At 33.1% G+C, this 70,764-nt stretch overlaps 3 protein-coding genes, 2 non-coding genes and 1 pseudogene across 7 annotated transcripts in view; 1 reads left to right on the forward strand and 5 right to left on the reverse strand.

The window, feature by feature from the left end:
- The first annotated feature begins 23,207 nt into the window (after positions 1–23,207).
- On the forward strand, positions 23,208–28,057 carry LOC108319804 (F-box protein At2g32560). Its single transcript, XM_017551075.2, has 5 exons — positions 23,208–25,045; positions 25,205–25,284; positions 25,460–25,638; positions 26,059–26,133; positions 27,569–28,057. Exons 1-5 carry the CDS (start codon positions 24,371–24,373, stop codon positions 27,754–27,756), a joined length of 1,197 nt encoding a protein of 398 aa, XP_017406564.1. The 5' UTR covers positions 23,208–24,370; the 3' UTR covers positions 27,757–28,057.
- A 4,006-nt stretch (positions 28,058–32,063) lies between these two features.
- On the reverse strand, positions 32,064–32,259 carry LOC128197615 (U2 spliceosomal RNA). The gene has a single exon (XR_008250244.1). It is a non-coding gene; the product is annotated as a U2 spliceosomal RNA (small nuclear RNA).
- An 8,139-nt stretch (positions 32,260–40,398) lies between these two features.
- LOC108319768 (AT-hook motif nuclear-localized protein 24) lies at positions 40,399–44,527 on the reverse strand. 2 transcript variants are annotated; one of them, XR_008249934.1, is made up of 3 exons: positions 43,963–44,527; positions 41,888–42,021; positions 40,399–41,074 (listed from the first exon to the last, which is right to left on the reverse strand). XR_008249934.1 is itself a non-coding variant. In XM_017551009.2 (2 exons), exons 1-2 carry the CDS (start codon positions 43,972–43,974, stop codon positions 40,583–40,585), a joined length of 504 nt encoding a protein of 167 aa, XP_017406498.2. In that variant the 5' UTR covers positions 43,975–44,527; the 3' UTR covers positions 40,399–40,582. The 2 variants fall into 2 exon arrangements, 1 of the variants encoding a protein (XP_017406498.2); XM_017551009.2 differs by lacking the exon at positions 41,888–42,021.
- On the reverse strand, positions 41,790–41,918 carry LOC128197616 (U2 spliceosomal RNA; annotated as a pseudogene).
- On the reverse strand, positions 44,345–44,540 carry LOC128197611 (U2 spliceosomal RNA). The gene has a single exon (XR_008250240.1). It is a non-coding gene; the product is annotated as a U2 spliceosomal RNA (small nuclear RNA).
- A 22,481-nt stretch (positions 44,541–67,021) lies between these two features.
- LOC108319805 (hydroxymethylglutaryl-CoA lyase, mitochondrial) overlaps positions 67,022–70,764 on the reverse strand; it is a 5,050-nt gene continuing 1,307 nt past the window's right edge. Inside the window, exons 2-9 of one of the 2 annotated variants that reach the window (XM_017551078.2) lie at positions 70,662–70,764; positions 70,349–70,556; positions 70,003–70,182; positions 69,752–69,832; positions 69,519–69,682; positions 68,936–69,072; positions 67,732–67,847; positions 67,022–67,476 (exon numbers count right to left, since the gene is read on the reverse strand). The exon at positions 70,662–70,764 is cut by the window's right edge and continues 89 nt beyond it. In XM_017551078.2, the coding sequence (XP_017406567.1) occupies positions 67,228–67,476; positions 67,732–67,847; positions 68,936–69,072; positions 69,519–69,682; positions 69,752–69,832; positions 70,003–70,182; positions 70,349–70,556; positions 70,662–70,764 (1,238 nt within the window). In that variant the 3' untranslated portion in view covers positions 67,022–67,227. Of the gene's footprint in view, positions 67,477–67,731; positions 67,848–68,935; positions 69,073–69,518; positions 69,683–69,751; positions 69,833–70,002; positions 70,183–70,348; positions 70,573–70,661 lie in introns of both variants that reach the window. The other variant, XM_017551079.2, reaches the window with a different exon arrangement.

The following is a 70,764-nucleotide window of genomic DNA, read 5'->3' on the forward strand; positions in this document are numbered from 1 at the left end:
TTATTCGTGCACATTACACCAGTGGATGGCAAACGGTAATATTTAGGATTTAATTTTATTTTCTCTATAGTTTAGATTTCATATACACTAATTGAAATCATTGTGTTTTATGCATATATTCAATATGATTGCTCCAATTCTAGAGAAGTCACTTAAACTCGTGAGGAAAACACTAGCTAAATATGTAATTCAATTATATAATAGTATGTAGGATATATTATGATATAATAGTATGTAGTAGATATTAGGATATAGTAAGTTCTAAGTTTATGTTTCTAAGTTGTTTTATGCTTTTGTACATTAGTATTAGTTTAACTTTGTACATTGCATTGATTTATGCTTCAAAGTTGATTTATGATTACATTGGATTGATTTATGCTTCTAAGAAGTTGATTTATGATTACATTGAATGTATTTATGTTTTAATATAATTTTCATTCAAAATATACGCTTCTGGATTATTCTGGACTATTATGACTGTAAAATTATATGCAGGTCTGTTTCTGCAATTGGGAATGTAGTAGAAACAGACCTGGATTTAAAAAAAATAGGGAAATATGCCTCGATTGAGACCATAACCGAAGCATAAAACACCGCTATGGCATCGGTTAAGGTCACAACCGAGGTAGAAAGGCTGGCAGATGAAAAAAAAAACAAAAAAGGACTCTATTGCCTCAGTTAAGCTGCCAACCGAAGTAGTAGAGGGGGACATACTGCCTCGGTTCAGAGGGAACCGAGGCATAAAGTCCTGCGAAAATAAAAAATTAAAAAAATAAAAAATCTACTGCCTCGGTTAACTATGAACCGAGGCAAAATCCTACCCTTTTATGCCTCGGTTTAGAACCGAGGCAAAAAGTCTATTGCTTTTTGCCTCGCCTGTATATGCCTCGGTTCAGGAACCGCTGCCTATTGGCGAAAATAACCGCTGTCGTTTTCCCTTACTACACTAGTGTAAAGAGCACAAATTAGACCAAATAGACGTTAAGAAATACAAAACAAAAAGTTAAATTGTGCATTAGTACAAAATATGACTTTTAACTCGTCTATTAGACTTCAATTTTGATGAAAATGAAGCATAAAAAGGAGGAGTAACATTTTTGCAAATTTTGCAAACATATATGCCTTGGTTAGAAAAAACTCGATGTCATATTCTCCTTTTGGCTTCTGTTATTAAACAACCGAAGCCTAAAGGTGGGTCATATAAATAATTTAAACTTTTCAACTCAAAACACACTGATTAGGATCTATGACATTGATTCACCTCAGAACTGATGTCATAGGATCCTAACATACCTCTTGTAGAGAAATATGTCAAACTTTTTTACATTTCGAACAGGTTTATGACTTTGATTCTTTGCAGAACTATTGCCAAAGGGTTTTGACTTTGTACCTTGTAGAATGAACTTTAGACTATTCAAATTTTGAAGCGCTCATATGGCCTTAGTTGTTTAGAAAATCGGTGCCATAAACCCCTTTTGATTTGGTTTTACAAAGAACCGAGGCCAAAGGTGTGAGCCAAAAGTCAAAAGTAGCTCCAAAAATTTTATTTTTAAATATTTCGGTATGCTTTTGGCATCGGTTCTCAGTAGAACCAAGGCCATAGTGATCGCAACCCTCTGAGCAAAGGTGGTCCAAGCTAGAAGAGAAGTTGTGGGGTTAGGTCCCTTAGGTGAGTGTTTACAAAAATATGGTAGGGAAGGACCAAGAAATGCGAAAACTATGGTGATGTGGTATTTGAAGGCTCAAAGAGAGGTTAAAACAACTCTAAGAGGAAGGTGATTAAATGGGTCTCATGGGTTGCTCTACTCTTAATCTTAAGAAGAGTAATATGGCCATAAATGGACAAGAAAACATTACTCAACATCAAATATGAATACAAGGGAGGAGACACCTCTATTTATAAGCTAAGGGTGTCTCCTAAAAGCATAAACTTTGCATGCCTACCCTACCTTGCAATCCTTGGCCAAAAATGAGGCCCTCTAAGGAGTGGCCAAGTGTCCACAAATCCTCTCCAATGAGGAGAGAACATATGGCTATCTCATAAAACAAAATCATCTCTATTTCTAGAGTGTCATGTGGCCACTATTAAAGCAAAATCCTCTTCAATGGAAGCATGACACATCACACGTACTTTCCACATGGTTTGGATGTCCAACTAAGGAAAAACCCTACACTAACTAGGCCTTAAAAGAAGCCTTAAATAAACCTACCTACTTGGCCAAAATGCATGGCCTAAAGAAACTTACATTACTTGGACGAAATACATGACCTGAGAAACCTACACTACTCTTCAACCTCCATGATTTCCTATGAGAAAGAACTTTGCTTCACCTTGAATAGATGACTCTTGCTTCTTCTTGAAAGGGCTTGGTGATGAGTCAATATTTTGTTCACTACATTTAGTTTATTGTGCTAGAATTAGTTGGGGAATCGTGCTTAAATGTCCGGTATTTTCCTTTTTTTCATAATTGTGCTTGATTTGACCGGTAATTCTTATTTTAAGTAATTTGAATTACTTTAGGTTAATTATTTGTATTAGGAAAATATTGGATAAAATTTAGATTAATTTCTTTTGGATGGTGCAGCCCATGAGCACAAAATAATAGTCTGCTGGTTGGAATAAGGAGCACACGGTCTAAGTGGTGTTTTGATCCATGGAAATTAATTTTTGAAGATTCACAAGTGGTTGGGCTGAACACGTTTCTGGTTCCATTATGAATTATGAGTTGGAAATGAGTCATTAGAAAGCACACGGTTGCATCCACACACGTCCAGCAAGGTAAAAAGAGCACAGAAATAATGTTGAACAAAGCAACTGGTCCGGGTGCGTCCAACATAGTAGTAGCAACTCCACACGGTCCCATCCAGCAGTTCACCGACCAGTCCAAGAGCTTGGAGCGGAAATGGAAGCACGAAGGTGTAGCTCCAGCCCATTCACGTTTCCAGCAGCAACGTCCATCAAAATCCAGCAACCTTCACAGCTCCACCAAGGTGACAAACGAAGGGAGCAGTCCAGCAGAGGAGGGAGTCCTCGATCCAGTACTCCACACGGTCCAGCAACATTGGAAACTTCATGAACCAGCAGGGGAGGAAGGACTTCACGGACCAGCAGGTAGAGAATGGGCTGCACCTTCCAAAGCCAGCACGTTGAGAAGGAAGAAGGCTGCAGCTGAAATGAGTTCACGGCCTAGGACGAATGGAGAGCTCCTTGCTTACTTTTTGCATATCAAGTAGTGATTAATGGTGGACAAAACATGGAAAGTTGGCTGGAAAAGGAAGGGAAGAAGGTGCTGTCACAGTTGGAACAAAATGCAGCAGTTTAAGGAAATAGCATCCAACTTGGATTCACTGTCTAGCAATTTCCAACCAGTAAACATGGAGAACATCCAGCATGGAAGAAGAAGCAAGCCTTCACATGGGCAGCAGCTGCAACGTTCAACAGTAAGGTGCACATGATGTAGCAGCTTGGTTACAATAAGCTCCAAGTATCACTGCTAAGGGAGTCCACGGACAAGGTGAAAGGAAGTGTACTTTCATTCTATCAATTCAAAAATTGATGTGCATGCATTTGATGAAGGAAGTTCACGTGAAAGTAGAGAGCACTTGCACATATCAGACGGCCTAGTCAAGGAATATTTTGTTTAAGATGTGGGAGACATCATGTCCCATGCACACATGTTTTAGCAAAATTAGTAGATGGAGCACGGTTTTGGAGGTCATGTCACGCACATGAATAATAAAGGGAAGTTGAGTGTTGTGTGGAAGCACATGTGGAAGACAAAATGGTGATGTCCAGCCCATGAATTCACTAAGTGTTGCTAACCATATTTCTGAGCAACGGTAAAGGCATGGGAGAAATACATTCTTAAATTGTAAAGAAAAGAAAGTGGGTGCCAAAATATTGGAATATTACACGGCCAGAAATTGGGAGTCAGAGAATATGAAGCTCCATGATTTTCTAATTTTAGTGAGTGCTGACATGTAAAGCATTGGATGGAAAAGAGGGTCAACAGAGAGTTTGGTGGTGTGCAGCTGGAAAACAAAAAGGGGAGCTGATTCACAAAAGCAACACTTAAAAAAATGCACACGGTCAGGAAGGAAGAAAATAAAGTATTAAATTTGGGAAGTGGATGTGGAGTTCACGGTTGTATGGGCACATTTAACAAACTTAATTGAAAGACTGACATATTGAATAAGAGAATGTGCATGTTGGAAATAATGGGGGACAACATGCCCATTCATCCAGTCACTCCATCAACGAAAATGGAATTTGGAGCATCAGAACAAATGGAGCTTGGAAGAAAGCATCACGGCCCAGAAGGAGCAACTGCAGATTTACGTTTAGCTGGAAGAATGTCACTGCTGACTTCAATTAGCATATGATGGAGAAACATCCCGCAGCTCTATAGAAGACAACAGGTCTAGGGTATGCTAGGGGGGAGTGTCACAGCCTTGGACCAGAAAAAAAGGTTGGCAAACATCACGGCCCACATGAAAAGAGAAGTTTTGGAGTTTAAATTGGTAAATGGAGTGTTGATTCACGGACATGGCAGTAGAGGAAGTGGAAAGCTGGAAGGTCACGGGCTGCTGCCAAATGGAGACAAAACACAAAGCTGGCTGAAATGAAGGAGGAAAATAAAGGAGGTTGTCCAGAGAAGTGCTATAAAATGCAAGCAAGCAGCACGAGAGTAGAGATTCCAGGAGCGTAGGAGTAGTGTAGGACGTCTTCTTCTGGAGTTCATTTTTCCCCCTCCCCCTTGGGGAGGTTTTGGGTTTGTTTTTATTTTTCAGTTCATGTATTGAATCTTCATTTTCCAGTTTGCGTTTTTCAGTTAATGTTGTTGTTTGTTTCAGTTTTGAATGTAATTTACAATCTGTGATTTTCAGTGTTGAATTTTATTTTCATCTGCATTATTTGTCATCTTCAATCCAATTTCATGTTTACTGTCTGAAATCAATTTGCTGTCATTTTCCGGTTCACTGCAGTTCTGTTCAATTTCTGCTAAAATTGCTTCCAGTTTCCAAATGCGAACTTTGATTCTGTCAATTTTCACTTTCAATTTACATTTTCTACTGCATTTTAAGTTTCTCAATTCGTTTTTACTGTTGATTTTATTTTCTTAAACTTTTAAATTCTGTTTGCTGCTTTTAATTTTCGATTTTAATTTAAATTTAATTTTTCTGCAACAAAAAAACTAAAACAATCAAACCCCCCCACTTCGTGTTAAGATCTAAAACTGAACCACAATAAAATTGATCCTTGAGAGACGACCTAGGAGTCAAATCCTAGTTATACTGTACTGCATTAATATCTGCAATCAACTTTTGATGGGCCGCGACAGCCTTAATCACATGGGCCATGGCTAATGTTATGCCATTGTTTCGTCCCTCTTCAAAAGGATTTGTCCTTAAATGTTCAAATTATTATGCGAACATCCTTTTGGGAGATAATTGGATTTCTCTCCTTGGGTTAAATTGTCAGAGGCGGCTGCAGCGGAATGGTTAGCGTGGAATAACAAACCAAGAGGGTTTTTAATTCAAACGTGTGCCTTTTAATTTCTACTCAATTAAACTTACTTAGCAATTAATATTGACAAATAAAGAGAGTAAGGTTGAGAGAAATTTGCACAGATGATTTTATCCTGGTTCGGATCTTACCAATCCTACGTCCAGTCGCTTATCTCAAAACAAGATAAACAGTTTCACTAACACAAAACAATTACAAACTACAATCACAAAGATACAATTTGTAAGAGTTTAGAAACCACCTCTCTTGATACCACAAGAGATGAAACTACACCTCCTTTGAGTCTTCACAAAGGATGAACACCTCCTCCGAATACTTCACGAAGGATGAACACCTCCTCCGAATACTTCACGAAGGATGATTCTCTTCCGAACACCTCCTTAGACACACCAAGGATGAACCGGCTATTTCCTCTGTCACCGTAGCAGCACTTCACCAGCTCCACAGACAAGAGTTTCACAAGCCGAACAAGAACACACAAGTCTCAAGAATTTCTGAGTATTTTGAGCACAAGGGAAGAGTTTCTGTGTCTCTAGTTATTCTTCTTGAGAGGAAATGAGAGTCTATTTATAGACTCATCCAAAGGCTATTCCATTCACTAAAAGACAAACTTAACGGCTAGTTTCTCCAACGGCTATAAACGGCTAGTTTGTCCAACGGCCATAAACGGCTAGTTTGTCCAACGGTCATAAACGGCTAGTTTTTTCAACGACTAGTTTCTCCAACGTCCGTGTTAAGTGCGATACTCTTACCGTTAACCGTCACTATTCACGTGAATAGTGTTACTATTCATGTGAATAGTACTATAGTGTTTTGTTGCAATGATTTACTATAGTAATTTTACAAAACACTTTTCTTTTTCTAATCTAAGTCCTATACATATTTCTAAGAGTATTACGAAAGCTTTCCATCACAATATAAGTCTTTATAACATCTTGAATCTTGATTTCTCTTGACTTGATTTGGACATCATCAAAACTTCATCTTCATCATTTTGCTAACAATCTCCCCCTTTTTGATGATGATCAAAATCTCCTTGATTTAAAGCTTTTGGTAATAATCTGTATTTAAAACACAACTTATGGAAGAAAGAGTGCATTAGTGAATAAGCACAAATAGTACAAATAGGCAAATAAGCTTTAAACATTTTCTCCCCCTTTTTGATCATAATTAAAAAGTTGTGTTGATGTTCTCCCCCTAAGATAATACTCCCCCTTAATAAAAGCATGTATGCATATGAGCTAAAAATATTTCAAATTTAAAGATTCATTCAAACATGCACAATAGGATATTTAAAGCAAATAATTTTAGGATAAAGAGCTGATAAAACATTGTTTAGATCTTCATCTTGAGGATTGTCATTTTCTTTGCTTCATTTGTTGTCTTCTACAAATCTTCATCATAGCCTGTATGTAATTCAACTGACTCAAGAGGTTTTGCCTCAAGGTCTGCAATTTCATCAAAGACAACATGCACACATTCTTCTATTTCAAATGTTTTAAAGCAAAAACATTTTTGAAAAAAAATTCTTAAATATGAAACATTTGGTACCCAACTATTTTGTATGGGTCCTTTGGGTTAGATTTAGAAAAAAGAAATCATTTTATAACCCAAACATATCTACCACTTGGAACACCATAATGCTTAATTTTACATTTATTTGAAGTATGACCCTTTTTCATACAATAAAAGCATGATACAACATTTGTGTTCCTATAAGTTGTTCCTTTTTCTACCCATGTTCTACGGGTTCTATGATTATGTTTATTTTTAATTCTAGGAACATACTTATTTTTAACAACCTTATTTTCATTATTTTTACTACATTCTCTTGAGGTTGTTTGTTCCAGTAGTTTCTTAAAATTTTCACAAGAAGCACATTCATCACTACTTGTAAATTTACCCTTTTCAAAAAATAAAACTTTATTTTTCAAATCTTTATTTTCTTCAAAAATATTTTCAAAATTTAATTTTAAATTCTTATTTTCTTCAGAGGCGGCTGCAGCGGAATGGTTAGCGTGGAATAACAAACCAAGAGGGTTTTTAATTCAAACGTGTGCCTTTTAATTTCTACTCAATTAAACTTACTTAGCAATTAATATTGACAAATAAAGAGAGTAAGGTTGAGAGAAATTTGCACAGATGATTTTATCCTGGTTCGGATCTTACCAATCCTACGTCCAGTCGCTTATCTCAAAACAAGATAAACAGTTTCACTAACACAAAACAATTACAAACTACAATCACAAAGATACAATTTGTAAGAGTTTAGAAACCACCTCTCTTGATACCACAAGAGATGAAACTACACCTCCTTTGAGTCTTCACAAAGGATGAACACCTCCTCCGAATACTTCACGAAGGATGAACACCTCCTCCGAATACTTCACGAAGGATGATTCTCTTCCGAACACCTCCTTAGACACACCAAGGATGAACCGGCTATTTCCTCTGTCACCGTAGCAGCACTTCACCAGCTCCACAGACAAGAGTTTCACAAGCCGAACAAGAACACACAAGTCTCAAGAATTTCTGAGTATTTTGAGCACAAGGGAAGAGTTTCTGTGTCTCTAGTTATTCTTCTTGAGAGGAAATGAGAGTCTATTTATAGACTCATCCAAAGGCTCTTCCATTCACTAAAAGACAAACTTAACGGCTAGTTTCTCCAACGGCTATAAACGGCTAGTTTGTCCAACGGCCATAAACGGCTAGTTTGTCCAACGGTCATAAACGGCTAGTTTTTTCAACGACTAGTTTCTCCAACGTCCGTGTTAAGTGCGATACTCTTACCGTTAACCGTCACTATTCACGTGAATAGTGTTACTATTCATGTGAATAGTACTATAGTGTTTTGTTGCAATGATTTACTATAGTAATTTTACAAAACACTTTTCTTTTTCTAATCTAAGTCCTATACATATTTCTAAGAGTATTACAAAAGCTTTCCATCACAATATAAGTCTTCATAACATCTTGAATCTTGATTTCTCTTGACTTGATTTGGACATCATCAAAACTTCATCTTCATCATTTTGCTAATATAAATACCCTTCTATAAAAAACAAGAGACAAGGTAAGTGTTATTAGAACAATCATCCAAAGCATATAGCTCCCAAGTATCATACACCGTTGATTAAATGAATAATCAAGGTAATGGAATTTAGGAGCATTTCCTTTTAATCTCTTATTTACCTTGTGTTGATTGTATTTGTTTTTTAAATGACTTTCCATTTCAACACAAGGTTTTATTTGGTCATGTCTTTCCATGCTTCTTGAGGAAGATGGTAATAAGACCTCTTTTGTTTTTGTACACAAGCCTTTGGCGCTTAACATAATGAGTCTTTTGTTGGGACAATCTTTAGACTTGTGTTTTTCTTGGCACTTAAAACATTGATTGTTGGAAGTTTCTTTGTTTTTGTTTTTATCTTTCTCTTTTTCAAATTTTCTTCTCATTTCTTCTTGATCCTCTTCCACTTGAGAAGGTGTGAGAGGATGAAGTACAAACTTTCTTCTATTATGAGAGATGATTATTTCATTGGTATGACCATTATGTAAGGATTCTTTCTCAAATAACCAAGGTCTTCCCAACAAAATATGAAAAACATCCATAGGTTCTATTGTTAAGACAAAATCGTCTATGTTCTTAAATGCTCTCATATTTTGAAGTTTAACCAAATAACATTAGAATTTGATAATAATATGAAAATAACTTAGGATGAAAACACAAGACTTAGAACCTGAATCTCCAACTTAGAAAACCTACACAAAACTTAGAACCTGAATCCCTAACATAGAAAACCTTAGGAAAACACTTAGGTTCTTAGAAAATAAAAAAACACCCAAACGTTGTGCTAAATGGTTGTTATGCCTAAAACTTCTAGGAGAGTTAAAGCTAAGCGCTTAATGCTTATCATACCCAAATGTTTGATAATCAAATTCTAATTTCGAAAATTTAGGAGTTCTTCAACAATATGAGGTTGAGGTTAATATGTTCCTTGTGAGAAATGCATTCCTAGAAAATCCATTTCTCTCTAGGCTAGGTGAATCTTCTTTTTTGAGAGCATAATACCATGCTAATATGTTATCTCAAAGAACCTTTCTAACAATTTCTGGTGGGAAACTCATATCTTGGGAGAATAAGAGAATATAATCTATTTATATGATGCTTTTATCTAAAATAGGCTTAAAAATTTTTTTCATGGCCTTTTGAAATAGCGATGAAGCTACTTTCAGCCCAAAAGACATTACTTTCCACTAGTATTAGATACTAGGAAGGAAAAAGGTTGTTTTATATCTATCTATTGGACCAATCCTTAGTTGCCAAAATCCATATTTTAGGTTAAACTTGGAGAAAAGATTGGCTTCTTTAAGTAAGGTGGGTTAGGGATGATGATTTTTGAGTAGGAAACTTATCATATTTAAGAAAATGATTAAGAGGTTTATAATCAATAACTAACCTCTTCTACCCACAAAGTTTTTCTTATCTCTTCTCAACATATAAAGCCTAACAACCTTAATTGAACTGAGTAGGTTATATTAGTCCATGTTTCAAAAGCTCGTTGCATTCCTTCATGGCCAGTTGTAGATCTAAAGGGGACATTCCTAGATGAGTGGCCTTTGTAGGATTGACATCTTCATTGAGCTTAAAATGAAGTTGAACAAATAATTTTGAATTTTTCCATAAAGGTCTTAGATGAGAAAACTCTTCATGATTATCCACACACATAATGGCTAATTTATCTTTTATGCCCATTAGATCACATGGAACTTCTATGAGTGAGAATAGCCTTGCTATGTTAGTAATGATACGCTGTCGTTGAAGCTATCAAATTAATACTAATTTTCAAGCCAACTTCAGTATTGTCAAGTTAGTAGTAAAGAAAGTAGATAGGGTGAAAGTAATCTTGAGTCGTCTCCCAACGAATACATAATTGCTTTTCAATATTTGACTCTTATGAATGGTATGCAATGCTCAAGAATAAAAGTGAGAAACTATGCTAATGGAATTAATGTTTGAAGAATGTTTGAGTTTAAGTAAAGAACTAGTACTTAGAAATAGTTATAATGAAATAGGTTAATTTCACTACTTTTCCAAGATAGATTCATCATCAGTTATCCACAGATCATTGTTCAATTGATTATTGTTCGAGTTTCAAATTAATTAAAGTGCATTCTTAATTAACTTGAGGACGATCATACAATCAACCAAAGTAGATTCTCAATCAAATGCAAGACCTTTCTAAATTATTCACAATGAATTCAACCAAAGTACATTCTCAATCAAATCCTATTGTGTTTAACCATCTATTCTTAAATCTCCTAATCAAATTAAAAGCTAATTAATCAAAGTAAATTCTTAATTAATTATAGTTGAAATTCTTACCACCAATCAAAGTACATTCTCAATTAGTAGCAAAAACCTATTTAATCATATGAAAGTTCCTAAATTCAATCAAAGTAAATTCTCAATCAAACTTGGAAACCCTTGAACTCATATGATTAATATGCATGTAGATGCAAACACCTTATGATGCAAAAATAATTGCTTTTAATATGATTGAGAGATGAAAGACATAGAAGAAGAATAACTCAAATCAATAATGAAAAAAAAAACAAATTCATTAATTCAACTTAACCTCAAAATTCATAATGAAATTATAGTGGAATAACCCTAAAATTTTAGTCCTCCATGAATGTAGTGAAACACATGGTAAAATAAAATGAGAGGAGTGGTGGATGATTGCTTCCAATGGAGGAGTTTGAGAGAATGAATGAGTTATGATTTTTGTCTCCCCTTAGTCTCTTTATACAGGACTTGATTGGGCTTGGACTCTGAATATTCTATTGATAAGATCTTTTATCTTATATCTTTCAAATAATTAAAAGATTTAGATAATTGTAAAAATATTTAGAAGATCTTTCCTGTTGATATTTCTAGATTTAATTAATTATCTTTAAAATATCAACTGAATTGTCTCCTAAATTCCATTTACGCCCAACTTAATTTTCCAAAACTGCAGAGAAGCCCAAAAATTTCCTATATTTACACTTTAGCCCTTTCTCTCTTTTTCAAAATTGCAATTCAAACTTTAGTTTCAACTGCATCAACAAACATTAGACTATCCAAAATAATTTATGCATCTAAAAATCACATTTTAAGCCGCTTTAATTTCCAAACCCGATAAATTCAATCGTCACAAATTCACTTTAAACAATCATTTAAGCACAATAACCTCATCAAAATTTTGAATTTTAAAACATAAATATGCACTCAACATTAAAGTTTTGAACTCCCTTTTGAATTTTATGTTGGCATAATGAATTTTTTGAAGTTTGTGGGTAGTAGAATAGATATTCATTCCTACTAATATATGTTTGTTTGGTAGTTTGCTATCAATTACCTTTGACCAGACAATATAGTCAAGGAAGAACTTGATTTCAATGGGAGTTATTGTTGTAAGGTTAGTTTTGAAAATTTTCCATCAACAACAACAAAATAAAATACTTCTTTCTTTCAAAATTCTTTAGGCATGATATTTGGATTCACCATTGATTTTTGTGCTTCTGTATCTAAATAAACAATGACTTTAATGGCTTTATCATATTTGGAAGGACAAGGAGGGATGGGTCATCCATGTCATTGTCACTCTTCCTTTGGAGGGTTTTTCCTCCTAGTTATTGGCCACATGTCCCCCTCTCATTGGAGAGGATTTTTGCCACTTGTCCTTCTCTTAATGGAGAGGATTTTCTCCTTGCTCTCCAAGCTAACCAAGATGGACCTTTTAGGTTTAAGTTTCTATCCATTTTGAGACACCTTATCCTATAAATAGAGGTGTCTCTCCTTTATGTAATTACCTTTGAAATAGAGTAACGTTATGTTGTCAAACTTGAGCCATACTACTCTTATTAGGTCACCTTAGGCTAGAGCAACTCATCATCTAATCACCTTCCTCTAAGAGTTGGCCCAACCTCTCTTAGAGAACCCCTAAAAACATCATCCAACACCATATAATCACCCATGGTCAAGACCCTTAGCCATTGAAATCTACAATCACTTTTCCACCCCTTCATCCATGGTCATCTTTAATGATTTTCCTTCTAGATTTGGTTCATCCTAGCTAGAGGATTGTCATCGTTTGGTATCAAGAGCTTAGGTTCTTCAAGAGCTAAGTATCTTGGTCTCTATCTTTGTGTTTAAATTCCGTGTTGTTCATGTTTTCTCCTTATTGTTTGGTTGTGACTATCTTGAAATGGTCCAAATCAACCGCCTTTACTTTGTAGTTAGCATTTACGATTTTCAAAATTAAACTGCAATTAGCTCAACGGTCCAAAAAATACATATTTATAGTAAAAGTAAAGCCTTTTGAGTCTAGTTTCCAACAACAAAAAATCATTTCATTTGGAGTTCTATGGAGAAAGTTATGATCAAAATAGTCAACAAAGGTCCAAACTGGCATAATGTTGTCATCAACGTTTTCAAGATTTTTGGTAGTTTAGGCTATCGTTTGTGTGCTTTTAAGTTTTTTGTTGAGTCTTTTCTTCATATATGTTTGGTCAGTTTCAACATTTTGAGTCATTTTTATTTTTTAATCCACCCATTTTGTCAAGAGTCATGTATAGTTCTTTTATTGTCATTTACATCTAGTGTGTGCTTTGAAAATTCACAAAAAAATATATACAACTTGAATTTGAAAACTGCATCATGTACAATCTTTTGAGTTCCTTATCTTTACAGTTTTAGGTTCATACTTTCCATTAGATCATTGGTAAGTTCATAAAAAGAATTCTATTGTCATGTTGAAGTTTCGAACTTTATTTTGATTCTAGTAGGTTTTCTTCTATTTTGTGTTTCTTGTTCTTTGAGCTTTCAAAACAAATATTTCACCTTTTTTTTTTTTGCACTTAAAAGAGTGATAAAAGAAGTACTAAAAGCTTTTAAGCAAAGGCCTCAAAAGAAGTACCAAAGAGAGCCTAGAAAAGTGCTGAAAATTTGTGTGCATTTGACCACTACCACTATTTTGATTGGTGAATCTGTTTTGAACATTTTGATCTCTGTTTTGTGCATTTTATTGCACTTTCCAACAGCTGAAGTCCTCGCTAAGATGCTAAATAAAAGAGTGGCATTAATGCTCCATTTGCTTAAAGATTGCCATAAACAAGAAACACCACCTTTATATTCTAGTAGTTTTTGCTTTTGTGCATCTATTCTAGTACCTTTCTTTAGGTAATCCTTTTGAATGCTTAACCTTCTTTTCTTACCATTTATTTTCTTGTTTGTCTTCTTGATTTTTCTTGGTTTTTTCATACACAAATTTCTTTGATAATGTTTTATAGGTTTTCTAAATTGATGATTTTGACTAAACAACATTTCATCTCAAAAAATTCTTGTCTCAGATTTTTATTAATGATGGTGTCGTCAACAATGAATTCTTCATGGAGTGCTTCAAGTACTATTGATGTTTGTCTGAGCTCATGGAACTAATTTTTTCTAACAGTTCCCAAATTGTGGTACCATTCTTTTAGGCCTTGTTCACTTGAAGGAATTTGGAGGAGAGTAATTGAAGGGATTTGAGAGGATTTGAAGATAAATTTTTTTGTTGTTTATTTGAGTGAATTTGGAGGTAAATTAGACTGTATTTGGAAGTAAAATTTGTGAGAATTAGTGTAGGATTTTATTGACGTGACAGATTAAAAAAAATTACTTGAAGTGAACAAGGCCTTAGAGTCTTTGTCATCATGCAACAAAATTCCTCAATGACCTTATAAGTATCTGGTTCTTTTATCATCTTGGTATCTAACCAAGCACCAAAGTTAATGAGTCTTCCGCTCCATTTACTGGGAGGAATGTCATTTATGGTGAACCAAGGTCCTCCACTTACTTTGGAGTTTTTTTGTCCTAGATGGGTCTATATCAACTTCCTCATAGACGGGCTTTTTTACTCATGAAAAGTTAAAATTCCTTCCTTATTAACAATACTCCTTTTTTATGTTCAACTTTATTCTGTCATTTTTATTCGAGTATAACTCTCTTCAAAATAATGAAAATATTAAAATAACAAGAAATTTTATTTAACTTTAGAAAACTAAAAAAATACATGTGGAATGAGTCTTTTATTGTGTTATACGTGTTAGTTCATAAAAGAAGAATATAAAGGAACTTATAAAGAATATGGAATGATTTTTTACACAAGTGGCTCATCATCAATGATTCATCAAATTCAATTGGTAATGGAAGTGAATCAAATACCTCAGCATGCTTATAAGATCACAACAAAAAGAACTTAATCTCCTCTTTCCCTCTACACAAGAATATTCCTGCTGAAGCTTTGAATTGGTGAACATGTGATTAGAGTTAGGTTCAAGATAAGTGAGAGAATAATTACTACTTTAATTTGTTAAAACTTTAAAGTAAGACTTAAAGAAAGAAAGAACTACACTCTTAAGAGACAAAACTCTCACAAATTTACAATTTTTTAATCCAATTTAAAATGTTTTACAAAGACACAAGATAATTACTTATATCCAATATTTTTCGTCCAAACTCAAGAAAAATAGTAAACAAATTCAAAATTTAAATTCAAATTAAGGATCTAAGCTTGGCACAGTCTTTTACTGAAAGTAAAATCCACTTTCTATGCTTCGATGCTTTCCTTTCTACCTTGTTCTGCTTGATTGAGATTCTTTACATATTTAAACTTTAATTGAAACTTTATTTCAAGTCTTAAATTATACTTATCACTTAAAATAAAGTAAACAACCTCTAATTTCTACGTTTATGAAATAATAAATAAATAAATAAAAATGTATGAATATTTTTTACATATTACTTTTGATTCTTTTATACTTTTGATTCTTTTATTATTATTTTTTTCTTTTTTCAGTTTTGTTAAAAATAGTTTAAGTCTAATTTAATCTTAGAAAATAAGTTATAAAGGTTTGCATGTATTTGTATATTATAAATTAGTCTTGTTTCTAGTTGATATGAGATTTTTAAAACATATTTTTCATGTCAAGACATATAATCTTAAATGTAAAACTAAACATTAACATAGAGTTTGATAGCAGGTGAAACAATAAACTTAATAAATAACAAGTTTCGTTATAATATATTCTAATTCGTATAAGAATCCTAAGTTTGTTTCTAAATATTACATTGAATAAAACATGATAAAATTCACTACATAAAAAAAATATCCAAGGTTTAGAGTTTAAAATCTTTGATTAATTTTAGGACATAATTAATCATCCAAATTTATGAGATCTTTCTAGATAGATTATTATGGGAGAATGTTAATTAATTTAATGAGCAGACCTATTTTTTAAATATGAAAAATAGTTATTAGTTTGATTCTTCTGAAGAGTTTTTTTATGCTTGATGTCTCTGTATATAATATTTTAATGTGTTTGAATTAATTTTTAAATTATTTATATTTTCTAACCCCTTATAAATTTTATAATCCACAATTATGTTATGGTAATTATATATGTATATGCTTTTGATCTATTTCTATCACTATCAAAAAGATTTAGCATATAATTGAAGCTTCCACTGAATTTATATTAATTGCAGACGCCATGATCAGAAGAAGCTCCAATGATCTTGATCTTGAGAGATCAATTGAAAATATCTTTAGGTTTGTTTACGTTATTAACATTAATAACATGATTAATAGTATATTTAGACCAGTTTCTTTATGGTAATTTTAAGGAAAATAAACAAGAGATGAACTTTTATTTGTAAAATAAAAAGAACTATGCATAACAAAATAAAAATAAAAAATAATTTAAACTTATAGATAGGTTAATTTTACTTATTTTTTCTAGTTTCATGTTATAAGTGTTATAAAAAAGACTTGCTTAACTGTATTTTAAATACTCTTTTACACGTCACTAATAATATTTAATAAAACAAATTGAGTTTGATTTCTGTTGCATGTAAAAATATTTTAAATTAACAGTAACTGAATAGAATTCATTTTTAACCCAATGAATTGTAAAAAGCTATAAAATACATAACTAATATATAGTTTTGATACACCTAAAACCTTCACATGACTTAAAAATTAAGATTAATAGTTATTTATAATCATTTTTCATTTATCTCACATGTCTTTTAAAAAATTAAAATTAGGACAGATATATCAGACTTTAAAAGGAGATAAAATTATAATAAAGAATATATATGTTTCATAATCATATTATTTAAATAGATTCGAGGTTTAATTGAATTTTAAAAACAGATATGTAATAAAGAAAATTGTAAGGAAAAAAGGAAAATTAAAATGGTAAATTAAAATCGTGTATGATATTCTTGCTGGACCCAGAAACCATAAACCTATATGTGACAGGGCAAAATAATTATTCTTTGTTTAATAAGGTTGGTACTCTTCTATAATATTTAGAATGACATTGATTATGTTGTTCTAACTACTAAGTTGTTTTTCAATGTCTTGTCTTCTACGAGATTTAGTTAAGTTATATATCTAGATCATATATTAATTTAATCAAACGCGTATTCACACGTGTACATCATACATTTATTGCTTTAATAACAAAATTATATATATTTTTGTGTTCTTGACATTCTTAAAATTACATTTCATGTATTTCAAACTAAGTGGGTTTCTTTAACTTTTAAAAATTGGGTATGTACATTACTTAGTTGTTTTTGCATTTTTATATAAAAAATTTAAGTATAAATAACTTAACAGCGTAATTTATTATATATTTGCATCCAAATTAAAATTAAATAAAACTAACTAGAAGACCAAAAGCCTTTTATTTTGAAACTAGAGATAATATCATAAATCATTGGATATATATGGTATTAGGTCCCTTTCATAGCAATTGCAGGCAAAATAGTAGTAGGGCTTGTCTTCTTCTTTTATAAACAAAAGGAGTCTTATATTAGAGGTCAATTCTACTTGAGTCACGCAAGGTCACTATGGATAGTAAATTCTTCTTTCAAATATTTAATGTAACTGTATAGTTAAAATTAAAATTTAAAATAATTGATTAAACTAGAATAAGCTCATAAATATTGTTCCACAAATTTATGATACACCGTTTTGTAACATCCTCACTTTTATATTAATTAACTATATTTAAACTTTTAAATAAATATAATTTTATAAGTAAATTAATAAATTATAAAAAAAATTGGAAAAATTAAAAGATAATTTTAAAGTATCAACTAATTTTTATTCTTGAATTGTCTCGATGAAATAATAATCACATCCTCATGAATCATTAGATTATTCTTCAATTTTTATAGAGTTTTATTGAAATATAATTCTCAACTATGACCGATGTAATTTACAATTGAAGGTTTATGGTTAGAGAAATAATTTCCACGTTTTAGTATAAAGTTAGATCTCTATATAAGGTCTAATTCGGTGTTTTCTTGGTAAATATTTTATTCCTGCTTTATTAACAATCAGATCGAGATGAAATTTTTATCTCAAGTTCATAAGACATAGTATTTTATTTTGATCGTCTTTATTGACTGTCAAAATGTGTTGCATCGAGTTTTCAAACAAAATAAAATTTGAGGTGCGAAATATTCCAAGTGTTGGGAATCGTTTTGTTGTTCAGGTGCTCAAGCCAATATGTGTCATTCTTCAGGTCTTCAACCATCCTGAATGAACCTTCCCAATTTGCGGCGAGGTTCCCATGCACCCGGTTTCTTCTTGCTTCATAGGTCTTCCACCATACCAAGTTACCTTCCGATAAATTTCTTGGCATGGCCTTGGTATTGTACATTCGGGCGACCATTCTTTTCTGAGCTTCTCCTGCATAATTGTTGCCTCGTGCCTTTTTGGCAGCGTGTCTAGTTCTGCTCGGAGTTGTTCTTCATTGAGGCTTAAATCCTCTAATTGTCTTCTAATGTATAGTTTTCCCACTTCTACAAGTAGCATGGCCTCAGTACCATACGTCAGATTGAATGGGGTTTCTCTAGTTGAACCATGTGGTGATTAACGGTATCCCCATAAGACATTTAATAGCTCATCCATCAATCTACCTTCAGTTCGACTACGATTGTTTTACTTACAGCTTCGTCCTAGCCATTTGTCGAGGGCTGCTCGATATAACTGATTACGTGCTTAATGCCCAAGTTTTTATAAAACTCGGCCAGCTTATTATTGAGGAATTTTCAGACATTATCAATTGCAACTGTGCAGGGTAGACCGAAGTAGCATATGATCTTCCAAACAAATCTTTAAACCTGTTGGGTAGTAATGGTGGTCAAAGGCTCGGCTTCCACCTACTTGGTGAAATAGTCGACAACCATGAAGAGGAATTTCTTTTGTGCTTGCCCAACCGGGAGAGGTCCCACAATATCCATTCCCCACTAGGGGAACGGTCAGGAAAAAATGATGTTGTGCAGCTTGGCTGGGAGTATGTTGATATTGTTGTCGTATTCTTGGCAACTTTAGCATCTTTGAACGAACGTGTTACAGTATTTGTCCAGAGTTGGCCAAAAATACCAAGCTCGTAGGGTGCGAGCTTTAAGGGTCTGTGGTTCGATGTGCATGCCACACACCCCCCACTGTGGAGTTCCTTTAGGACATATTCGGATTCTTCACTAGAAATGAACTTTAGCAAAGGGGTAGAGAAACCTCGCTGGTAAAGTTTGTCACCCACAAAGATGTACCGAGCGATCTTCTTTAAATCTATTGAACTTATTGATTCCCCTGCCTCTTGCTTTTGCATCAAGGCCTGAACCTCCTTACACCAGTCATTCTGGTTAGAGACGATTGAGGCTAATAAGCACTCTATAGAGGGCTTGGTCAATACTTATTTTACCACCAAGAAGAGTTGTCCTTTTTAGCTTGGACAAGGTGTTTGCCCATCCGTTCTCTTCTCTCGAAATATGCTTCACATCTAAAGCTTTGAAGCTCTTTCCTAAATCTTTGGCCTTATAGAAGTACTGAGCCTGCACTTTGTTGGGTTTAGGTGCATTCCATACTTGTACAATTACACAAAACACTTCTTCCAAGTCGTTGATGTGATCCTCCACCGACCGGCTTCACATGACCATATCATCAACGTAAATGTTCGTAGATCTCCCGATTTGTTGGGGAAAACTTTGTCCATTAATGATGAATGTCATCTTCTCGCGGTCGGGTGAAAACATAGGGATCTGATTATAACCAGAATAGGCATCATGGAAGCTAAGCACTTGGTGGTCGTAGGCGCCATGCGCTAGGCCATCTATGCTCGGAAGAGGATATGCATCATTCAGGCATGCCTTGTTAAGATTGATGAAGTCTGTGCACATCCTTCATTGGTTGTTCGCCTTTTTTACCATTACCACATTGGCTAACCAAGTGGTGTATGTAACTTCACGAATGAAACCAGCTTCAAGGAGCTTTTTAACCTATCTGTTTACCGCACATCCCTTTTCTTCTCCCATCCTCCTCTTCTTTTATGCCACCGAGCGAGCCTCCTTAAACAAGGCTAACTTGTGGGACAACACGCTTGGGTGGATGCCCGACACGTCTGCAACAGTCCATGCGAACAAATTAGCGTTAGCCCTCAATGCTTTGCCTAAAGCGCTCTCGAGGCCCTCAGTCAAGGTATATCCAACGGACGTGGTACTACGTCATCCTCTCCAGACCGAACGGTTTTACCTCCTTAAGGGGTTTCATCCGGTCCTTAGTGTTGGCCTTGGGTCCAAGTCCGCCATTGACACCTCTGAACATCTAACTCTATAGTGAAGGATGAAGGGCTCGACTTTCACCCTACATGTAACACTCCCGAGCGGTCTTTTGGTCAGCCCACATAGTGCAAAAGGTCCCCTATCTAACAGGAATTTCTTGGTCAGGTGAGGGGTCGAGACTATCGCCCCAAAGGCGTTTCAACATGGTCAACCAATCAAAACATTGTAGGAAGTATTTTCTTCCACTAGAAGGTATCTTACCCTTAATTCTTTCATGTCATGCTTGTTCCCAAACATGTCCTCAAATCTACCTACCCTATGGTGTCTACCCGCAAAACCGACAATCTGTTTATTATATGGGACGATCAGGTCCTCTAACAAGTCCATCTTAATGAATGTTTTGCAATAGAGGATGTTGACAGAACTCCCTTAGTCGATGAGCACTTTGCTCATGCTATACCAAGCAATCTCAGTTGTGACGATCGAGGACGATCCGCCACCCACGAACCCTTTGGAGATAGTGTTTATATGGTCACAAAGCGGACACTCGTTGTTGCAGCTCCTCCTTCGACTTCGACGTCGATTACCATAGTGACACTCGTCTCATCTCGGGAGACGATCGAGGATTTTTTTGCATGGGGGACTCCTTTCCACCCCTCGACCTTCACATACTTCTTAAAGTGACTCGCCTAGATCAACTCTTTGATCTTGTCGCGGAGTGTGGAACACTCCCTTGTTGTATGTCCGAGGTTCTGATGGTACCAACAGTGTTTCTTGTCATCGAAGTTCCTCAGGGTCAGTTTCTTCTTGAGAGGAGCGAGGAGGTCGACACTTAATACCTCCTCCAGGATCCTAGCCTTGGCGCATTCAAAGGCATGTATTTATTAAACTTAGGTATCAAAGAAAGGTCCTTTGGCTTTGACCCACCCCCTTGTCATCTCCTCTAGTTATGTTTTATGCGCATGAACTTAGTTGCCTTCTACTGCAACTCGTTCATGGTCTTCAGCGGCCTAACACATAGGCTATCCGCGAATGGTCCCACCTTTAGGGTCGTCGACAAGTTGTTGAGGATAAACTCATGACTCACATCAATCAATTGACAAGCGATTTTGTTGTACTATTCCATGAAGGCTTTCAGTGACTCATCATTCCCTTGTTTAGTGTTGATCAACGCAAGGTGTGTTAAACTCTGGACTTGGCTAAAAGAATATTATTTGTCGAACAAAGAACGAACGGTGGTTAAACAATCTACCGTGTTAGGAGGCAAGATGGTAAATCATGCCAATGCCTCCCCCTTTAAGGATAGAGAGTGCTCGGCACCACACGGAATAGTTCGATAAGTAGAATTACATAATGTTTACGAACGAGCGAAGGTGTTCGTTCGAATAAGTTGACCTGTCATCCTTCTTGAATGTAGGGGGTGTCGACTTCTTAGGTAGCAATGCCTCCATAATAGCCTTAGTGAAGGGTAGCAGGCCCTCAACCTGTGCCCTTTGGACGAAAAGAGTTGTCCTGGTTGCGACGGTACTCATCTCTTGATCGGTCCTACTTAGTTCTTCTGCCTGATTTTTCTCCTTCAATGGTGTGGAAATGAGCGACACCGAGTGTTGGGTCAACTGTTCCTACTGACTTGCAGCATGCTCGGCCCTGAATGCGACTATCTCGACCTCATGCCTTCTTTGTGTCTCTTGAATCTTCCTTTGAATTTCCCTGATCAGCTTAATCAAATTTTGTTGGTCTCTCATGTTCATTATGGTCACCAATGGGTTTTTTCTTTTGTCCTCGAGTCCCATGATGGGCACTAAAATGTTTCAATTTATGGGATCAAGATTAGGTTTTCTTACACAAATAATCTCCAAGTTCCAACCTTAGGTCAAGCTTTTGTCTCTAGTCCTCTCTTGCATCGTACGGTCGAACCGGGTGCTACTTGCAAAAAGCACTCTGATGCTATAGTCAATGTTTGTTCGAATGTTCTGACAATAAATGTGTATTCAAAAAGTAATCAACTACCTGGATATCAAACTTATATTTATAGATTTTGGGATGAGCTTCTGATTAGTGATGACCCAATTACGACTCATACAATAATGACCTCACTTAGTGTTAATATAATTATTCTTATTGTTAATCTTGTTTGTGATCCAATCGATTGGTCTATCAGTCGTTTCATATTGGATCGAGAAGTATGTAAACCGTTAGTCCGTGACTAACAAGCAATCATAAATTTTGATAGATTTTTGTTTAAATTTTAAAAATAAAATAATATAATTTTTTAACTCAATTTCTTTAAACTATTTTAACGTCGTAAACGTGTTTTCCAAATAACATTAAAGTGAAAACTTGTATAAATAAATTGAAATATTAGAATGATACATATTTTACTTGTCAAAATAATTATTTATTTTTAACGTTTGAAAAAAATATATATTCAAAATTTTTATATATATCCAATTTTGTCAGGAATTAAAAACATTTTTAATACTGTTATTTAAAAAAAATCAGATTAATCTAATTAATTGTATAATGAAAACACAATCATTTAGCGGAACAATGTCCACTAATTTTTTATAAGATTAAAAGATTAATTATCTCAAGTTAAGACATTAAACAAAAAAACATGACTAAGCTTTTAACTTTTGTTAATAAAAGAATACAAAAACTCAACTCATAATGCGTTATCTGACACGAAACGTGAATGGATGTGATGCTTTCGTTAAACTCATAACAATACACACGGTTGCAGGGAAGTAAAGGTGGTGGAAGGGTAGCGTTAGTGTCAGTGTTACCAACTGCTCTGCTCCTTACGTTATCCAATGACGGCTGTCTTTTTCCTTCCCACCCACTTGCAAAAGGTAAGATTTTCAAAACACTATAATATATACCAGTTCCAATTCATCAATACAACATTCTTATTTTTATTAATTTCGTCATAAATAAATTGGAAATCGATTCTATTGGATCACAGAATCTACAAGTAGAAATCTGTCTTCACATCCACAAATAATGTTACTTTAATTTAACCATAGCCGCCCATGTATTTTTTTTCTTTCTAAAATAAATAAATCATTCTCTTATCCATTTTTACCTATAAACTGTTTGCTAAATTGCCCCAGAGACAAAGCAGTACGAGGCTGGGGATCCCTTGAATATAGAGCATAAATGGTATGTGGTGAGGTGAGGTGAAGGGCAAGGAGGTGGAGGAGAGGACCTACCCACCTACCCACCGTACAACACCCCTCTTCCCTTCTTCAATATTCATCTCCACCATCACTACCACCATTAATACCTTTTAATCAATCCTCTTCTGTTCATGTGCACACCACCCCGAGAATTGTTGTCCTTTGGCCTTCTTTTGTTTCCATTTTCTTGGGGTGTGTGGACCAATTACTGCGTCAATTGCAACTACCACGGATCTGTTATAGGAACAAAATATTCCCATAACAGGATTAATTATTCAATTGCCGCAGAGATTCTTTAGATATGGGTCTTTGCATCTAGACTTATCTTCATCTTTGTTCTGTTTTTTTTTTCCTATCGTTCTTGTCTTGCTAATCCCATTTTCCAGGTGTCAAAAACCCTGTTACAGATCTTGGTGCACCACCTTATTTAACTTCCTCGCTTCAACTCCTTCATAGGACCCATTGCTATAGATTCAATCTTTCATTGAATGACAGCTGTTAACTTCGTATGTACGCTTGTGCTCCTTTTTCCTGTTGTAAGCCAATAAGAGGGAGAAAACTGTTTCATAGGCTTGTTTAATCTTTTTCTTTTCTTTCTTTTCTACTCTACATAGTAGCATAACAGTGGTTCAGGCTTTCAAGTCAAGGCAATTTCCACCCAAGTTCGTCGGTCTGCGTGGTTGTGAATCTTGTTCAAACTTTGGGTAGAAGGCCCACCATTGGGGTTTTGGTGGGGTTTCTTTGAACCAAAATAAAACCCATCTTTAAAAGGTGTTTGAAGATACCAACTTCGCTTCAGTTTTGGTTAATAGTGAGGTTTCTTCTTATAAGCTATTGCCTTTCCGCAATTGGGTTCTCCACTGACTCTATCTACAGTCTAGCCTGCCTCTCTCTCTCTGTCTCTATCTCTCTCTCTCTCTCTCTCTCTCTCTCTCTCTCTCTCTCCCTCTCATCACATATGCCAAATCCAATTTTGACCCGTAAAAAACTTTCAATATTCTAATGCTACTTTACTTCATCACTTGCATCTCCTTCTTCTTGTTTTTAAAGTCCCTCCTTCTCAGACCTCTCCCATCATGGGCAACTGAGATGCGGTTGCTACTCCTTTTGTTTTCTCAAGAGTTGTCTGTGAGAACAATCTCCAAGCTGTTCAGAAACCGCTTCTGGCTTGGATTTGTTTGTCAAATACCTGCAGGAATGTCTCTGGTGAGGAAGAGCCTGACTTCAAGAGTAGAGAATGTTGAGGAAAGCCATGGCATGTCAGTTTTGGATTTGCCTGAGTTGGCCTTGGATTGCATTCTTGAAAGGCTACCTCCTTCTTCACTGTGCCAAATGGTTGCCGTTTGCCGCTATTTGAGGGAGAGATGTGTGAGTGATCACCTTTGGGAGAGGCACATGAAGCAGAAGTGGGGTAGTGTTATTGGTCCTGCTGCTTACAGGGAGTGGAAGTGGCATGTTGCTTCCAAAAGGAATGTTGGGGGTCTTAAACATGGCAGGCAAAGGGGCTTGATGAGATTTTGGTCTCTTCGTTGGCCTTTGCAATGGATGAGACCAAAGGTTGATGAAAATAATAGCCTCAAGCAGAGGACTTCTTTACCTGTTGACTCAATCATGAACTGGTATCTTGCTATTGAGTCGGGCAACTTTTGTTTCCCTGCTCAGGTCTATAACCGTGAGGTATGTAATATGTGCAAACCCTTTTGTTCTACTTTTCTATTGAAAACTTACACCTACCTTGCTAGCTACAAATAAAACCAGTTGCTTGAATTTCAATTATATACCATGGGCTCTGTTCTTTTTTTCTCATAAGTTACATTTTTTCTGTTGTTGGTGTAGAATGGTCATGTTGGATTCATGTTATCTTGCTATGACGCTACAATTAGCTATGATCCACGAACTGATACTTTCCAAGCCAGGTAATTGGCATGGTTAAAGATGATCATATAGTCTATAGATACATATGTTCACATTAGTTCCATAATCTTAGAGATTTCATTATCAAGTTTGAAGATATTTTAAAAGAAGCGTAAGAGGAAAATAAAATGAAATTTAGATCTGATGACGTAATTATTGATTTGTTGCTTACTACAGGTATCCTCCGCATGGAAGAAGAGCAGATGCTAAAGAGTGTGGCATCCCATGGGAAAGGCTAAGAGCCCCTCCTATTGATGCTTCTCCACATGATCTTCATGTCTCCGACTGTTTAACTGATTTGTATCCGGGTGATCATATAGAGATTCAGTGGAGGAGAAACAAAGAATTTCCTTATGGTTTGTTCCATTCTCAAATATCTTGTGTTATTAATTTTTGCATTAATCCTGGTAAAAGGTCTACCCCTAAGAACCATTTAAGTTTTACTAAACATTGAAGAGAATAACTACATACTGCAGGACCATGTCTATATATTAACAGAGTCAACAAAAGGGGCATTTGGGTCTACTTTGAGCCTTTGATATATAAAAATGATCTCCATTTTTCTCAATTATTCATTTTCTTTATACCCTTGTGTTGGGATGTTGATGATTGAGAACTCATTTTCGAGTGTTATTGACATTATTCTAAGCTGTGCCCTTAATCTTGTATACCTTGATTGATATAAGAGCCTTTGTATTCTTCATATTAGAAGTATATGATGAACTTATAATAAATTAAAATGAATTGCTGCATGACGAGTTCCACCTTAATGGCAGGTTGGTGGTATGGTGTTGTAGGCCACCTGGAGTCATGCAATGGGAGTGAAAATTATTGCCGATGTCACAAAAGTGGTGAGTTAATTTTTTAACTTCCTTTTGGATGATTGCTATTATCAATCATTGGTTTTTCTTGGTTATAAATGTATCATCAATTCATTCATCTTTTCTTCCCTTCTTGCAAAATAGGACCATATTCTGCCTCTGAGTATGATTCATAATCTTGTCGATCAGTGAAAGGAACAAACTTGGGGAAAAAATGGTTGTAGGATATAGATGGATGATGCTTAGGAATTTTGCAGAAATTAAGAAGCACATAAAGTTTGCTGGTTTATTATTTTTAATATATTAAGATTTTTACAATCTTCAATTATTATTATTATTATTATTGTGGATATACATTGAAAAAAATTGACATGCTTTTGTAGTTAGTTTAATTTGGCAGCCAGACCAAAGGTTTGGCTAGGTCTTTCTGGATTCTAATCTATCTAAATATGGACCACCTGCTATGCTATTTGGTTGGTCCCCAAGACATTCATGGTCAGTATGTCATCATTTCCATCAACACATTGATAATTTGTGTCTCAGTGGGCATTTATGGCTAACTATGCTAAAGAACTAGATTCCTTTTGTAGGCTGTTTCATCTCTGTTAGGAATCTTTTTGCTTTGTGGGACTAACATGATTTTTATAAACCGGACACTACTTCCTCTATCCCTATTTATAAAACCCTTTTTAGAAAAAAAAAATTGTCCCGTTTTATAAGACACATTTGTAATGGAATGATGCATTACTTATTTATTTCCTAAAACGCCTTTAATTAAATATTTGAAATAAATCATAAAAAGTTGTTCCCTCTTAATCTGATTTGAGAATATAAGTCCTCACCGATACCGAAGTCTCTTTCAACTGCTTTAACTCAAAAAAATGTAAGGATAATTTTGAAACAAAAATACATATTAGTGACAAATTTATTGTTTTTAACTAGTTTTCTTAAAGAGTGTGAATTACTAAAAGGGTCTTATTGGGACGGAGAGAGTGTTTTTTGTCTTCTGGTCTTGTTAAGTATATAGATAGAATATACCATGACATCCTTATAAGGTATCGGTTGCAATATTTTATTTCACATTCCCTTCATAAGCAATAGCACTCATTTTATGATTATGCTTATGTAACAAAATCAAGTAATACGGGGTTATAGTTGCTTTGTGTTGATAAGGCCTATTTTCCTTGCCTTGAATTCTGAAGAATGAAATCCAACAAACTTGTGCTTCGTTAAAATTTAGTTATTTTAAGTCTTTCACATTTTGCCAATCAATCATAATTGGATGAAAATTTTAAATTTATAAAGGTTGCAATCATTGAAACTGCTAAAATGATGTTGAAGGGGTGGTCAAAGGCCACTACAACAAGAGTCTAGGAATTAACATTTTTATATAACATCCTCTCCCTGAGAGGGGTTTCTTGAGATTCAAACATAGCTTACTTAATGCTAAATGTGTTGGTTGCAGACACTGTGGTGCTAGAGTTTAATCATTACACTCCTGGCTCACGATGGAGGCAGACAACTGTGAGTAGGAAAGACCATAGGGAGGAGGGAAATGAGGCTGATGGATTTTATGGAGGAATAAGAAAGATTAAGAGTGAGGCTGAGATTGCCATTTGGAAACGCCTTTGGCCATCTGAAGTCTTGGATTAGTAGGCACTGGATCTGATCAAATTCTCTTCAACTTAGCATGATTTTATGGAAGCTTTGTCTCAGCAACTGAAGCATTGACTGGTTCTGCTTTATACATGCCAATATACAAACATGAAGTGGACTTTCAGATATTTAGGCCAACCCGATTTCTTCTTCTGTCCTTTGTCACATTTTTTCATGAGAAAATTTATGCATATTGATGTGCTTTCCCTCATTGTAAATTGCTCATTTACGCACAAATGTAGAATATTCATTCCACTATATATAGAATCTAGCTGATACCTTTGAACTGATACTAAAACAGCTTCCATCCTAATCAAGTTAAGGCATTATTCATATGCAAACAATTAATTTATTATATGCATAAACAATGCTTGCTCCCTTTAGCCACGGAATTTTCTTATGATTTTTTATCCAGGTATACTTCCTCAGGGCCATTTATATTAGCCATTTTCTGTCTAATGCTAACCGTATTGGTCATGTGGGGTGAAAATGTGTTGTCCTAAAACTGTTTTGAGAAATGGCATATAAAGTTGATGCGGCTAGCATTAAATGGAAGCTGTTTTAGAAAGTTGACACTGCTAGAACAAGGAGAGTTGTATGTTACTTAGAGTGTGAGAATACCTGAATCTCTAATCTGAGGACAGCCATATATACATCCAAGAAATCTGCTTTGGTCCAAAAGAAAAGAAATTGATTTTACTAAGCACATTTCAAAAAGTTCATACTGGAGAAAACCAACTTCTGATTTCATTGGTATAATGAGCTTGCAATCTGAAAGATCAATCATTCTTTAAAACCAATAGAAAGAGTAGAGACAAGAAGGAATCCAACTGTAGTCTGCACCACTTGGTTAACTTATTCTATCATGAAATGGTTGAAGCAGAGAAAGAGCCTATGCTTGTAACATTTGGAAGTCCTTTTGGTTATATTATATCAACAGGGTCTGGGTTTCAGGGCTTAATTCCCAAGAATGTTGTCTTCAATTTCTACTAACTAGTATGTTTAGCATTTGATCCACCCATGTGTGCATTCATTATCTTGATCCAACTTCATGCACCTTAAAAGAATCTAAATATACCCCTTTTCATTCTAGAATTGATATTTCTGGATGTAAAAAATACATTTCCAAATATCTATTTTGATATGAAGGACTTGGCTATGGTTTCTTGCACCCTATCAGATTTCTTGCTGCACCCATCAAAAGTTTCCGTTCCGTAATAAGAGTGGAGTGATTGTCTTCCGGAAAAAAAAAATTCTGGATTTGTTTTAATGTGTTATGGAAAATGAAATCTGGAAATTTGAAATGGTGCTAGCCTTTCGTTATCTATTCACTTTTCAAAACAAAACCTCTTTCAAGTCCATCTTTCTTCGTGTTCATAGCTTTCTTCTTGGTCAGTTTCTTGCTGGATCTTCATAAATTTCCCCTTCCCCATATAAAAAAATACAACTTTTAGATTATATAATCCCGATGTCATTTTCTTTCTTCAAAAAAATACTTCCGAATTACACAATCTAAAAGACAAAAAAGACTTCTTAAATGTGTAATCCGAAAGCTAAATAACTTTTGGACTGTGTAATCTAAAAGCTATTTTCTTAACCCTCTTCAATAACTTTTGAATTACACGATCTAAAAATTATTATTTACATTCAAATTATACAATCCGTGAAGTACAAACTGAAAAAAAAAATGAGAGTGCAATAGGAAATTTATGGAGTTGCAGGAAGAAGTTGCTTTCTTCCTAATCATACCAAGTTGGGAAGACGAGGCACCCCCAAAGCCAGTCTTGGCCACTATTTAAATATCTGTTGAGGAATTTCTTCTTGCACTTCCATAATATTTTCATGCACCTTCAAACATTTTTAAATTTGAATTTCGGAATATGCAATAAAAATATAAAAATTGTATTCTGAATTACACAGTTCCAAATATAATATGGAAAATACAATATAAAATCTGAAATATAAATTTTACATTCTAAATTATCGATTCAAAATATATATTTTTATTTTATATTCTGAATTATACAATTCAAATTTTTTTTATAAATTTTAAATTACTGACTCTATAATCTAAAATATAAAACTGTGTTTCAAATTATATACTACAAAACACAAATAAAAAATATATTCTAAATTATAAATTTTATAATACATCTTTTTGTTTTATTTTCCATAGAGTTTAGTATGAGAAATATATGTCTAGTGAGAGAAAATAAATAAATAATGGAGGAGGGAATCTGCTTGGAGTAGGAAAGTAGGCTATGCGTGAGAGGGAAGAGGGTGCAGGACTGTGTGGGTCTCTTTCTAGCATTTCCTTTTACTTTTTGTGTAAACTTTAAAAAATTGGATAAGAGGTAATTGATGGTGAGAAGAAGAGAAAAGAAGAGAGGAAGGAGAGGAGAGGAGAGGGGTGCACCTGGAGGAAGAGAATACAAAAGTTTTGTCAATCTATTTTTAATTGTGTAATTTATTTTTAAAACTTTTTTCAATTAGTTCTTTAAATTTAAAACATATAATATTTTTTTAATCAAATTTTATTAAATTTATTTAATGTTTCAAACGATTTATAATAATATCAATGTATAATTTTTGATATATTTTTACATGTTAATTAACAAAAAAATATTTAAAAGGTCAAATAAATTTTAAAAAATGAAATTAATTCAAAAAATTTAATATATTTCTACTGTTAATTTAAAAAAATGTTTAAAACATTAAATAGACTTAAAAAAATTCAAAAAATTAAATTGGTAAAAATTTTAAAGAACTAATTTTAATTTTTATTTAAAAAAACATTTAATTCAAAAGTTTTATTCGATTAAACCCATTCCATAATGTATCATATATATATATGTTTCGAAATTTTGTTCTGAAAAGTTGGTTTCTGGTCCGGATGGTCCTTCCAACTCGTGAATCGAACGGCTCTTCCAAGATCGACTCTCCCAAGGTCGACATGTTGCATGGTCTTCGTAACATCGTCTATTGAACAAATTTTCTCAGGCCGATCATTCAGGTCTATCATCCAAGTTGACCGACCATCTAGATCGACCATCCAGGTTGTATGGCTTTTTCCAGGCCAACCAACCACCAGGCTGACCAATCATCCAATCCGACCGCCCAGGTCGTCCACCATCCTCCCAGGACGTCCTCCCATGGTCGTCCACCTAGGCCAAGCCCATTAGTAATGACTCATTAAGCCCCTAAAGGCAGATTAAGGTGGGATTGGGCCATTATTAGGCTAGTGAAAGGTAAAAGCCCACTACAACTAGTATAAATATAGGTCTCAGGTATGACTTTAGATCACGATGCACAATATATATGCATTACTTGTTGTGCCAACTGTCCGATTACATTACTAACTTGAGCATCAGAGTGTCTTTAACAAGTACTCGTCCATTCGGCTTGAAGAAGGAGGAGGGGGAATGAACCTTATAACTTGGAGTGCGAGGACGACTAGGGAGCCTGTTCGCCCTTCAACAAACCCGCCCGGTCTTAGAGACAACGAGTAAGGTCCGTCCGACCTTCAAGACAACCTAGAGTGCTTAGGTTCGTCCAATCTTCAAGGTTCGCCTAGTCTTCAAGATTTGCCCAGTCTTCAAGGTCCGTCCAGTCTTCAAGGTTCATTCAGTCTTCAAGGTTTGTCCAATCTTCAAGGTCTGTCTGATCTTAGAGACAACATGGAATGTTTTGAACAAGGGACCTCTAGACTCTACCGAAACAGTTTCATACTACATTTCATGTGTTTGGAGAATAGTGTTCGAGAAATTTTATGTCAAAAACATGTTCCATTTGTGATTTATTAGGCCTTTTAGTGATCCTCTCTCATTTGTGATTTCTTTGTAACATTAACATCCAAACATGATGACTAGTTGGTCTTCCAGCCCACATTGTTCAAGGTCCAACCCTCGTATAACCTTAGAAAATAAATGTACTGTTATAATCCTTTGACCTTTATATTGATTCTTTAACTCAAGGAAAGAAAACTTGTTAGAAAATTCAAAGTCATTTGGTCCCCATAGTCTCAGCATTTCTAAAATATTTAAACTTTTCTTAGGAATTCAAAAATATAAAAATATAATCAAAGCACATGATACATCTTTTGCAAGCTCAAGTATATAAAAACTAAGAATATAAATACAATAGGGAATGTGGAACTTTTACTTGTAGAAATAGAGCATGAACAACAATTTGATATTTGAGTAAAACCATATTATTAAGTTACAATCTAAATCAGAAAAATCTTAGCCGTATTATTATGGAACTATCATACTTAATATCAAAAGTAACAAAGTTAACTAAATTGGGTGGGACGCACCAGACCCTTGTGACAGTGCAAAGCAAGGACAATGCTTAAGAATCCCAGTGGCAAGCCACTGTTATAGACCCTTTCCCACAAAAAATTAATTTAATATCATGTGAACCAATGGCTCACATATCAGATATTAAACTGATAAGAACAGATACTACACTTGATCTTAGTCAAAAGGCCGAGAAAGGTATGATTATTGTGATGGAAGTCTTTCAATTTTATAATCTGAACTTCAGCGGCTTGTCAGAGTACTGTTCAATGTGAGACTTTATGAGGCACTTGCTCCATCCATGTCCTTGGTCCTAAAGTCAAATAACTTAGGATTAGATCAGCAATATTGTTGAATGTATTACAGGTTCATGTGATATCTTTCTTTTCCATAAACTTAAGTTTCGTTTTGAATGTTTCAAAATAGGTGAGAGAGCAATTAATTAATGCTAGTTGTTTTGTAACAATGTCAGTCGGTTACTTTAGTCCAGATTGTTGTTGAATAACATTAGGAAAGAATGAAAATCGAATGAGACAGATCATTGATGGTGGGCTTGCTTCAAGCCATATATAGCTTTCCGCAGTTTGCATACCAAAGTAGAATCAGTAGCAACAAATCTTGGTGGTTGCTGCATGTAGACATTTTCTTCCCAATCACCATTTAGAAAAGCATTAGTCACTTAGTCAGAACAATGTGGATAGTGGTTGGTTTGATGACAGAACCAAAGGTTTTAATCACAACCTTTAGTTTTTTATAAAATCCTTTTGCAACTAAGCATGGTTTATAACATTGGAGAGTATCATCCACATTGAATTTGCGTTTGAAAATCCATTTACACCCAATGACTTTTGGGCGAATGACCATTGGATGAACGTTTGTGGTAGGTGGTTGATCAAGCAGTGGAGTGGTATCTACAGAGAGGGGTGAGGAAGGAAGAATAAGAGAACCATGTAGAATATTTTTCCGTATAGCAGTGTTATCAGTGTGTGAAGATGTATCAAGAGTAGTAGCAGGCACAAATTCGTTAATATGTCTATGCTTTCGCTTAACAACCATTTTGCTCATGTGTGTGAGAACATGTGAAGCACTGATGAAAACCATATACGGTAAGAAGAGGGGTTATAGTCCAAAACTCTTTAGCATTATTAATTTGGATACATTTTAAACGGTGTCTAGTTTGATTTTCAGAAAATTGCTTGAAACGCACAAAACATTAAGCGCTTGAGATTTAGAGTGTATAAGATAAAGCCACGTGTATTTCGAGAAAGCATAAAAAAAAGCAATGTAACACCTAGTACCATTAGAAGCAGCAACCGGGGAAGGTTCCCATATGTCAAGAAAAACAAGTTCAAGGGTTTAGTGTAGATAGTAGTAGTAAAGGGTAATTGATGAGACTTAGCATAGCACACATGTCACATAAAACACATCACATAAAACATGTTAGTTACATGAAACATTACACAATCTCATAACAAGATGAGTAGTTCTGGCAGAGGCATGGCCAAGCTGAGAATGCCACAATTGAAAAGGTGATATCACACTTTGAAGATTAGTATCATAAGCACAGGGTTGAAGAACTGATTGAAAGGGGGTAAGAAGACCAAAGTAGAATCAGTAGCAACAAATCTTCGGAGAATTATCTCCTTACTGTCCTAAGTTTTAACAAAACAATTCTTAGAGAAAAACACAAAATACACATTATTTGTTTAAAAAAATCATTGATGAGACTTAGCAATAGCACACATATCACAGAAAACATGTTAGTTACATGAAACATTATACAATCTCTGATAGCCTTTTGTCAGGTATAACAAATCGTTTCAAGTAGTAAAAGTAAGTACAAAGTATTGTTCTCCTAAGGGAATTGAGGTATGTTTTCTAATTGAGCTTATTTATCAAAGCCAATTTAGTAATGATAGTAATTTGATTCATGTAATTTAAACTGAATTGAATTAACAAGATATTAAAAATTACTATTGAAAGTTTTAAAGAAAGCTTCGTTGGAATTGGATTCATGACTCACATGAAGATAAAACTTTGTATATATTATTATTTCAATCAAACATTCACATCAAGGCTACTAGTCCTAACCCTTAGCAACTAGAACTAAATTCATATATCAAAGTGCGATTCCCTTAGTCAATTTAACATACAATTTGCATTAACTCAAATGCTAAGAATGACCAAGATATTAAGTCTATCCCTAAATCCCAAATCACTTAGGTGCTCTATCTATGTCCATGTTCAAAGTTACTTCCCAATAAGTAGAGATATTCAAATAGAATTATATTTCCATACAATTATAGTAAATTCAAGACAAAGCATATGAATGAACAACGATATATGCTTTTCCTATTTTTCCAACCAGAACTACCCATCTTTCTCTCTGTCACGACTTAAAAGCCAATTCAAATTTAATTATTTCGCTCAACACATAACTATTCATGCGTTAAGCAAATAATCAACTGCAAATTCTTTAACTGACCCTAATTCGCTCAACGAGTTGTGCTGGTACGCTGAGCGAATAATCTCCCTTGTAGCTAAGTGCATGATTGATTAGCTTAACGAGAAACAGGTGACAATACTCTAAATGATGTATAAGTTCCTCTACAATTGATTACACAACTTTCCTACTCATTATTACAACTTTTCAATGAGGAAAACATAATGTTTCGTGAATAACTACAACTTTGAGTTAATTAATAAGTATGAAAACAAGTATTTTTCATATTTATCAATCTCATAACAAGATGAGTAGTTCTAGCATAGGCATGGCCAAGCTGAGAATGCCACAATTGAAAAGGTGATATCACACTTTGAAGATTAGTATCATAAGCACAGGGTTGACAAGTTAATTGAAAGGATGGAATACCATATGGGCTAAGAAGACCAAAGTAGAATCAGTAACAAAAAATCCTTGGAGGATTATCTCCTTATTGTCCTAAGTTTTAACAAGACAATTCTTAGGGAAAAACATATGTCGCAACCGGAATCGCGACGGGACAACGATCCAAAAAAGAGACGGGTTTTGAAAAAGAGATTTGGAGTCGCCACCATAGTTTATTCTGGAAAACTACGGAAAAACCATAAAATGATAAGGCATGGTCTAGGAAAATGAGATTCTGGGTTCGAGAGTCGGTTACGCGTAGGGAAGGTATTAACACCCTACAACGCCTGCTTGAAGGTAGTACCTTTAACTAAATACGCGAATGTGATGTGGTTTTCAAAATGCTTAACTATCCCCTAAAATAAAACTCTAAAGAAACAAAATATATTTTTTAGTTTTTTGAGCCCGACAAGGATTGACCTTGCTCCTACGTATTCTCATTCAAAATGAGAAAATCAGGGTTATGTAGTTCTTTTAGAAACTGCTTGAAAAGTTTGTTTGAAGAATTGTTTGAAAAATTTGTTTGAGAAATTGATTATGGATAAATTCGGATTTTTGGGGAAGTGAACCTGACAAGGACTAGCCTTGCTCCTACGTATCTCCACTCTTGATGGAGAATCAAGGATCACGTAGTTCTGGCTGAAAGATTGTTCGTTTGAAAATGTAGATGTTTTTAGTTTTTAAAGATTTTATATTTTTTGGTATTTTTTTATAAAAGAAAGAGAAAATGTTTTTAGCACCAGGACGATGCGCGCGATCACACATGTGCTTAACCTTTAAAATAGTTTTTTTGGTATTTTTTTATAAAAGAATGAGAAAGGTTTTTAGCACAAGGACGATGCAAGCGATCACACATGTGTTTAACCTTTAAAATATATTTTTTGGTATTTTTTATAAAAGAAAGAGAAAAGGTTTTCAGCACAAGGACGATGAGAGCGATCACACATGTGCTTAACCTTTAAAATATTTTTTTTGGTAGTTTTTATGAAAGAAAGAGAAAAGGTTTTTAGCACAAAGACGATGTGAGCGATCACACATGTGCTTAAACTTTAAAATATTTTTTGGTTATTTTTTCTAATATTTATATATTTAAAAAGTAGGTAGATGTTTAAAACGGAAAATAGAAAAGAGAAAAAATAAATAAAAATAAAATAGAATAAAAAAAATAAGATAAGAAAAAAAATGGCAAATGGAAGACATAAAAGAAATTGAAAATTAAAAAGAGAAAGGTCCAAAATGTTAATGGGGAGGTAAAAACCTAAAAGAGGGTAGTTGCATAGAGGAAACAGATCCATAGTTGCCTATGGGCTTGAGGCCCAACTAAGAAAAGGAAAAAGAAAAGGGAAAGGGGATGATAGGATGAGAAGCGGAGGTGTGCTGGGAAGGAAGAGTTCTTTCTTTTTTTGTTAAAAAATATCTGGATCTGGCCTAAGGGTTTTTTCCAAGCAGAAGCATTAGGGATTCTGCCACTCTTTCCCTCATTCCAACATTCAGAAAACCTAAAGACCTAAAGTCTCTCTTCCAAACAAGGCAGCCAAAGGAGGGATTTGTCTCGTCCGCCCGCTCACGCACACGCGCCACCGCCTCTATCAAAACCGACCACTGCGAGTCGCGGCCCAAGGCGTAGCAAGCACCCCCGCTCACTGCCGGGATCATCGCCGACCATAGCGCCAGGCCCTCCTTTCCTTCTCTTCTTCTCGCGTTAGAGAAGCTCTCACGCTCCTCCGTCAATCGCCGCTTGAGCGATCCCGGCTGCCTCAAACCAGGGCACCATCAGCGCCATAGGTCACGACCAAGGTCGCCGCCGGTCATCGCGTCAACGTCCTCCACCGCCACGACCAAATCCACCTCTACCCCTAAAATTGTCACCGTCACAGCCACTCTTGAAACCGCCACCGCGACTACCACCTCTTGGGGTCCCATTGTTTAGTTATCAGAGAATACGACAACAGAGGCTTGCCAAGACCCTAGATCACATGGAAACATAGTTAACACATCATACATAAATTCAAGCATCACATACCCATGTAAACATACTCAAACACATATAATACATCACTTGAATCATTCAAATCCAATCATTGACATGTTATACTCTCAATAATAGGGTGCAAAAGAGTCTTCGATAACAACACCAAATAGGGTTTTCAACAAGCTAAACTAACTAAGCATAATGCTTACAAATGAGAACCAAGAAGATGAAAATTCTCCAAAACAGAAATGTTGATGCGAGGTTGATTTCTCCCAAACTAGACCTTCTATTGACGATTCGGACGATCAGAATGAAGAACCATACATTTGAAACCCAATGTACAAAAATCAGCCTGGTCCAACGGTGAACAACTTCACAACGATGAAAACACAAGTGCAAATTTTATGTTATGCGGGAATGACTTCTTCTCTTCCTTTCTCTCTCACTTGGTTGTTCCCCCTCTTTAAATGACTCTATTGTGTCTTACTAATCTAACTCATCTCCACTAAAACAAAGTGAGACATAATGACCCACATTATTTAGCCTATTCTCCACATAGGAAGGGAGCCCTATAACCCAACACTTACAACATATATTTGCATGAAAACCCCCAAGCATCATAACTTTGTTCTCCCTTCCTTATCATCAAACCTTTTATTAGGATAACCCAACTAAACATACATAATACCTTCATAGGGAAAACTCATCACAAATATTACATAAACTCTATGCTCATTCATACACAAACTCTTATCCAACAATAATCACAGATAATCATAATCATATACACATGTATCAAAACAAGGATTACCAATCAAGATAATCAAGAACACATATAACATATAACCATAAACAAACAAAGGTAAGTTTCTTCATACCTTGGTCAATCATATAGTAAAAAAACGAGGCTACTAACGCGTCCATTATGTTTCGATTGGTCAGAAACCGAAGCATAAAATGGGGCGGTGGCATTTTTGAAATTATTGGGACAATATATGCCTCGGTTCTATCTTAACCGAAGCCATAAAGCACCTACAGCCTCAGTTACAAGGGCAACTAAAGCCATAAAACCCGCGAAAGTTGCCAAGAAAAAACTTTTCAGCTGACAAATATCTCTGTGCAGGGCTTTTGGCCTCGGTTATCCTCAGAACCGAGGCCAAAATCCCCTGCTCCAACTGAGAGTCCTATATGCAGTCTGACAAATATCTCTGTGCATATTTATGCCATCATTTAGCCTTTAATATTGGATTCATAATTAGTTTTTGTACTTTAATAGAATACTTTAATTAAGATTTTTTATAATTGAGTTTATTGAGCATGAGATACAAAAACAAGATAAAAATAGCTTTTTAGTTGCATAAATGCTCTTTAGATATTTTGAGGTGTGCTAGTGTAGTTGCAGCTAAGTTGAGCTCATGGAGGTGTGAAAAAAAATTGGTTAAAGTGTCATGGCATCTTAAAGATAAATTCAAGAATGACGAATAATCAATACCACAAGAAGTCAATCCAAGCATAGCATGAAAAAAGTGAAGAAATTTGGCTAAGCCAAGAAGAGGGAACATGCAACAAAAATTGGATCTTGCGATTTTCTCTATTTTTTCTACTAAAAGGGATTTGATAATTGTTAAATGTTTATGATTAAAGATAATTTGAGAAAAATATATCTTAAAGATATTTTATTTGATATTGTTAAATAATTATCTTATTTAATTATATCAATAAATATCAAAAGATAATATTTGTCAAATCATTTTTAATCTAGCAAATATCTTCTCAAATACTTTTAGATTTCCACAACAATCAAATATATCTAAACTCCTTTTTGAATTCTTGGAATTTTTTATACATACTTTAAGCATCTCCATGAGTTCTTAATGACTCCCTCGTGTCTCTACCCTTAGATTATCTAACGCTCTTTCTAGCTCATTGACCATCCTCTCTAATGATTTATCCTTCCATTTCTTTTTTTTTTCTGTGTTCTGACAAATCGAACCAATTGATGTGTTTCTTGGTGACAAAAAAAAACTAAAAACTATCCTAGTTTGAACACCATACATGCAACTCACACTAACACACAAATGGTTAATTGTCTCTTTATTTCTGGTAACACAACAATGTTAGTAAGCATTTTGGTTACATAACAATGTTCGTAAGCCTTTAAGGAAGCTTGTCTTTCACCACACAGGATGTAATACTTATATCCTAACAAAAAAAAAAGATAATGTGTCCCTTCAAGACACTTATTCCCCCTATATAGTCCCGTAATACTCTTATCCTAACAAAAAACAAGATAAGGTGTCCCTTCAAGACACTTATTATCTTCTCTCGCATAGGTCTTTTTCTTATGTTTTTTCTTGCGCAAGGCAACCCCTATATTTCCCAGTTCCCCATCTCAGCTTAGACCACCATAGCTACGAGCCCCTTTGACGCACCTCCATCTCTATTTAACCAGGTTGTCATCTCCATTGTCATCACGTTTGAGGTCTTTCACTCCATCTTCTTCTTCTCTAACAAGCGTAGGGGAGGGGCAGTGCCTCTATTCTTTCTTGTTCACATAATGATGCATCCAAGCATTGTCACTATGTGGCGCCACCGTTTTCCACTCTAAGTCCGGCCAAAGCCACTGTTTGTCACTGCTTTTATGATCAGAGACACATCCTGCACTGTTTGGCATGAACTATAATAATTTTTTCCCCAAAATTTTATCAGTTTATACTAAAGGATTCAATTGAATTGAAGATATTTTTTTTAGAATGTGTTATTCATTCTTTTGGATTGGTAAAAATAACAAATAATAAGAAGAAGAAGAGCGGAAATAGAAGATGAACCAAATCGTGATATTTACCGACAAAGAAAAAGAGGAGCAAAAATAGAAGATGAATCAAATCGTGATATTTACCGACAAAATTTATCAATTGATTTTTCTATCGATAATTACTTACAAAAAATCTATCAATAATTATCGACGAAACAAAATTTCTATCTATAAAATTTACCGACGACACTTTTATGGATGAATTTTTTACCATCATAGTTTATTGGCAGATTTTATGTATTACTGGTAGATTTTGATAATTGGTAATATCAATTTTTTGTAATGTTTTTATAATAAAAGCAGAGAAAAAAAAACAAAAATAAATTACCATTGGAGAAGACACGTTGCTTCTCTACAACTCATAATTCCATATCTTCTCTTCAAGGTAGAATCAATGAAATATTAAAGAAAGAAAAATAAGTAAATTAAACTAAAAAGCCCTTATATATATATATATATATATATATATATATATATATATATATATATATATATATATATATATATACCTTTTCCAACTTGTTAAGAAAGATTTATAAAGAAATCCTATTACATAAACTTTATGTTTTATGCTTCACTAACCATTTATTGATATGAATTTTAGTCAAATTAAAATAGCTATTATTAAAAGGAAAATGAAGAAAACATATATAAGGAAAACCTAAAGGGGATAATTGATGTGAATTCATATAAAAAAAAAAAAGAAAAAAACACTTGATTCTGTTACATACACATGTCTCTAGGTGTTAGGTAATAACATCGAAGCTAGACATGCTTTAATTGCTACCTTGAATATATATGCATTAGGGTTACAATTATTATATCCCATCATCTATAATTGTTGATACACTTTAAAATTTGTTCACAATAACAGCTGCCACCATAACTACATTCTGTGCAACAACTTTTCCTCCAACTCCTCCGATGAAGCATTGTTCTTTGATTCCAGAAACAGAAATGCCGAAAGAACAATGAGGGTCCTTGTTAAGGGTTGATGATAAAGAAGCATTATGTATGTAAGTACCAGTGAGGGAAATTAATTTGAAAGGTCCATATAGAGTGAAAGGAGAAGCATGACAGTAAGTGTTACGAATAGTGACATTGGAAACAGTTCCTGAAGCATTCAGCACTATGATGCTAACTTGGTGATGACGAGCGAATTTAACAATTGTCCTAATCACATCATAGCTTTCAGGAACTTCAATGAAAACATGTTTTACAACACTCGTATTGGCTTTGTCAATCACAAGTAGTGGTTTTGGCTTGTTCTTAGAACCTACGGGTCTGCCAACTTTTCTCTTTCTTGATTGATGGTGGTGACGAGTTGTTGAAGATGATGGTTTCTGCAAAGAGGGTGAACCAGCAACACTATCAGTATCAGTGGAGTGGTCAAAAGAAGAAAGAGAATAGGATGATGGAAACACAATATCAGATTCAACCATTTTTAAGGATACGTAGCAAGTATTTCTGAGATTGAGATGGATGAAGGCTAATGAAAGAGGTATATAAAGAGAAACAGAAAGGGAGAGAGAGAAGATAAGAGTTACTTTTCCAAAAGAATTAAGGAGAATAAATTGCAGTTAAAGAAAAGAAAAAGTTGCATGATTGTGTTATCTTCTTGGAATTATGAAACGAAGTGAATTTTAATGTTACAGTTACAGTTTCATTGAATGGGAAGTTATTACAAGATTAATGAATCTTTATATGCATGGAACAAAAGATTTTAATGTTTACAGCACTAGTCACATGATATTAAATTCTATTTATTTATTTTTTTCTTTTTATGTATATAATTTCTTATTGAAAAGTGCATGATAAGATTGAGACTAGTTTTTGTTTACAGTAAACAAAAAAAATGAGATTTTTCTTCTTGATTATATTTTGTTGAATATGAGTTTTTTCTTTTATATATTTTGTCATAATTAACTCATACAATTTATTTTATATTTTATTGTGATTAAGATTAGTTATAAGATACAGGAATCACAAAAAATAACATTTATTTTATATACGAAAAATAACATTTATCTTATATTTCCTTGGTTGGTTTGGTTATAAGGTGGATCTTATCATAAAAGTTAATTTAATATAGTGTGAACCAATGACTGACATATCAGATATTAAACAACTTAAACTGATAATAACAAATACTATACTTGATCTTAGTCAAACGATCGAAAAAGGTATGTTTCAACAAGTATAAGTCTTCAAATTTATATTCTGAACTTCAGCTGCATGCCAGAGTCCTGTTCAACATGGGACTTTATCAGGCACCTGCTCCAACAATGTCCTAGGTCGTAAAATCAAATAACTTAAAGTTAGGTCAACAATATTGTTCAAATCCCGTACTGACAAGTGAGTTCAAACACATTACATCATTCTGTGAAATAACAGTTTGTTTGAACGTATTACTAGTTCCTCTGATGTTTCTTTTCCATACACTTAAGTTTGGTTTTGAATGCTTCAAAATGGGTAAGAGAGCCTTTGTAAGCTTATCAGTAGCAGCAGAAACATGACAGACTTAAGCTGTTGGTTTAGTATCTTCTAAAAAACATCAATTAATTCATGCTAGTTGTTTGGTAACAGTGTCAGTCAGTTACTTGTGTCCAGATTGTTGTTGAATAACATTACGAAAAGAATAAAACTGACAACAATCCAGATTTCACATGTATATGATGAGGAAGAAATATAGAAATATGTTGAGAGTCATGCATGAGAACAAGCATACCACATAGAACTGAATACTTGCAATCATAAGAAGCAGCCCGAGTCACTAGTAATGAAGAGTTTGTCGATATCATAAGAAGAACAAGATATACAATCTGCTGCCACTAAGCATTGGAGATATGTAATAGAGATTTGTTGATTTTTATGCTTTGTGTTTTAAATTTTAAAGACTATTCAAACTTACTTGGGTTTTGGTGTTCATTTTGAGATAGATGTATGTTTTTACTCATTTTTCCTCTTAGTTGGTATATGCACATGTGTTAGTGCTCTTTATTTTATTTCCTTTTATTTGACTGTATTTTATTTTATTTTGGAACATCTTCACCATCATGCTATTAATATAGAGAACAATCAGATTTTGGAACATGTTCACCATCATGCTATTAATATACAGAACAATCAGACCTTGCTGGGTGGTTAGTTTCGAATTTGATAATAATTCACAACAAAGTCAATGTTAAGGAAACAGAACATATGTCTCATTAGATTTTGAAAATTCATTTTATTTGTGGAATTAACTTAAAACAAAGTATAAAGTGTTCAGATGATCGAAACTGTTAAAATCTTCTTAATGTGATTTTTCTCATCAGTTTTTTTATCGTTCACGACATATTCTTTTCAAGTACCAATTCAGATGAACTTTTCTGATACTACTAATGACATCTAAATTGAGACTGAACTTCTCTTAATTTTTACATATTGAAATGTTAGTTTAATGTCCCTTTATACAAGAAACTCAACTTTCAATATCCACTTGCTTGAATTCAAACAGTGTAAATATGTAAATGGAAAGTTGGAGGTGAATTTTGATGGTGCAACCTCATACTGGCAGCAGATCATTGTATAGAAATTAGGCATACCCTTACTTTTCTTATTTTGTGTTCAGTTTTTTCTGTGTCGTTACAACAACAAAGTTATAGTGAGATATTTATATATATATTAGGGGGCATTGATGTACATGATATCCAAAAATGGTCCATTGATGTAATTCTGTCATCATGGTAAGTATGGTTACTATTGGGTTCAAATTAGTTCAAATCTAGCACTATAAGAGATAAGGTTATGAATGTCTCCATGAATTTGAGGAGGGGTTCATTCTCTGCATATCTTATGTTCTAAAAGGGTCATCGAGGTAACTAAAAAAGGCCGACTTACTGCACATAGGAACCTTGAATTTTCTGGAGAAGGTTCAAAACAAATCATTCGAGTTTGGGTGGTGGTAAAAAATGTTTGCGTCTTTTGTGTATTTCTTAATCTTCATATGTGAATTTTAATCATGTGAATTCATGCTAGTTATCTCACTGCCTTCTTACTCCATTTTTTTGGCTAGATTACTACAATTTTCTCGGCAAAAACTAATAAAACGCCAAGTGTCAATAAGTATAATCCAAACCTGCTAAATTTCTCCTCTAACAACAGCCAATTCCATCACTTATCAGCTATGTTTATGAACTTCATAACAGATTGAACCAGAAAGAAAAAATAGAAACTACTAGATCATTACCTGATGCAGCATAAGGCATCTCCAGTGAGCTTAGATTACTTGCTGATATGCCCTCCTTTTTCTGCAACGTTATGAGATCAGTTTACACAACCTCAAGCCTAGCACAAATTGACATCTGGAGGAAAGCACATGTAAACCCTTCACACATCTCTTGCAAGCCCACTTATATATACACTAGGCCATGTATAGTGCACAAAAATACAACACTAATGTGAAACTCTAAATTAACAGATATAGTGCACAAAAATCCAACACTAGGCAACTGAAACTACCACCTAAAAGAAATAGTACACAATTTGCCTAAATTGGAAGTCATAAGCATTAAGAACTAGATACACATGGGTCAAATAAAAATCAGGAACTTATAGTTTGACTAAATTGGATGGGGCGCACCAAGTCCTTGCATTAGTGCATAGCAAGGACGATGCTTGAGAGTCTCAGTAGCAAGCTACCGTTATAGACCCTCTCCCTTAAAAAATTAATTTAATATCGAGTGAACCAATGGCTCACGTATCAGATATTAAACTGATAAGAACAGATACTACACTTGATCTTAGCCAAAAGGCCGAGAAAGGTATGCTTATCAAAATGTAAGTCTTTCAATTTTATATTCTAAACTTCAGTTGCTTCTAATATCCTGTTCAATGTGGGACTTTATGAGTCACTTGTTCCATCCATGTCCTAGGTCCTAAAATCAAATAGATGAGATCAGATATATTGTTCAAATCTCATACTGACAAGTGAGTTCAAGCACATTATATCATTATGTGAAATAACAGTTTGTTTGAATGTATTACTAGTTCCTTTGATGTTTCTTTTCTATACGCTTAAGTTTGGTTTTGAATGCTTCAAAATGGGTAAGAGAGCCTTTGTAAGTTTATCAGTAGCAGCAGAAACATGACAGGCTTAAGCTGTTGGTTTAGTATTTTCTAAAAAACATCAATTAATTCATGCTAGTTGTTTTGTAACTCAGTCAGTTACTTGTGTCCAGATTGTTGTTGAATAACATTAGGAAAGATGGAAAATCCAATGACAGATGATTGATGATGGTTAGTTTCGACTGATTTTGATACTAATTCACAGCAAAGTCAATGTTAAGGAAACAGAGCATATGTCTCATTGGATTTTGAAAACTCACTACACATTAATGCAAAAGTATAGAGAAAGTTTTCAAGAGAGAGAAAAGTAATTTAGCAAACTGAAGCATATTTAGATATTCAAAATATACTTATGTAAGGGTTTTTATGTTGTCTTTTATGAAAAACCATTCACAAGAAAATAGTAAAAGAAAAATAACAGTAAAATAATAAACATAAAATACGGGAAGGAGATGGAAGATTGTCGGTGCTCTTTCTCCTTTTCTCCTTTCTCCTTCTGTCCTCCATAGCGTAACTATACCTCTTCCATTTTGTTCTCTCAAATTCACATATTCTCTTCATCCATTTTAGAAATTAATAGCACTCTGAATAATTTGAGTGTCAAGTAACGTTTTAGACTGATCAATTTTTCCAAACAAAGTCTCTAGAAGAGATAATTCTGTTAGCATTTAGTAAAAGTTAAGTTCTATAAAAAGTAGATATTCTGAGGTAAGGGGAGTTAAGTTGTCTTTTTTACTATTAAATAATTTTATGAAAACTGTTATTGATGTAATATGGCAAGTAGTGATAACATAGTTGTAAGTAAAACTAAAACTCTTCTTTTACAAATTGATTTTCTTTTTGTTATAAGTTCAATATTGTTACATTTTGAAATTAGTACCTTTAAATAGAAATATGTAGTAGATTTTATAGTTGAATTAAGTTATATATATATAATCTTATTAGATAATATTCTAACTTCTTCTAAGAACTATAAACTTGGTTGTCTAGGAAAAAATTTACCCCAAATCTTGTGATAATAAACTTACCTACAATTAATCACAATTGAGCACTACCATCTTCTAGGATTTACAGTAAATCATTTATAAAATTATTTTGATACTTGAAAGAAAGAATTGAAATGTGATACATTAGTATCTGAAATAAAGACGAACATAGTAATTTTATACTTAAAGAAGAAAATGCCGACTAGTAATCCTTTCATATGTCTAAATATTTTAAAGTTGGATAAAAAAATATATAGGCCATGCAATATTTGTATTTAATTACGTATCACTAATCTTAACTTTCATATCATATTCTAAGGTGGAACCATATTCTAAATAATATAATATAAAGTGTTTCATGTATTTATCAACACAGAATCGTTAAATTAATTGTTTTTTCAGTGGGACTTAATTCCACAGATAAAGCAAACGTGCCTTTTTTTTTCTTTTTTCTTTCATTAATAGAACAAATTAAATAATTTTTTTCCTCAAATTGATATATATTAAAATTGGAATCTTAATCATTTCGAATAATTTGTTTATAATCAATATGTGCGGAAAATATATTAATTTAGTCATGATACTTAACCCTGTTAATTTAAAAGATTTAGAATAATTGCAAAAATTAAATTAGCTTCTTTCTTTAATCTTAAATATAAAACAAAAATACTGAAGAAATTTTAGCATTAAGAATTTTAATTTGGTGAGATATTAATAAGTTAGTCAACTTTAAAAAAAAATATCTTTAAAAATCTAATGCTGCCTACGTCAAATTCTCACTCTGGGTGATCTTTCATTCAACATCTATTATATACTTAATTTATCTTTTTATTTTTTTTATAGCATCATTTAACATAAATTTATCATTTTTATTCTCCCTCAAATTTTATATTAAATATTGATGCACTAAACATCCATGAATAAGTTTTCTTTCAATTTATACTTTAAACATTGTATGGATAATTTATTACAAGATAATGATATTTTGACAACATTTATTGATAATATTTTAACATTAATGTGTTATTATGTGATTGGTCTATGTTGGTATTTATGATTATTATTATTAATTGTGGAGTAATTTTGGACCAATCACATAATAACACGATGTTAAAATGTTATAAAAAAAAGGGTTAAATATGTTTTTAGTTCCTAAACTATTGGCCGTTTTTGGTTTTCGTCCCTCTTTTAAAATAAGCTACAATTTGGTCCTCATTCTTTTCGAAAAGTTCGTTTTAGTCCTCGAAACTTTGGTTTTAGTTCTCGTTTTGTTGACTAAATGAGGACCACATTTTTAACGGTGTTAGTTTTCAAGGACTAAAACGAACGTTTCGAAAAGAATGAGGACGAAAACCAAAAACGGCCAATAATTTAGGAACTAAAAACATATTTAACCCTAAAAAAAACGTCGTGTGAAACTATCAGAATGACCATTCAGGTCACGTAACATCTGTTATTCTCATCTTTCACCAAACCTACGAGTCTGATTCCAGCATCAACGTTCATGTGCCACGAGGTGGTAGTGATAAAGGGTAAACCCATTCTGAATCTGATTTCTGAACTGTTATCAAATCACATCACTATCAACTCTCTGATTACAAGATTGTCTGATCAATAAATAGCCTTGACATGTAAAATCGTAAACTTTGCACAAATCCAAATTCCCTTATGAATGTACTTTTGAAGAAACTAAGAAACTTTGACAGAAGATTTCAAACAGTCACTACGGCAACACACAGTGATATATATGTTCTTATTTAAAGGATTTGAAAAAAAAATAGTGTAAACAAATTGTTCTCAAGTCAAAATTGTTTTCTTTAGTATGGAGTTGTTACATGTAACTAGAAGCTACAATCTCAGGACCAGAAGAAACTAGTCTATCAAAACTCAGCAGCTTATTCTAAGAAGAACATGTGGAGAAGTGAAGAAAATACTCTACATAAGTGATGGGTCTCAAAGGATTTATATAATGGATTAACATCACTTTCAATCCAAAACCAAAACCAAAACCAAAACCTGAGTTGGATCTGGGGTCTTCTATCTTATATATCTTATACGTTTGCTCAATTTTCTCATTTTTATCTAATATCAAACTTAAACTGACATTTTTACATTATAGCTTGAAACAAAAGAAGAAAATGCCAAAAGATCTGAATGAATGTTCCACTTATCTGTTATGCAAAGGATTAGGACCTGTGTAGATTTTTCTTTTCTCATCACCTAGAATTGCCTCACTAGCACCTTCACCTGAATTCTGTCTAAAACCATGTTTGTCTTCAATGGAATTGGACTTGGACATATACCCACTTTTAAAGTTTTGAAATTTTCCTGACTCCTTAGTGGCAGTAGAAAGGCTCTGTAATAGCAGCAGAACCAACATGAAGAGAAAGAAACAGGCCAAACCCATCAACCTCATGGTCTCACTGCACAGATCATGCATGGATAAACTGTGACATTCTCAAAAGTCCATAGACAGCAAAAGCCAAAAGAGCTTCCTTTGTGGATCTGATTCAAAAGGGCAAACCAAACAAAGCCTAAAAGACAAAGGAAAAACAAAGATCTGATGCAGCTTCCTTTTTCACCCCTTTTGGAACCCTTTCATTCAATGAAACCTTGAAGTCTGAGCTCTGAAAATGAGGATGGTCAATGAGAGGTGTGAGTCAATTTGCATAGTGGTTGGTGCTTTGAGGCAGATAAACGTGGTGCAGACTTTGTTTGGATGCAGATTTCAGAGCCCTTTTTTACTTGGGAAACATAGAGCGAGAGAGAAGAGAGGGATTTTCCTCACATGGGTGATGCTGTTACTACAAGTTCATTCATGATGCATAAATACATATATTTACTTCTTGACAATAAAAGAGTGAACTTTTGGTATATCTAATGTATATATTATGCAGTATTTTCTTCCAAAACATCAAAAATCATAATTCTATATTCAGAATGAAATTAACATTTTCACCCCACTTTTGTTTGCGTTCTCCTTACACTTCTTGTTATGTCAAATTACTTAACGTAAAGACAGAGAAAAGAAGACACTCTTTTTCAAAAGTGTAAGGTGAGTATAAGAAAATGATGTACAAAGTTGGAAAAAAAGGACTAATAATGTGATTATAACAGCTGTGTAAACAATATCTCTACTTTTCTGGTTCATGTTCTTTTTACCCTTTTATCTTTGACTATATGTTTGCACACTCTTGAATATATATATATATTTTGGTATTGAAGATGGTATTTCAATTAAATTTTTGTTGAGATTAAAAAATTCACATAAATATTCATTAGTATAAATACATTACTTGAATTTTGTTTGTATAGACTAAATTTTGTCTTCATCCATATTATACTCAGTTTAACATCAAGACTAACAATCAATTTTAATATCATTTGTTGACTTTTTTAAGAGAAAAGTTTCGTCAAAAAATACAACATTAATAAAACACGAAATCAATCAATATAAAAAATGAACATAACTTATAATCTAAAAATTTGATATAATAAATTAAGAAATATTCATTTTTTATCAACTTTCTCATTTCTATCCGAATTTAAACTTACATTTGAATTTTGAAAATGTTTATATAGCTCAACCTTCAAGAAAGGAAAGATAATTGAGTTGGTGCATACACGACCAAAAGGAGCAAATTTCAAAGAAATTTATATTCAAAGGAGAAGGTTGGTCAACTGCTAAGGGCTTTAGGAATTAGGTTATAGAGTAACTGTGGGCATGATGACATCAACTAATATTAATGTTAATGTCAGCTCTTATAATTTTACGAGCTATCATTGGTTGCACTTTGGAAATTGATCTTATAAGAGTAAAAGGTTGGTTCTTGTTTATTGAACAGTAAAAAGAAAAAGTAAGAAATAATACAAGTAACATAATTTGAATTGGAGTATTCTTTTTTAAACTAAAGTTAGTTTAAATTAAATGCTATTTTACTATCTCATTTAATACACCTCTTTCATTCCAGATAAGTACAATCTATGTTAAGTAGAGTCTTATTTAGCATAGAAGCATATCATGCTTGATCATCATGTGAATTTATCAAACATAATATAATGTTTTTGTGTGGGGTATGAAGTTTAATAAAAGAAGAAAAATGAGTTTGGTCAAAGAGGTGGGGTTTGACAAATAGGTCATGCAAATATGGACAATGAAGTGAATGATGTTGTCTTCATTCACTTTGCACTAGTGAAAAAGCTGTGACTTTATTAGGTTATAGAAATTTGTTTTATTTTCTTATCTTAAGGGGCCCTCTTAGATTTATAACCCTACAAATTTGTTATAATAAATAGAAAATATTTACTTTAATAGATTACGTGATTTTCCTTAGATTATATATTTGCATTGTGATGGTGAATGTTCATTTTAGATGACATATTTGTAAAGTGGTGACATGATTTTAATATCAAGTATCTTCATTTAACAGTAAAATCTAAGCAAAATCTCTACAACATCTAAAAACACACTACATTTTATTTATGGTGTATAATTTTATATCACTTTTATGAGTAGTAGTTCAAATAAAAAATCATAAATTATATTTATTTTATTGAATATTTTGATTAAAATTTAAATTTAAATTTTAATGGAAAACACTTTTTTTTGTACGTTTTCTTTCTTTCAATCATACACTCTCTGTTGGATAAATCTAAGATTGTCTCTCTTGTCAGATCTTCCACTCATCGCATATTCTTGTGTTCCTTGGGATCAATCACGTGCGAAAGGGTCACGTGACCCTATTCATTATATCTTACCCTATTAAGAGCATTTTCTTTGTCTGTAATATATTTTTTTTATAAAAGGAATTAAAGAGTCCAACAACATCTTTAGTGTAGAGTCATATATTCGATCATTATATTACAATTTGGATTTTATACCACTTTTCAATTAAAATATGTTAACATAACATTAAAAATAAGGTTGAGTCTTAAATAAGACTTTAAGTTATACAAATAAAAAATTATTTTTCTATGTTAAAATATATATTTCTGAGCAACTAAAACAAATATTAATGAGAGTATAATTTTTATAAAACTTTTGTATATGGACTAAACATGGTAAAACGATATTATTGTTAGAACCCATAAAATGATACAATAAGTATTATAAATATATATTTTCGTTTTCAGTAAATTTTTTAATTTCAATAATTTTAATTTATTTTAAATATTTTAATGGGTAAAGTAATTAAATATATATTTAGTAAATTGTACATTATATATATATATATATATATATATTGAAAAAATCAACATTCATATGTAAATGTGAGGAGGTAGTCTTTCAATTTTTTTGTAAATTTAAAATTTTAATTAATAATTACATATTAAAATTATTATTTTTTAAAAATAAACACACGTAATAATTATTAAAAAAACTAAAAAAATATATTAAAATACCTTAATCATCAATGGAAGCCAAAATTAATAACATAAAAGTTTTTGTATTAAAAAATGTAATAGTTTGTGTATTAAAAATAAATTATATCAATATATATACTTGATATTTTTACCCAAGATTAAATTAAGACATCACTTAATAAATCTTAAAAAGAAGTTGTTGATGTTAGGATTTGATGTTAGAAACATTTAGCTTGTGTAAAATTAGAAAAAAAAAATAGGGATTTTAAAACTAAAGTAGTTTTAAGACTTTGAGATTTTATTTGGAAATTAGTGTTATTGAGTGTATATTTTTGTTAGAACATAATTGTTATGTTATTTTTTATTTTTTTATTTTTGTCTAGGGGCAAAATAGTCTTTTGCCTTTATTTAATTAATGTAGAAATTAATTAAAGTGGTGTATAAAGGAAAAGCATGCAAATTACATAATCTAGATATATTTAATAAAATGATATTATGTAAATCTTTTAGAAGATTTAGTTGTTGTTATTTAAAAAATTAGTTAAATGAATAGAAGAAGATTTTATAAACTGAGAGATTTTATTAAAACTAAAAAGATAGAGTTAGAATAAAAGAAGATAGAAAGGAGAAGAGTAAAAACGAGTCTGCATTTTGTTACCCTAAAATCAAAAAACGAAAAATTAAAAAGATAAGGGAGAGAAAAGACGTTTTCTAGGAGAAAAGAGGAAGAGCTGAAGAAAACCTTAGTGCAATGGGGGATTTATGCTGTTTTTGAAGTTAGATAAAACTCTAGTATTGGCAAGGTATGGGAAAACTTACCATTGGTTTTTGTATGCTATACATTCTCAATTTACTTGCATGAAGTACTTGTTTGATATGTGTTATATGATTATGATTATGATTATCTGTGCTATTGTTGGGCAAGGGTTTGTGTGTGCATATGAATAGGTTTTTGGTAATATTTGTGATGGGTTTTCCCTATAAATGTATTATGTATTTTTTGTTGGGTTATCTCAACAGAGGGTTTGAAGTTAAGAGAGAACAAAATCATGATGTTTGGAGTTTTCATGCAAATATATGTTGTAAGTGTTAGGTTATTAGACTCCCTTCTTATGTAGAGAATAAGCCAAATAATGTGGACCATTACGTCTCACTTTTTTTTAGTGGAGATGTGTCAGATTAATAGAGCACATTAGATTCATTTGAAGAGAGGAAAAAACCAAGTGAGAGAGAAAGGAAGAGAAGAAGTCATTCCCGCACAACATGAAACCTGCATTGATGTTTTCGTTGTTTTGAAATCGTTCACCGTTGGATCGAGCTGAATTTTAGACAGTGGGTTCCAAACGTATGGTTCTTCATTCTGACCATTCGGAATGTCAATCAGAGGTTTAGTTTGGGAGAAAACAACCTCGCATCAACAACTTTATTTTGGAGAATTTTCATCTTCTTGGTTCTCATTTGTAAGCATTATGCTTAGTTAGTTTGGATGATTGAATACCCCATTTGGTGTTTTATCAAAGACGTTTTTGTATCCTATTATTGATCATAGGAGATTATTCTTTAGTATGGACGACTCGTGGTTTTTACCCTTGCATTGAAGGGGTTTCCACTTTAAAAATTGTTGGTGTCTCTTTGTGTGTTGGATTCTGTTTTTTCTCTGTTTGTTTGGTGCTCCTCATAGATTCTCACAAGAAGGGGGATTGAATTTCTGTTGCGTTATTACTCTTTGTTAAGTTGTTATTGTTTTTCACTCTTTTTCCCATCAGTAAAGGTGTGGTAATAATCATATGCAGTATAATTGGGTTTATTATGGTATAACATGTAAATGATTGGATTTGGATGATTCAAGTGATGTATTATATGTGTTTGAGTATGTTTACATAGGTATGTGATGCTTGAATGCATGTACGATGTGTTAAGTATGTTTCCACGGGATCTAGGGTTAATGTATGTATATTTGAATGCTTGAATCATGTCCAGGATGTGTTTGGATTCAGCAATAATCGATTATCATTAATTATAATTGATTATTTGTACGTTGGTTTTGAGTGTGGTTTCAGGAATACTCGATTATTGGGATGATAATTGATTATCCCTTCCTGCGTGATTTTTTTAGGTAAATTTCACTGAGATAATCGATTATCTTAAGTGATAATCAGTTATCACAATGCATTTTGGTGAAAAATGACAAATTTGATGAAGAATGGACGTGGATCAAGCTCGAGAAGTTGTGGAACATGATGATAATCAAAGATTGATGTTAGTGGTTATGTTTAGGGTTAATTTGACTTGTGGTTGAGAGTGGAGCATGGCTGAGTGTTGGGATGTACCTGAGTATGTGATTGATGAAAATGAGAGTGGAGGATAAATCTACCACTTTTACCTCGTAAATCCTGGTTTTATCGATAAGTGCTTCCTGTTGTCTTGTGTGCATTGGAATGGTTGTTCGGGTATTGAGCCTTTGGATAAAGGTGTGTTTCGTGTCCTTGTGTGGCAGAACTACATGTTCCTTAGCTAGATTGCGGGACTACTCGAGCATATCTGAAGGGAAGACTATAAATGATTTGTAGGGGAGGCTACAGATGTCCTATAGGGGAGCCTACATATGTCCTCTAGGGGAGGCTAGAGGTGGGTTGTAGGACCAGCTACAATCTATAAGGTAGGGTATAAGAGTGAGATGGATTCTTTCCACTATGGTGTTATGGTATGGTGATGCTCATGGTGTTGTTCATGACTAGATAGTCATGATGGTGGTGTATCTATGATGATGATCATGGTACTTTAGATGTTCAAGGTATTGCTATGTTAATAGTGGTGTTATTATAATGGTTATAGTAGGTAGTTCACATAATTGCTAATGTGGTTGATAGACCAAATGTTTAAGTGAGATGTTGGAGATGACATAACGGTTTAAGATCAGGGATTGAGGATTGAGTAATTAATTATATTTGAATTGTTTATATTAGAAGATTAAGAATTCTATTGTTATTACATCATGTAGGTATTTGATTACTCTTGGAATAATATAATTGGAGAATCCTTTTGAAACTATTATGTTTTGAATAAATTTTATAGGGTTTTAAAAATTATGATAAAGTTTTGAAATTTATAGATTTTTTTTATAAAATCGTGATATTCCATAATTTGGAGTGTTAGACCGGTTGTGTTTGATTTCGAGTGCATACTGTTTACATGAGCAGACTGTATTTGGATAAAAAGTTGCGAATGTGGAATTAGAGGTGAGTTTGGAAATGGATCCTCTTAAGAGTGCGAAGATAAGCAGAAAAAATTATTTGTTCATGTGTAACTTTACACATGTGCCCTTGCTTTATTCTTTTTCTTTTTCACATCTAGAAATGCAAAACTCAACCATGAAGGTGGGGAAATGCAGGTCCGCGGACATGCTTTTAATTAATAATAATAATTCTAATTTCATTAATTTTAATATAATTTCATTAATTTTAACTTTTATATGTTAAATAATAACTTATATTTCATTTTACCATAATTTGCACTAATTATATTGTACTTGAATTACTTTTATGATTAATGATAAAATAATAATTATCTAATTTTATCTATCAAACTATTTTTCTAATTTATCAAATTCATTACATTATTCAATAGTTTTTTATAAACTTTCTTCTCATTATAATCTTCATTTTTTTATTATCTTATCCTGAATGCAAACAACATTACTTTTATTTCTTTTTCTTCTTAAATTTATTTATCCAAATTCATTTTTAGAAACAAACAGATACTAAAGTATATTAACAATCACGGATTTTTGAATTTTGTGTGGACTTTTTAACCAACGCTAATTTCCTGTTTTCTTGAATAAGGTTGTGTGACTGGGTTTTTCTTATACATGGAACCAGTTAAAAAGAAGCAAATTTTGAGCAAGAAACAAAAGATCCAACCATGTGAAACAAGTAAAGTGTGATGAATTGAACATGGAAAACGAAAGAACATTTATAATTCAAAACATCTATAAGAAGATAAAAACTAAAATACATCTTCTTGAATATTGTAATGTTCTGTGAAAGAAAAAAATTAAAGAAAATTAAAAAAATATGAAAATTATGAATATAATTGATAAATAATTTATGAAAATAAATAAATTTTAATTTTATTTTAATTTTACATTATGTTAAATTTAATTTATTGGACAGTGCTCAGGGAGCGGATTCAGTAGACAAAAGTACACACGTATGTAATTTTCCTTTTCTATTATTTTTATGTGTTTTTTATTTTATTTAAAAAAATTGAAGTTTTCTTAAAAAAACACAGACAAGTATAAGAATTCCATCTTATCTTGTTTGTTAGATTAGAATTCCATGTTATCGTAGTCTCTATTCTGAACATAATGGTATTATGTGATGATTTTGTGTTTCCATTCAATATTGCTTACACGTTATGTTACACATATTATCTGTATAAGACTCACGCAACTCAATTATGGCATTTGGTCATTATAAAAGGAAAAGAAATATTGATCGATAATAATGGTGAGTGACACCCACCACCCTCAAAAGTTTTCTTAGTTTCAATTATCAGCTTTCAACCTTTGACTGTGAACAAACAACTTCAAAAGAAACCACAAAATTCTTTGAGTATTCATCATGCCCATCAAATAAATTGTTGTACAAGCAATTCAATTAATCAATGTCTCTCTTTCTCATTCTGTTGTTTGCTTTAGATGATTCCCCTTCTTTTTTTTTTGCCACTTAGTTTTAGGGTACAATGGAAAAAAAAAATCTTAAGTATTTTTAGGAGAGAAAAATTAAATGAGTTTCTCTTTAGAAACCTTTCATATATATATATATATATATATATATATATATATATATATATATATATATATATATATATATATATATATATATATATATATATATATATATATATATATATATATATATATATATATATATTTGTGTATCAATTAAGTTTAGCTTGTTGAAAATCTATTTACTATTTCTTTTTGTTATTTTTCTCTCTAGAAATACTGATAAAAAGTTTATCAAAACATGGTCATACACTAATTTTTTTTCTTATTTTATAACATCAATGTGAGTCGCAGATTATAAGTTTAGTCTGACGATTATATAACTTAAATATAAAAATGCTTTTTTTTTTTCATTACTAACAATAGATATGTAAAACAAATTGTCATGATAGTCCAAACGCAGATTTTATTTATTAATAATTATACATTTTGCATAGATACTAGACAGAAAACAAAAAAATTAAATATATTTTTCGTAAGTAAATTTTATAAAATTAGAATTTGTCTCAATTTTAAACTTTGATATAGTTTGATTTTCAAATTTTAAAATAAAAAAATATAATTTTTTTATTGTGTTAGAGATGCATTTTAGGACAACACTTGAATTGTTTACATCATTTTTACAAGTTTAAATTCAAATATTAATTTTGAATATTGTTTAAGAAAGTTCAAAACAATTAATGTCATTAATTTAGGGGTTAAATATGTTTTTAGTCCCTCAACTATTAAGCGATTTTAGTTTTAGTCCCTCTTTCAAACTATGGTACACTTTCATCCTTGTCTTTAAGGAAACTATAATTTTTTGTCATTCAAAATCAACGCCATTAAATTTAATCTGATGTGGTTAACGATGTGCCACATCACTTTTCTTTTTTTCTGATTTTGGCCGTGAGACTTCTCTCTCTTATTCATCTCCATCATCCTCTTCAATGCCTTCAATGTCGTCAACAATGCTGACAACAATGCTACCTTTCTACGAATTACGATTCTAGAAAAGAAAACGGAAAGGAGGCTTTCTCCTAGTAGTGTGACCTTGTGCCATGGTAGAAGAGGAAGAAACTCTTCATGCGTTGCGTGACGAAGAAGCCCTGCCCAGAGAATAAAGGAACAATTTAACAATAATAAAAATAATCCAAAAAATGGAGTGGTACCTTGAGAGTGATGAGTCCACAAAGAGCCTCAAAATTAGTTATTGCAAGAGCCATCTTCGGTTCATGATTTCCATCTTTATACAAATATGGGTGTAACTTGTGCAGAATTCTAGCCAACTCCTTATCAGGGTGAGCCTGAATATACAAAGCCTTCACTAGTACAAAAATATCATATAACGTCGTTGTTTTTTGGCCTTTCACGTCGAATTCGAGGTCGACGTCATATCGAGAGACGTTAAATTGACGTCAAATTTAAAAAATTCGACGTTAATCAAATTGAAATCGAATATTTTGTTAATATTCGATGTTAAGCAAAATTTTTGTTTTTTTTAATTAATTGTAATCCTTTTTTACAACTCTACGAGAGCTGAAAAGCAGAAAAATAACAAATTTCAGTTTTTGGTATTTTATAAAGCATGAACTATGAACGTGTAAGTATAGTATCAACAACAAACAATAATAACAAACAACAAACAAGTTCAATCAAGCAACAACAACAACAAACAAGTTCAACCAAATAACAACAACAAACAAGTTGAACAAAAAACAACAACAAACAAGTTCAACAAATAAGTTCTTCAAAACGAAAACAAAAACGAAAACTAGCCTTCAAAAGGTGGGTTCGTCGGAATAAAGTGTTTCCACCAGTGAGAGAGAAAGCAGAATGCGCCTATGAAGGACAAAAACACGAAAATAATCGGTCAAAACAAACGAAAATTATAAAAGTAGTTAATTAACATGCGTTTGTATCAAATGAAAGAAAGATTACATGTGATGGTCGTCAAACTTCGTTCGAGAAAAGTTTGAGAAGAGAAGAGGGTCTCGCGCGCTAAGATAAAGTGAATGAATTTTCAATCTCCCGCTCAAATTAAAAAGGGGAAACTTTTGGCTGACAAATAATACGTCGAAACTCGTACAAAATTTGACATATTATATGTGGTTTAAAAAAGAAAAGAAAAAAGAATTAAAAAGGAATTACTTTTTGGCTTTTGGCTGACAAATAATATATCAAAGCCCTTACAAAATTCGACGTATTATTTGTTGTTTAAAAGAAAAAAGAAAAAAGAATTAAAAAGGGTGACTATTTGGCTTCTAACTGACAAATATTACGTCGAACCCCTACAAGATTCGACGTACTATTGGTGGTTTAAAAGAAAGAAGAAAAGAATGACGCGCTGGTTTAAATAATTACCATCATAGAACGTCGAATTGAATGTGACTTCGACGTTCTACAATTGCATTTATATACAAAAATGCCACCGGTCATTTTTAACGTTGGCTATCCAATGGTTGGACGTTGAACGCGTGACGTTATACATTGTTTTTGCACTAGTGCTTCCCCACTAGGGATGGCAACGGGTCGGGTCGAGCACGGATAATGCCTACCTGCAACTCGATCCGACAAAAAAAATCCACCCGCTACCCGACCTGCTATCCGCACGGATATCCGCTTAAAAAATACCTGCGGATATTTTAATCCCGCGGATATCCGTGATACCCGTGGATACCCGCAAACATTTAAAAAAATATATTTTTATAAAATATTATAATAAAACTTAAATAAAATTACAAAAAATATATAAAATATAATATATATTAAATTAAATGTAAATTTAAATTTAATTTTAATTATATTTAACCTTATAAAATATAAATTAATTTTAATTAAATTTAACTTAATAAAATATAAATTAAAATTTTATTTTTATTTTTTGCGGGTAGCGGATATTCACGGGTACGGATAGTATAATACCCGCACCCGACCTGTTTATAAGCGGGTATTAAAAAACCTACTACCCGCAACCCGCGGATAGTAAATATGTGCGGGTACCAACTATCCGTCACGGATTTTATCCGCGGATATCCGCGGGCGCGGATTTTTTTGCCATCCCTATTACCCACAAACAACACCTAACAAACATAATGCGATGAAAAGATTCAACCTTGCGCCAAAACCGAAACACCCACTTACACAAATAGTGACAATTTACAAAGTAGGGATCAGAGAGATATACCTTGAACAAGAAAGGGAGATCAAAACCCCATTTGTGAAGAACCTGGTCTCCTAGCACATCAGGGTTGTCGGAAAGCCACGACTTAAGGGAGACCCCATTGGAGGCCAAGAAAGAAGGTCCTGAACCTTAGTCCCTAGATTGCAATATTATCTTCATGTCTTATAGAAGTTATAAAACACAATGATTTTATTTCTTAGTCATATAACTCGAGAAAAAACCCTAGTCCATTTTTCTTTTCCCCAATTTCTCTGTTGCTCCTTGCTCGCGGACCACCCAACCTTGGGAAAAAGAGGGTTTCTTTGAAATTGTGGTTTTGGTGATGACGAGCATTTAGAACCTTGACTCGTGGGGTGGTGGTGAGTGAAGAACTAGTGATTCTGGTTGTTCGGAGAAGGCGGTGGCACTATGGAGGTGCGATTTGGGCAGGGCTTCCTTCGTCACGCAATGCATGAAGAGTTTCTTCCTCTTCCACCATGGCACAAGGTCACGTTGCCTGAACAGATCGCCACGTTTCAGAAAAAAAAAGTGATGTGGCACATTGTTAGCCATATCAGATTAAATTTAACTACGTTGGTTTTGGAGAACGAAAAATTATAGTTTCCTTAAGGACAAGGATCAAAGTGTACCAAAATTTGAAAGAGGGACTAAAACTAAAATCGCTTGATAGTTGAGGAACTAAAAGCATATTTAACCCGTAATTTAGAAAAGGACTATATTCATTCATTTTTAAAATTTGTGAAAAAAATGTATCAAAGTTTGAAATAAGTATGAATTTCAACTTAATGTCCAAATTTAAAAACTAAAAAAACATATTTTACTCAAATTAATTAACAGATACAATAATTTTAATTTATTGAAATAACATGTGAAATTATATTCTTCAAATTAATATAGTTAAATACATTGAATATAACCCGAGGAAGAGGACATCTGCGAGGGTGACGACAACGTCGTCGAGGGATCGAGAACAAAAAGTTATCAGGCCAGGTGCCTCCAACTTTTTGGGCCCTTACTGGGCTTCAGTTTCTTGAAATGTCCAACAACAGGTTTAAAGGTTTTGTCTCTGCTTCCATCTCTGCGGCATTCACTAAACTCATTTTGTCTACTAACGAATTTTCTTGCAAATTCCCAACGTGAATCTGCCAACTCCCTCACCTTTTGGAGATTGATGTCAACAAGAACCGCTTCATCGAGGCAGTTCCTATGTGCATAAGTTGGTTGAAAAAGTTACATAAACTTAAGATGCAAGAGAACATGTTCACCGGCGAAATACCCAGTAACGTGACCCTCTAGAACGACATGACAGAGTTGAACCTGTCATTTAACCTCTTTTCCAATTCAATCCCGCAAAAACTTGGGAGTTTACACGATTTGAAAAACCTTGTTGCATCTTTAATCTCGAACCCAATTTGATTTTGATAAACCCTAATTTGGTGGTGGTTAATTTCATATTTCAGAAACTTTTTGGGTTTCATGAATCATAATTTTGTGATGAACCCTAAGCATGAATCGCTAGGGTTGAAGATGATGAAAGGTAGGTTGAAGATGATGAACCCTAATTTGGGTTTCAATTCTTAGAAACTTTTTTTTATATTTTTTAATTATATATTCTACATATAACCTGCTCTGAATGTGCTGCGTCATTTAATGGTTCCACCTCACACTGTCACATCACTTAGACGTTAACCCAATTTAACGGCAAGGAGCCAATTGCTTCAATTTTTCACTTTTAGGGACCCAACTGGGAAAAAAAAGAGACCTATTTAAGAAAATCCAACAGAAATAGGGATTGCGGAAGTGGTTTAACCAATAAATAATAATGGTGAACTTTGAAAGTTAAACATGCTTAGAAAATGGAAAAGACATGAAATGATATAGAATGATATTCACACACACACAACACTATATAGGTACTGCCCAACACCAATTGTAGTACTATAGGACCTTGTTCTCTTACTTTGTGGTGATGGACGTGACTTCTATAGTGCTCAGTGTTGTTCTTCCATGATTTCACACTCTTATTGCTTCTCAAGGATGTAAACATGTCTTGGCTTGGATCATTTGTTGCAAAATTTTAAAAAAAGGAATGGAGATTAATGTAATTATTTATAAAAATAATGTAAGAACCTAAAATTAAGAAGGTTAAAAGCTGAAAAAGAGTTTTTTTTAATAGAAGATAGGCTTAAATAATTTGATCCCTATTTTTGTTGAGTTTTTCAATGTAGTCGTATTTTTTTAGTTGTTCAAAAAAATTTCAACTTTCATTAATTTTTCTCAATTTAGTCCTCTTTTTAACATCGTTTAATTAGTTAAGGGCATGTGAACAGAGTATACCACATGCCAGTTTGTGGTTATTTTGTTATTTTTTTTAATTTTTTCTTAATTAAAAAAATTATCCACATGTTAAGTTAGCATTGTGTTATTACGTGGAATTAATATTTAAATTAAGATGGTGTATTAGTTTTTGACATGGCTAAATATAATTGGTCATTGTAGTTAAAATAATAGATTAGAGATTTTGTGCAGTTCAGATTAGGGATTTGTGAACTGAATAGGGTTTAGAGAAAGAGAGATTTCAAAAGGAATTAGAGATTTGAATGTGAACAGGAGACGAACATCGTGAAGACATTTGAATTAGAATCGGGGAGAAGACGAAAACAATCACCTCAGGCTTTTGAAAGATGTACCGAACGTTCACGATAGTTAAGGTTAGTTTGCTTTTGTGCTTCGTTTTGTGTTGTGTTTTTGTTTTAGGGATGAGAAATGGGAAATAGGTTTTTGCGTTGTGGTATGAGTATTTATTTGGAATGTTTTATGCGGTGTGGTCCTGATATTGACTTTTGAAATGTGTAGAAGTGTAGATGTTGTGGTCCTCGATTTCTTTTTCAATGGTGTAGAACCAATGGTCCCCTGTTTGAGTGTTTCGGTGGTGGGAGTCTGAAATGAGGAACATTAAAGAGGTCAATTTGGACGACGTTAAATACTTGATCGTTATTCCACCCATGTATGCATTTACTATTATATATGGTTTATATACATTTATTGCCCCTACTTTTCAGATTTATATTTACTCACATATATTAAATCAAGTTTTGATGAAGATCTAGATTCACCCCTACATCAAACTGTGACACTCTTGTCAACAATATGTGCGAGGGCTTCAATAGTGTACTAGTTCATACTAGGTCTAAGCCCATTATTTCCATGTTAGAAGACATTAGGGTTTACATTGTCGCAACGGGGATTGCGACGGGACGACGAGCCGAAAACAAACGGATTTGAGAAAAAGGTTTTGGGAGTCGCCACCATAATTTATTATTAAAAAGCTATGGAAAACCATAAAATAAGACATGGTCTACGAAAAGAGATTTTCAGGTTCGGGAATCGGTTACGCGTGAGGAAGGTATTAGCACCCTATCGCGCCTGCCCAAAAGCAGTACCTTTAATTAAATGTATAAAGCTGATGTGGTTTTTTGAAATGTTTAAATTTCCCTAAAAAAAATAAATAAAATAAATAAAAAAAGCTATTAAGAAAAAAAAATATTTTTTGTTTTATGAACCCGACAAGAATTGACCTTGGTCCTACGTACATCCATTTATAATGGACAATTAGGGATCACATAGTTCTTTATCTAGAAAAAGGTTTGTGAGTCTGTTTAAAAATTATTATTGATTGATTTAGATTTTTGAAAAGTGAATCCGAAAAAAGATTTGGTTTAACAAGATTGACATCTTTTTTTTAGTTTTGAAGATTTTGTATTTTTATTTATTTAAGAATAAGAAAGAAATCGGCCATAGGCCGACACATACTTATAAAAAAAATTATGATTTAAAAAAAACATTATTTGTGTGTAGGAAAAAAAGTACCTTTAGAAAAAACTTCAGAGTACAATAAAAAGAGAAAAAGAATGGTGTAGAGGTGACATACCTTTTTAGCTTTCAGTACTCTCCTCTTTCTTCTTTGATGATTGCCGTTGACAGAACCCTTATGGGTGAGAACCTATTTTTTTTCTATACTCTCTTTCTATTATTTCTGCATGCTTCTCTCTATCTTTTTTTCTCCCTCTTTTTATATGACAGAGTGCGTATTTATATACACACATTATAATATTATGGAAAACAAATTAAATAATATTCAAAACATTGATTATCATTATTGTTAAAAAATCATATTTTCCTCTTTAAAAGCAACTGACGCAACAAATTATATTAATATACTATTTTAATTATTGTTTATAATTATTAGCATAATATTAATTCAAACTATTACCATATTAAACTAACATTTCAAAAAATATTGTGTTTTGGTATTAAAGTTATTATTTTATCCCTTTTTACCCACCATTAATTATTATTCTCTTATTCTTTATTATTTTTAAATATTTACTTACCCGAACGAAATTGGGTGTTGACATACATTATGAAGAGATGGGCTACGAACAGGACAAAGATGACATCATATGAAGGTTCTATCTGTCCTAAAGTTCTCAACAGATTTCAAAAGGAATCATGTTTAACTAGATATTGGATACCAAGGTAACTTTAATGATACAATTAACATAATTTCACATGATCATTACTTTATTGCTAACCGTGTTATGGTTTTGTATACATGACAGGTGGTCAGCAGATAAATTATTTGAAGTCACACAAATTTCTCAATTTGGGGAGCAATTTATTTCAATGTTGACAAATTGGAGTGCATGTGTAGAAAATGGAGCATTATTGGCATTCCTTGTAGTCACGCCCTTACTGTAATGAAATTGTTGAATTTAAATGGAGAAGAATACATTGGCCATTAGTTTACGAAGTCAACATATGAAGAGACCTACAACTCGATCATTTATCCTATCAATGGTCAACATGTGTGAGAAATTACATCATATCCAGATGTATTACCCCCAAAGAAAAGAACAATGTTAGGAAGGCCTAAGAAGGAAAATGAATTAAGAAAGGGTGGGACCATAAAAAGATGTGGTGCTTGCAAGCAACTTGGACACAACAAAAAATCTTGCCTACAACGACCTCCAATACAACACACTGAATCAACAATCTCTACACCACAACAAAGTAAAGTAATAATATCTCCACCAACAGATTTGATTCTTACGCAACAATCAACTGATGTTTAATTAGTAGAAAATGTTAGGACTTTAATTTTGTAAACAATGTTTTATATTTGATGTAATGTTTAATTACAATCCCTGGACAACCCTTTTTTTTTCCTAATGCAAGCATGTATATGCTTTGTCAAAGAGGATGTCATGTATTTTGATAACTTTGGGGCTTTGTTAAACTATATTATTGGGTTTATTTTGGTGTATTTATTAATGACCATTGTTGAATATCCCTTCTTGCTTAATGAGTACAATTTTTCATGTAATGATTAAACTATATTTGGTTCTAGATAGACACCATTTTCTATTTACCTTTTACACATTGTTAAACACTAATGAGTAAACTTTTTAATTAAAACACATTAATATTACAAATACCCAATTGCATTACATAAACTTCTTACAACAAATCAACCAAGTTTCATCAACATTGATATTACAATTACATTAAAAACACATATAACAAACACCACGCCCATTAACACCTTCAACCACTTTTCCAACATAAAAACACATTTCTCTAAACAAGCTATTTCAATCTTTTCAACATCTCTTTCTTCCATCTTCATCATAGTTCCAACCATTTCCTCATTTCTCGCACTTTCACGAATCATTTCTTTCACATTCACCATATTTCCACATATATCTTTAGGACTTTCTTCAATTCCTTCTTCACTACACCATTGAAAAAAGTTGTAGCCAACCAAATCTTCACTCCCATCCTATTCAACAACACACTTCAAAACACACATCTATTCCGTCCTCAAAACCCAAAAAAGAAAACTTAGATTTGCGCTTCCATGAAACTTACTTTGAAGTTAGGGCAACCCCAAAATTTTCCCCCCTTAATTTTAGGGGTTCTCGCAATGCAAAATACTGCATTCTCACCACAAAAGTAAGTGAGTTTTATACCCAACCTCCTTGCACAACCACTACTCTGTTCTATGCCCCAACCGTTGCATGTGCAAGACGAAGACGAACGAGACATTCGTCAACTGAACACTTTTTTGTTCCAGCTTCCACTACCAACTCTTTCTCAACACGAAGAATAATGACAAATTCTACCTTAAGGACCCCCCCTTAAATGTTAGGGCAAGCATAATAATTTCAGGGTCCACGTAGAAATGATCATTATAAAACACGTCAGCTAGTGAAATCAATACACAATAACACGTCCTTTAAAACAAATTATAGCTCAGCATCTCTAGATGTTGTTTTTGACCACTTAACGAAAAATGGCTTAATTGTTACGATTTTACAAATTTTAAGACCCAATTGAGACCGTTTTCAACAAGAGGACCCACTTGAGATTCCTCAACAAATATGAGGACCAAACGAGAGTTTAAACCTATAATATAATTATTATATTTATATTTGATTTTTGTTACCTCTAAAAGGAAATAAGATTAGAGTTAGTTTAAATTAGAAGGAAAATTCTTCATTATTTTTAAATCAATTCTAACTCCATGTAGCAAAAATCAAACATAAATCTAATAATTATATTTTAATTATATAGTTAGAGTAGGTTTCAAAATTATTTAAAAAATATTTAATAAAAGTGTAAATTTTAATAAAAATATCAATATAACATTTATATAAAAATTAAATTTGGTTTCAATTTAGAGAGAGACAAAATTACTCCATTAAAAGAAATTGGGACTGTATTGAATAAAAATAACAAATATAGGAACTGAATTGAATATTAGACAATGAAACATGACCGTGACACAATCATGTGACAATAACATTACCATGTGACAATTTTGAATTGACACGAAAATAATTTTTTTTTTTAAATTAAGAAAAAATTTAAATAAAAATAATAACAAAAAAAACTCAATTGAGATATGACATACATGTCATTAACTACTTAAAGAACATTTAAAAAGACTAAATTGACAAAAAAAAATAACGAAAATTGAATTATTTTTGAACAAACAAAAAACTGCGATCACGTTAAAAGAACTCAATAAAAATAAAGACTAAATTAATATTTAAATTTAAAAAATAATTAAAATAATGATAAAAATTAATATTATCACATTCTTTTTTTTCAGACGTTGATGTTTTGTTTAAACTTGACCTAAACTTTCTTCTTAGTCTATTTAAAACTTTATGTCTTCTCGTATCCTTTTAAACATATTTGGGATAGTGCAAAAACTTAAAGAGATTACTACTTAAAGAATATTTGAGAAAATTGCTTGCAAAAATAAGTAAAAGAAAAGTACTTGAATGTTTAGGCAAAAGTAGTTATAACGAATATTTGCTTAAGTTTATAGTTTAGTAAAATTTTATTGTTTTCAAAAATCGATTGTGGTATCGTGGTGGAGACAAATCAGTATAAAATAATGTGGTTCTCCTTCATGTTACTTACAAAATATCTTTCTGTTTGAAATATCTTTGAAATAACTAAAAAAAAATGAGAGACAAAAGTTATAGAAAACACATTTCAACCTCCATTTTTTTGTCTTATTACATTCCTGAAAGACGCTGAAACACGTTTAACCATAAATAGCAACCAACCAATTTAACTTCATGTCAGTCGACAAGTAACGATCCAACCACCCACATCAAAACAAGAAAAAGAAGAGTCTGAGAGATGGTATCAAATCTGTACCTGAAATGGGGCTAAATAATTTTAATTATCTTGCTCTGTGTAAATAATAATTTTTGATCTTTTTATAATTATACAAGAGACATGTATACTATAACTAAACATCGTACTCAGTGAATCTGTGATGTCAAACTTGAAACAAAAATTTGGGGATAAAATTGCAGGCTTACATTCAAATGAAAAGCTTTCACTAGCTTTTGGCAGATTACATGCATAACTTCTTCCTTCCCAACTCATCAACATGAGCGGGCATTTTATTCTTTCACTAAAATGATGGGATAAAGAAGTTGAAACACTTAGTGTTCTCTCACTTCAAACATCTACATATACTTTTAATAGTACAATATGGGATTATATCTTGGAAGCATCAGCTGTGGCTCGGCTAAAGGCAATGGCAGTCTTTGAGCCAGATGGACGGCCCAGATGCTTGCTGATGAAGTCACCAGCTGACATGAGTTTTGCAAGATCAACGTTGGTTTTCACACCAAGTCCCTTTAGCATGTACACAACATCTTCAGTGGCTACATTTCCAGAAGCTCCCTTAGCATAAGGACAGCCACCCAGACCAGAAACTGAAGAATCCACAGCACTGATCCCCATCTGTTTTGATACAAATCAATGTCAATTAAAAACTTTGTTAGAATGCCAAAAGACAAAATGTGCGCCGGTTTAAACTTGGTTATAAAATCCAAAAACTTAATGGGAAAACATTTTTTTCATAGATGGAATAGAGTGTCCATTAATTTTAATTGTTCAAAAGTTTGCAGAACAGTTAAGAACTTTTATTGCATGTGATGGAGAAAAAAGGTTCAATAAACTCCATCAAGGGACATGCGAATGAATTTGTTGACTTACTTGGATGGACACAAGAATATTTGGAAGGGACTGCCCGTAAGTGTCATGGAAGTGGACAGCAAGCTTCTCTGCTGGCACAACAGCCATTACAGCCAAAAGCATCGGAACTACAGTACCTGATCGCAACAGAATGAACAGAAGACAATATAAGTACTAAGTTCGTATTTGAGTAACCAATAGAAAGTTTTCATAAAGAATATTCATATTCTATTTTACTACACAGCAAAGAGCTAGACATCTATCATGAAAATCTGCCAAGATCTGACAGTATTTACTTTGTTATAAAAGCATAGCTAATATAGGCACACAGTGTCACAAAGAAAAATAAATTAATAAGCAGTCAGGACTCAGATCGAGAATCGAGAATAGGCATAGAGAAAACAGGTTGCAGGGAATTAATAAGGGAAGGATGGCCATGTTAGATACTTTTAATTAGGTGTAGTGCTTAAAACTCATCGTGGAAAAATGTGGATAGAGACAACGTAATACCACAAAGCACAAGAAAGGTTGAGTAATAAGCTAATTTTTAGTAAGAGTTGTTTGAAGACATGCCAAACAAAGGAATGCAATCATGGAGCTGATATAGTATGCTGCATGCTTTTTTTTCTGGGCAAGGGAGAGAAGTAGAGTACGTACAGATAACATGCTTGTCATACTTGGAACTTGGAATGTAAAATAAGAAAACAAGGACAAATCAATGAATTACCAAAGAAATTCTTCCACGAAATTATAGTCTATACTCTGGTTATAATTAGTTTTCCAAGGAAAATGGATTTATATCCAACACAGAATTATGAAGCTTAGGTGATTGCACTAATTACCAGAAGAGACAAGAAGGCCACGCTTTTAGTTTGAGAACAATAAATGTGAGATTCAATGAAAGATATGATGTAAAATTAATCAATATGCCAAAGAACTGTGGGATATAATCGATCTCTATACTATAAAACGGACAAATAACTACAAAGCAAACTTTAATAGACTAACAAACGAAGATTTGAAATCTCCCTTATTATAGAAGTGGAGGCTTATCAGACAAAAAATAAAAAAGGTAGCAACACTGAAGATTCCTAATTTTATTTATTTTACACTACTTAGAAAAAACCTGTACCAGAATATCACCAAACGGGAGTAGTTTCAACAGAAATATTGAACAAGGTATGAATAGTTTGTAGTTTTCTAAAGGATATATCTAATTGATTACCCGGAGTACCAACTCCAATTGTGTCACCAAGCGAGATTTCAAAGCAGCCCATATCATACAGTTCTTTAGCTACATATGCCACTTTTGATGGCGGGACAGGTCCTTCCACCGGGCATCCAACAACGCATGATACATACCTATGATATTTCAATACAGAGAAACAGATTGGAATAAGCGAAACAGATTGTTTCTTTCTTTCATTTAATTGTTAAGAAGAGAGAGAAATGAGATCAAACAAAATTAAAACAGCATAAAACAAAATTGGTATGCTTATTATCAGTTCTTCACTTCCGATTAGAGTCATATACGTAAAAACTGCTAGAAATCTAAGATACAAAAACAGATTCCCTGGAACAGCACATGTAGAAAACCCCACCGAAGTAGGATATAAATTGTTTAATTAAAAAATATAAATTAATAAATATAAACAGGTAACCGTATTACCCAAAAACAAGAATTGCAGGGCAATAAAAGCAAATTCATCAGAAAATATCAAAATGGAAAATAAATGCACACTAATAAACATATTGAAATAGAGAAGATTTATACATGGTTAGAGTAATGAAGAAGAGAAAAGTCATACCCTCGCACAGGAATTGAAAGCTCTTTAGCAGCCCAAGTAACAGCTCGATAGCGGGCAAGGCTCTCTTCAATGCTACAATTAATGTTTGATTTCGAGAAAGATTCCGAAGCAGATGCAAAAACAGCTACCTCTTTAGCGCCAGCCGCTATAGCAGCTTCAAAACCCTATAAATGTAACAGATCAGATATAACAAAGTAAGTATGTCCATTTATAGTTGTTCTCGTTATTAGCACCTTTAAATTAGGAGTCAGAACCGGCAATCTAACGCCTCCCAGATTATGAACTGCTTGCATTACATCCTTTGCATCTGCCAACTGAAAGGCACAGAAAAAGATTGTTATTCAAGCAGGTAAAACTCAAATCACACTGTAAAATTTCATGATACTCAAACTGACTTGATGTGTTTGCACCTGGAAGAAAGTTCTGCCACTACAGTCATTCATAATATCAATGGAGTCAAGTAAATATGGTAAAGAAATTATACCTGTGGGACCCATTTGGGAGATACAAAACTAGTAGCTTCAATGACAGATAACCCAGAAGACGCCAACCTATGAATCAGTTCAATCTTTACATCTGTTGGTACAATGTTTTTCTCATTCTGTAATCCATCCCTTGGACCAACCTCAACTATCTTTACAAAATTTGGTATACCTTTCATAAACTGCATTGCCCAATTACAAATTGTAAGTTACTTACCAGCCATAGAAATATGATCAAATCAACCAATTACGCAGAAGGTGCAAATGCAGAATATGAAACACAAAAAGAAGCACCAAGTAGATAAATAATTAATAATTGAACAAAACGTACTGTATCCATTGCATTACCTTATATGCCATATCCTGTACATTTTTGGTATTGCTCTTTGGACTATACTGATAATCCGACGGGTAAAATGAATTATCAATTGCTCCAAATTTCAACGAGTTCTTCCCCATGGTCATAGTCTTTTGACTGAAAGAGTCACCTCGGGACAGGTCCCTTGTTTGCCTTCTCCATGGAAATGTCTCTGCTGTATACTCTTCATCATCTTCACTGCACCAAAGATAGGCTTCACGAAATGTTATGAAGTAGGAAAGAATAAGTTAAAAAATATATGCATCAGTGTAGACTTGTCGTAAACAGCAATGTTTTACTCACTCGCAGCTGTTTGATGTGCTGCAGCTTGGTCCTTCAATCCAGCAGTTTCCCATACCCAAATTATCTACTCTGGGACGACAAGCACCGGATGAGAACCTCTGGA

Source organism: Vigna angularis, chromosome 6 (assembly GCF_016808095.1).
Source record: "Vigna angularis cultivar LongXiaoDou No.4 chromosome 6, ASM1680809v1, whole genome shotgun sequence".
Taxonomy (NCBI): Eukaryota; Viridiplantae; Streptophyta; class Magnoliopsida; order Fabales; family Fabaceae; genus Vigna; species Vigna angularis.

Bases quoted from the DNA above. Each gene is read 5' to 3' on its own strand.
- LOC108319804 (XM_017551075.2), top strand. From the start codon at position 24,371: ATGCTACTTTACTTCATCACTTGCATCTCCTTCTTCTTGTTTTTAAAG. The intron at 25,046-25,204 runs GTATGTAATATG...TTGTTGGTGTAG, and splicing joins CTCAGGTCTATAACCGTGAG to AATGGTCATGTTGGATTCAT. The intron at 25,639-26,058 runs GTTTGTTCCATT...CCTTAATGGCAG, and splicing joins AAACAAAGAATTTCCTTATG to GTTGGTGGTATGGTGTTGTA.